This window comes from Acartia tonsa, chromosome 10 (assembly GCF_053477335.1).
Source record: "Acartia tonsa isolate MP-2025a chromosome 10, ASM5347733v1, whole genome shotgun sequence".
In the NCBI taxonomy this organism is placed as follows: domain Eukaryota; kingdom Metazoa; phylum Arthropoda; class Copepoda; order Calanoida; family Acartiidae; genus Acartia; species Acartia tonsa.
This window is the reverse complement of record NC_137269.1, coordinates 11,469,896-11,530,843: the sequence shown is the minus strand read 5'-3', so window position 1 is coordinate 11,530,843 and position 60,948 is coordinate 11,469,896. Positions and strand designations below refer to the sequence as shown.

At 32.6% G+C, this 60,948-nt stretch overlaps 1 protein-coding gene across 1 annotated transcript; it reads right to left on the bottom strand.

The window, feature by feature from the left end:
* Nucleotides 1-336: 336 nt before the first annotated feature.
* Nucleotides 337-36,748, bottom strand: LOC145330520 (uncharacterized). Its single transcript, XM_080175148.1, has 9 exons — nt 36,608-36,748; nt 27,597-27,688; nt 23,613-23,743; nt 21,489-21,595; nt 20,900-20,956; nt 18,410-18,508; nt 17,188-17,263; nt 16,391-16,516; nt 337-1,249 (listed from the first exon to the last, which is right to left on the bottom strand). The coding sequence occupies exons 2-9, from the start codon at nt 27,685-27,687 to the stop codon at nt 1,127-1,129; spliced, it is 810 nt and encodes a 269-aa protein (XP_080031274.1). The 5' UTR covers nt 27,688; nt 36,608-36,748; the 3' UTR covers nt 337-1,126.
* Between the last annotated feature and the right edge of the window lie 24,200 nt (nt 36,749-60,948).

Genomic DNA, 60,948 nt, shown 5'->3' with positions numbered 1-60,948 from the left:
TCAATTATATTTCAGATATTTCTCGACAAAGACAGTTTTAGAGTAGCTTTTTAAATACAACAGACTAATAATAGTTATTTATTTCACGGGCTAAAAAAACTGGTTTTAATCTTATGATTGTACATTTTTATATTCGTAGAAAGCGGTTTATAATAAGATGCTAGACATAGTTTTTTCGTATGGATGAGAACCGGTTCCTATCTACCGGATTCGAATGAATACGAGAAAAGGTGTTTCTACCCTCTCCCCCCCCCCCCTCAATGCAACAATTGAAACATCTATAGAAATATAGAAAAAATATCGAAATTGTGGAAAGCAATGTTATCAAAAAAAAACTTATTAGTAGATATATATTTTAATAAAATGTTTTTAGTAATAACATTTAAATAGATAATTTTATATTATAACATATGTAATTTTATACAATTTATTATAAGGTACAATTTTGATAAATGCAATATAAAAAATTTAATTAAAAGTTTTTTTTAACTACTTTTTTAAATTTTAGAATTAATTATATAAAGTCTTTTACTTCTTAGGTTATAAATTCACAAAAACCTTTATAAAAACTTAAAATTATTTACATATAAGCATAAATTTAATATATGATACAACAACTCTATTAAAAAGAGTTTTTCTTTGTATTAATCCCCCTTTTTAATAAAACTTTTATAAAACCTTCTTTTTGAAGTTTCAAAGTAGATATTAGATTTTAAAAAAAACAATAGATGTTGCGCTACTTGTAGACATTTTATCCTTGCATTACTAATATTATTCATTAATATAAAAACAGGGGCGATTACATTCAATAGCAGCAGAGAAATGTGTTAATGAAGGTTAAGAGATTTGTTTTATCTTTTAGCAATTCCCATGAAGATTAGGTTTTAAATGTATTATTTGATTGCTTTCAAAGTTTTTAAATGTTTTTCTTCAATGTTTTTAAAATCAGTGAGAAAAAATCCCCCAAAGAAAAAATCAAATGATTTAAATGGTAATCTTTCAAGTGCTCCGGGCAAAAATGCTTTATGTGTTTTCATTAGATTACACGACAATTGTATAACCTACAGACCTTATAAACAACAAATAAAAAAGTAGAGTAGCTTTGCTACATTAAAAAAATAACAATTTAGAGTGTATGATTCTGTGCATTAGTCGCAGATATTGTGTGGTTGATGATAGCTTGCAGCATACTTTGTGACACATTACTCCGTAGCTGTTGATCAGAATTTTCTACCTTAGCAGAACCATCCTGAAATCAAGAATAATATTAGAAAGGACGTTGGTAACGGGTTAGAGATTTACTAGCGGAAACGCCCCTAGCTTCTAAAAATCATTCCCATGATTTAAATCTAAAAATGAAATAGCCTAAAACCATCACAGAACCTATGTAAAGCTTAACTAAAATAGAGAACACAATCGGTTGAGTAGTAATTGAAATATTAAGCTTCAGACAAAAAACTCTTACTACTTTATATAATAGGATTATTCTAGATGGGCTGTCAGCTTAAAAAGTAATTTCTAGCTGACGAAGATTTTGTTTATATTAAGACACATGTGATTCACTCCAATAATACGAGCGACACAACTTTTTGTGTTAATTTGTTAAAATATCTATCTATTTTAAGCTTCCCCCAAGAGGTTAACCCAATCAATTAAGTGATTATAGAGATTTTAACGGACAAACAAAAAACCCTTGCTATTTCATATTTATAACTAGCGGCTTCTCCCCTAGCCTCTAGGGGCTTTGCCCCAAGAGGTAATTTTAAAAAAATCGAGTATTTCTGGTGCTGCCATTTAAAAAAAAATTGCCGAACAATGGTAGGGGGATTTTTTGTTTTTAGGGGGGGTTGCGGGTGTCCCATCCTTCAAGAATATAGCCTAAAACCACCACAGGACCAGTAGGTATATTCCCTGAAGAGTAAAATCCGATCGATACAGTGGTTTCTGAGATCTTAAGGGACGGACGGACAGACGGACGTACAGACGGACAGACACAATTCTACTTTGTATTATAGATAATGGGATAATATTAAAAAATTATCAAATTTGTAAGGCTTTCAATTGAGGATTAAAATTGAAATATAAAATTTTAAAGTTATTTTTACTTTTCCTTGTTATTAACTTTTGTTACAAATCTTTTGGATCTAGTACAGATTACGGTAAAATGGTGCTAGTTGCCTAAGTTTTATAAAGTCGAAAAAATGTATATGCTGTTAGTGGTCAAAGTGCTGTACATACATTTTTTGTAAACACTTAATTACAATTTGAATAAGAAAACTACAAATAATCTGGGGTATAGTCCTTTCCATGACATCGCTCCATATGGGGCGATGATTTTCTATAGCTCCTTCAAGGAGCTATAGCATAGCCTCTTATCATATGGAGCGATGTGATAGCCCCTTTTAAGGAGCGTTCATATCGCCTCTTATGATAAGAGGCTATGCTATAGCTCCTTCATGGCCTCTTAATAGCTCCTTTGAAGGGGCGTTAATATCGCCTCTTATGATAAGAGGCTATACTATAGCCCCATGATGGCTCCTTCATAGCCTCTCCATCGCCCCTCCATAGTCCTTTACCTCCAGTGCCCCTTCATCGCTCCTTCATCGCCCCTACATCGCTCCTTCATCTCTCCTTCTTGAAATTTATATTAAATTGTACTTTGATGGCCCCTACATCGCCCCTACATCGCCCCTACATCGCCCCTACATCGCCCCTACATCGCTCCTTCATCTCTCCTTCTTGAAATTTATATTACATTGTACTTTGATGGCCCCTACATCGCTCCTCCATCGCCCCTTCATCGCTCCTCCATCGCCCCTACATCGCTCCTTCATCTCTCCTTCTTGAAATTTATATTACATTGTACTTTGATGGCCCCTACATCGCTCCTCCATCGCCCCTTCGTCGCTCCTCCATCGCCCCTACATCGCTCCTTCATCTCTCCTTCTTGAAATTTATATTACATTGTACTTTGATGGCCCCTACATCGCTCCTCCATGGCCCCTTCATCGCTCCTACATCGCCCCTACATCGCTCCTTCATCTCTCCTTCTTGAAATTTATATTACATTGTACTTTGATGGCCCCTACATCGCTCCTCCATCGCCCCTTCATCGCTCCTACATCGCCCCTACATCGCTCCTTCATCTCTCCTTCTTGATATTTATATTACATTGTACTTTGATGGCCCCTACATCGCTCCTCCATCGCCCCTTCATCGCTCCTCCATCGCCCCTACATCGCTCCTTCATCGCTCCTTCTCCAAATTTATATTACATTGTACTTTGATGGCCCCTACATTGCTCCTCCATGGCCCCTTCATCGCTCCTACATCGCCCCTACATCGCTCCTTCATCTCTCCTTCTTGAAATTTATATTACATTGTACTTTGATGGCCCCTACATCGCTCCTCCATCGCCCCTTCATCGCTCCTCCATCGCCCCTACATCGCTCCTTCATCTCTCCTTCTTGAAATTTATATTACATTGTACTTTGATGGCCCCTACATCGCTCCTCCATGGCCCCTTCATCGCTCCTACATCGCCCCTACATCGCTCCTTCATCTCTCCTTCTTGAAATTTATATTACATTGTACTTTGATGGCCCCTACATCGCTCCTCCATCGCCCCTTCATCGCTCCTACATCGCCCCTACATCGCTCCTTCATCTCTCCTTCTTGATATTTATATTACATTGTACTTTGATGGCCCCTACATCGCTCCTCCATCGCCCCTTCATCGCTCCTCCATCGCCCCTACATCGCTCCTTCATCGCTCCTTCTCCAAATTTATATTACATTGTACTTTGATGGCCCCTACATCGCTCCTCCATGGCCCCTTCATCGCTCCTACATCGCCCCTACATCGCTCCTTCATCTCTCCTTCTTGAAATTTATATTACATTGTACTTTGATGGCCCCTACATCGCTCCTCCATCGCCCCTTCATCGCTCCTACATCGCCCCTACATCGCTCCTTCATCTCTCCTTCTTGAAATTTATATTACATTGTACTTACTTTGATGGCCCCTACATCGCCCCTCCATCGCTCCTACATCGCCCCTCCATCGCTCCTACATCGCTCCTTCATCGCTCCTTCTCCAAATTTATATTAAATTGTACTGTGATGGCCCCTACATCGCTCCTACATCGCTCCTTCATCGCTCCTACATCGCCCCTTCATCGCTCCTTCTCCAAATTTATATTACATTGCAACTTGATGGCCCCTACATCGCTCCTCCATCGCCCCTTAATAGCCCCTTACCTTAATTTATATAACAAAGCTCCTATATGGCCTCTCTATCGCCCCTTAATAGCCACTTAATTTAATTATATAACATTGCCCCTACATAGCCTCTCCATCGCCCCTTAATAGCCCCTTACCTAAATTTATATAACAAAGCTCCTATATAGCCTCTCCATCGCCCCTTAATAGCCCCTTACCTTAATTATGTAACATAGCCCCTACATAGCCTCTCAATCGCCCCTTAATAGCCTCTTACCTTAATTTATATAACATAGCCCCTATATAGCCTCTCCATCGCCCCTTAATAGCCCCTTACCCTAATCTATATAACATAGCCCCTACAAAGCCTCTCCATCGCCCCTTAATAGCCCCTTACCTTAATCTATATAACAAAGCTCCTACATAGCCTCTCCATCGCCCCATAATAGCCTCTTACCTTAATTATGTAACATAGCCTCTACATAGCCTCTCCATCGCCCCTTAATATCCCCTTACCTTAATTATATAACATAGCTCCTACATAGCCTCCCCATCGCCCCTTAATAGCCCCTTACCCGAATTTATATAACATAGCCCCTAAATAGCCTCTCCATCGCCCCTTAATAGCCCCTTACCTTAATTTATATAACATAGCCCCTACATAGCCTCTCCATCGCCCCTTAATAGTCCTTTACCTTAATTTATATAAAATAGCCCCTATATAGCCTCTCCATCGCCCCTTAATAGCAAATTTATATAACATAGCCGCTACATAGCCTCTCCATCGCCCCTTAATAGCTCCTTACCTTAATTTATATAACATAGCCTCTCCATCGCCCCTTAATAGCCCTCCATCGCCACTTAAAAGCCCCTTACCCTAATTTATATAACATAGCCTCTACATAGCCTCTCCATCGCCCCTTAATAGCCCCTTATATCCTCCTTCAAAACAGTTATACACCTTCCCAGGATCTATTGGAAGCTACCCTATAAAGGAGAACCATATCGGTTCTGCAGTTAGCGATCTTCTTTGATACATACAGACAATGATCCTGTTACTTTTTATAAGGATTAAAAATAAAATGGCCTAAAGCCATCTCATTACCCATAGAAAGCTTCACTGTAAAGGAGAACCATGTCGGTTTAGTGGTTAGCAAGGTACAGACAGACATACATACAGACAAAGATCCTGTTACTTTATTATAAGGATTAAAATAAAATAGTTATTAACCTCCCCAGGACCTATGAGAAGCTACCCTATTAAGGAGAACGATCTCAGGACCTATAGGAATCTTCACTGTAAAGGAGAACCATATTGGTTCAGCGGTTAGCAAGATCCTTCGGTACAGACAGACATTCATACATACAGACAAAGATTCTGTTAATTTATTTTAAGAAATACAGATAAAATTGTTATAAACCTTTCCAGGCCTAAAACCATCTCAGGACCTAATTTCTGCCGTTGACAACTCGAGTTAAGTTACTATATTATTTTTACAATGTTTAACTTATCTGTTATTATTGGCTGACGAAAAGTTTGGGCAAAAAAAAAGATTTATTCTTTAATGAAATATCTCTCCAGTATAATTTTGGCAAGTGCTAATTTATTAAGAATAAAGTTTGCCACAAAGAAGTTGTATCAACTTTTTTGCTTTTTATTTAAGATAGCTAGCCGGTTCTTTCAGTAAGTAGTAGATGTAAAATTTTTCATAGAATTCAGATATGCAATCGGTTTTTTTTGTAGACCTCTTATTTTTTAAGTAATTTAAGTTTTTTAAAAAAATAATTAAGTCGGTTTTAAGGTACTAAAACGCAACAAAATAAAAGAAGAAAATAGCCAGTATGAACAAAAATAGTAAGATCTTTAATTTGACACCTTACTTTTAAAATTCTGTTGAGTAATTGTTGAAAAAATCTATTTTTTTAACCTCGGTTTAATCAAAACATTAAACCTAAATATTTTCTCATACAGACATAAAAAATATGGGTTCATATATACCATTAGAATGAGAAAAATAATATGAATCCATTCTAAGCGAAATTGAAAAAGTTTAAAAAAATTGTAATAAAAAATAGAAAAAATAAAAAGTTTATTTTAAGAATTGTAACTACTAAACTAGCCAATCACAAATCGCAAAAATTGACGAATCGGGAAGCTTAATCTATAAAATTAACCTATAGAATTGCCAGAAAAAAAGGAGAACGTTCATACAATATATACAATAGATACTACAATAAATATAGTGATATTAAAGAACATGTAAAGAATGAAAAATTATGAACAAATATGCATCAGTCTGTTTATAAACTTCAAAACAATGCAGTTAAAAATACATTATTGTTTCTTGTGTTTAAAAAATATCTGCTACATTGCATTGTCTTTTGTTTAGGTTTAGTTCAGGTTTGGTTCAAGCTAACCCTTTAAAGCCGAAAATTATGATTCTTAAAATAAACTTATTTTTTTTGTAATAGTTTTATAAAACTTTTTCAATTTTGCTTAGAATAGATTCGTAATATTTTTCTGATTCTAAAGGTATATATGAACCCATGTTTTTTATGTCTGTTTGAGAAAATATTTAGGTCTAAAGTTTTTATTAAACCGAGGTTAAAAAAATAGATTTTTTCAATAATTACTCAACAGAATTTTAAAAGTAAGGTGTCAAATTAAAGATCTTACTATTTTTGTTCATACTGGCCATTTTCTTCTTTTATTTTGTTGAGTTTTAGTACCTTAAAACCGACTTAATTATTTTTTTAAAAAACTTAAATTACTTAAAAAATAAGAGGTCTACAAAAAAAACGATTGCATATCTGAATTCTATGAAAAATTTTACATCTACTACTTACTGAAAGAACCGGCTAGCTATCTTAAATAAAAAGCAAAAAAGTTGATACAACTTCTTTACCAAAAAATCTCATTGTCATTTCGCCAGGGAGGATTAGGATAGATCCCAAAGTGTTATAAGTTGGCTTATCCAAGAGTGCTGTCTAGTCTCCAAAGTTTTATAATACCGTTTTCTTATTCGTTAGATTAACAACCTTGGGGACTTTTTATTGTTTTGTGATTGTTTAGTTCATTAAGTTGAGTGTCTAAATGTTTTAACCACTAATTCTAAACTAAAGAAGGGGTAATTTTGTGAATCATCAATGGGAATAATTAATATATAAACATACATATATATACAGTGTTTTTTTTTATGAGAGCATTTTTGAAAGCAATTTTACCCTACTTATAGTTATCAGAATTTAATGAGTAATGGCTTATTCTCTTCGTTTTTTATAACCATTAACAGAAAAGCAAAAAAATATTTCAGTTTTTATTTAAAAAGTACAGTAAATTCAAAATTTCAAAACATGGGTGTCAACATCTAAAATAGTTATTTCTCGCATAGTATTATAAACGGCTTTCCGCGGATATAGAAAGTACAATTATGAGATTAAAACTAGTTTTTTTAGCCCCGAGGTGCCGAAGGCACCGGCTAAAAAAACTGGGTTTAATCTTATGATTGTACATATCTATATTCGTAGAAAGCTGGATATAATACGATGCTAGACATAGTTTTTTCGTATGGATGAGAACCGGTTCCTATCCACCGGATTCAAATGAATACGAGAAATGGTTTTAGCGCATTTTTCTTATGCTCAAATCTTCTACCCTTTCCAAGAATGGAGGGAGTACATTGGGGGGCCAGTATTCCCTCCCTGGTTGAGATATGGCCTTCAAATTTCAAAATGTTCTAGTACATGTCACAAATAGTATCTATATAAATTTTTAGCTCTATATCTCAACTTTGAAGCGTTTTGCAGCCATTCTTGCAAAGGTAGATTATAAGAAAAATGCACTAAAACCATTTTTAGATGTTGACACCTAAGTTTTAAATTTTTTAATTTACTGTACTTTTTGAATAAAAACTGAAATATTTTTTGCTTTTCTATTAAAGGTTATAAAAAAGAAGAGAATAAGCCATTAATCATTAAATTCTGATAACTATAAGTAAGGTAAAATTGCTTTCAAAAAAGTTCTCATAAAAAAACACACTGTATATATGTATATTTATCATTTTATCGACAATCGTCTTATCCCTGTAGATCTCTGATTATCAGAGCATTATTGAAATATTTGCTGCTTATTTTTTGGCTGCCTTTGGCAAAATAATTTTTTTTCATAAAAAATGTATACAAAATTATCGTATTAATTTGGTAAATATATCATTGCACTTGAATTATTTTTAAGTCACTAACGGCTAATCCCATAGATGACCCTAGGAGTACTTTAATGAATAGATGTGTTGGAGAGGGGGGGGAGGGGGAAGGTTAAGAATTTAAGGGAAGTGATACCTTCCGGGGGCTGAAAGTGTTGGTCCCCTCCCCAAAATGAAAACTTTTCCTGCGAGTAAAATAAGCTTCAATGTAAAGGAGAAGCATATCGGTTCAGTTGATACTGATAAACATCCTGTTACGTTAATGTAAATATTAGTTTAAGGATAGTCTGTATAATCTCAGGGAGAAAGGAAACATTAGGCAATTTTTACAATAGTCTCCAAAGTTTTATAATGAAGTTTTCTTATTCGTTGGCTCAAAACTTTGGGGACTTTTGTCATATTTTGGTTGTAGTGTTGCAATTTTGTGTATCGTTATTAGGGATGGATAAAAATTTATCGGCCATTGTCTTATTCCTTTAGATCCTTGGTATAATCAACTGAATAACAGTTCCAACAACAAAAATTAAGATATTGCTTCGCTTTTTATGGACAAATATCCTGTTATTTTATTATAAGGAAAAAAAATAAACTATCTTAAAATCATCTCAGGACTCAGCGGTTAGCAAGATCCTACGGTATAGACAGACAGACATACATCATATCGGTTTAGCAGCAAACGAGATCCTTTGCTACAGACAAAAAAAAACTTTGTATATCGACTAGCGGCTACGCCCCCAGCATCTATTGGCTCTGTATTCAAAGGGGAATGAATTAAAGCCTAAAACCTTCCCAGGACTTAAAATAGAATAGCCTAAAACCATCCCTCGACTTAAAATAAAATAGCCTAAAGCCATTACAAGACAAATATTAAGCTTACCTGAAATAGAAAGCCCAATCTGTTTAGTAGTTATTGAGATCTTAAGTTTCAGAACAGAAAGCCTTACTAACGTGGACAAACGCAGGATGTTTCGGACAAATGTCGGAGTGGACATTATATAAGTAAAACGCAGAAGTGTCTATAATATCTTAAAAATTAGGTTTCAACAACATTTGTTTAGTTATTTCTACACAGGTTAGGTTAGGTTAAGATATAAATATACAAATAAGCCCCCTGCAGAAGTTAGGCATATAAAAAAACATATTTGACAGTTGTAAACAATGTGAGAAAAAAATATGTTTTAGTTTAATGAAATGTTCTATCTGTTTCAAACCTTTGCCTTTCGATAGAACTTACCTACTTTGGAAAACTGTTAGACTGATTTTAAAATTTCAGTCTGTGAGAAAAGATATTCAAGATTTTTTTTTTGTTTTGAAAGATTTTTATCTTATAAATAAAATAAAAGACACTCCTGCGTTTTACATAAGCAATGTCCACTCCGACGATTGTCCCATTCCTAGGTTTGTCCACTCCAACGTTTGTTTATGTTTTACTACTTTATATAATAGGATAATATGTATTCTTCTTTTATATTTCTCTTTTCTTATTCACTTGCAGCTGCGCTCTTTTTAATGTAAGGAGGCAGAAAAATAGCCTAAACCAATTAGGGGCTTAAATCTGAAAATGAAAAAGCAAAAAACCATCCCATGACCTATGTGAAGCTTCCCTTAAATGGAGAATTTAGTCAGTTTATGAAATTTTTAAGCTTCAGACCAAAAAAAATACTTTTTTTGTTAAAAGAGAGACTTTTCTACAATTAGGGTTAGTCCTTTCGTCATTGCTCTTCTCATTAAGTTAAGCATGTGGTTTTCTCTGCTATTGTTAAAGATAGACTGTTGAGATTTTAGTGAATATTCCCATGACATATGTATATCCAGTCTATAAATTATTTTGTCTGTCTCTCAATTATGCTTCAAAAGACTTAGGTTTCGTGATAATCTTTGAGTAATAGCATATTCTCTTAAAGTCTGCTCTATAACTTACTTTGTCTGTTTGTCCATTATATGATCCTTATTCAATATTCTATTTAACTAAAAAATTTCATTCTCTTAGTTTATTCTTTTTTCTTTATTTCATTATGTTATTATATTAATTATATTTATTTTATTAATTCATTATATTTTCATTATAATTTTCCTTTTTAAATGCGAAACTTTTCTATAGTAAGGATTGGTTTGTCCGTACGTCCAAACGGTTAGACGACATTTTCTTTAATTTAGACATGTTATAAATATCCTATCGATTTCAAACTTTGCAGAATGATTTCTATAACAGTTGGGTACAATACTATATTCATTACTAGAAAGTATGTACGTCCATTTTTTTGTATAATATCATTGTCCCATTCATCTGGGTTTTGGAGTAATGTTTCTTAGGACAACAAGGTTTAGTATTATAATCAAATACTAAAAATAAATTATGCCCTTTTACTATATTCTATACTAGCAGATTCGCCCCTAGCCTCTAGGGGCTTTGCCCCAAGAGGTGATAAAAAATTTTTTTGGCGAAATTCGTAATAGGACCAAGAAAATCTTCAGCAAAAAAAAAATGGGGGGGGATTTTTTTGTTTTTGGGGGGGTTGGGGGTATCCCACCCCCCAAGAAAATAGCCTAAAACCACCACAGGACCAGTAGGTATATTCCCTGAATAGTAGAATATAATCGGTCCAGTGGTTACCGAGATCTTAAGGACTGACAGACGGACAGACAGACGGACAGACAGACAGATTGATGGACAGACATCATTCTACTTTGTATTATAGACTTACGCTAATTTTAACAAAATTTATGTTTGACCTCCTGATTTTAGAGCTTTGCTTTTGTGAATGTTGTTATCCTTGTTATCTTGCTTTTTTTTCCTTTTTCATAACCTATTATATAAAGTAGTAATCTTTTTTTTGTCTGTAGAAAACCGCTGAACCTATATGGTTCTCCTTTACAGTGAAGCTTCTTTTAAGTTCATAGAGGGTTTATAATTATTTCGAGGGAGGGTATCTCCACCCTCCCAGAAAATTCACCCCAAGAAAAATATTACCCCATCCCCTCAAAAAATCTTTTTAACTTTTTAAAAGCAAAGCTTTTCTATATTAAGGATCAGTCCGTACGTCTGTAACGGTTAGCTATTTTCGTTAATTTAGGCATGTGATTCCTGTAGTAGAAAGGTACGATTTAGAAAGTCTATAATCATTATCAGAATATCCGTACGTCCATTTTAAGCATACTAATTATTAACTTACAACAAATTTTTATGTATCAAAATTATCCGATTAATCTGATTTCTGGGATACTGATTCCTAGGACAACAAAATAGAATGTTATAAGCGAATCATATCTATAATCAAGTCCAAAAAATGTGAGTACGTCCTTAAGCATTTTCCTGCATGTAAGCAATTTCTCAATAAATTTACTTACAATTTTGTTTCGAATTTTAAATTTATGTTCTGACTATTCAGTTCTGACACTCTACATTATTAATGTTCATTAAACTTTTTTCTACCGTTTCAGAGCTTTGCTTTTATAAATGTTGTCATCCTTGTCATCCTTTTAAAACTTAAATTTAAAACTGTAGAGGGTCACATTCCTTCCTTACCTTAATGCCCTACCTTCTATAATGAAGGGGCAATACAATTACAGAGGCTGTACAGGAGCCATAAAGGGCCTATGTTATATAAATTAAGGTAAGGGGCGATGAAGAGGCTATGAAGGGGCTATGTTATATAAATTAAGGTAAGAGGCTATTAAGGGGCGATGGAGAGGCTATGTAGGGGCTATGTTATATAATTAAGGTAAGGGGCTATTAAGGGGCGATTGAGATGCTTTGTAGGGCCTATGTTATATAAATTAAGGTAAGAGGCTATTAAGGGGCGATGGATGGAGAGGCTATGTAGGGGCTATGTTATATAAATTAGGGTAAGGGGCTATTTAGGGGCGATGGAGAGGCTATGTAGGGGCTATGTGATATATATTAAGGTAAGGATTATATAAATTAAGGTAAGAGGCTATTAAGGGGCGATGGAGAGGCTATGTAGGGGCTATGCTATATAAATTAAGGTAAGGGGCTATTAAGGGGCGATGGAGAGGCTATGTAGGGCTATGTTATGTAAATTAAGGTAAGGGGCTATTAAGGGGCGATGGAGAGGCTATGTAGAGGCTATGTTATATAAATTAAGGTAAGGGGCTATTAAGGGGCGATGGAGAGGCTATGTAGGGGCTATGTTATATAAATTAAGGTAAGGAGCTATTAAGGGGCGATGGAGAGGCTATGTAGGGGCTATGTTATATAAATTAGGGTAAGGGGCTATTTAGGGGCGATGGAGAGGCTATGTAGGGACTATGTTATATATATTAAGGTAAGGATTATATAAATTAAGGTAAGAGGCTATTAAGGGGCGATGGAGAGGCTATGTAGGGGCTATGCTATATAAATTAAGGTAAGGGGCTATTAAGGGGCGATGGAGAGGCTATGTAGGGCTATGTTATATAAATTAAGGTAAGGGGCTATTAAGGGGCGATGGAGAGGCTATGTAGAGGCTATGTTATATAAATTAAGGTAAGGGGCTATTAAGGGGCGATGGAGAGGCTATGTAGGGGCTATGTTATATAAATTAGGGTAAGGGGCTATTTAGGGGCGATGGAGAGGCTATGTAGGGGCTATGTTATATATATTAAGGTAAGGATTATATAAATTAAGGTAAGAGGCTATTAAGGGGCGATGGAGAGGCTATGTAGGGGCTATGCTATATAAATTAAGGTAAGGGGCTATTAAGGGGCGATGGAGAGGCTATGTAGGGCTATGTTATATAAATTAAGGTAAGGGGCTATTAAGGGGCGATGGAGAGGCTATGTAGAGGCTATGTTATATAAATTAAGGTAAGGGGCTATTAAGGGGCAATGGAGAGGCTATGTAGGGGCTATGTTATATAAATTAAGGTAAGGAGCTATTAAGGGGCGATGGAGAGGCTATGTAGGGGCTATGTTATATAAATTAGGGTAAGGGGCTATTTAGGGGCGATGGAGAGGCTATGTAGGGGCTATGTTATATATATTAAGGTAAGGATTATATAAATTAAGGTAAGAGGCTATTAAGGGGCGATGGAGAGGCTATGTAGGGGCTATGCTATATAAATTAAGGTAAGGGGCTATTAAGGGGCGATGGAGAGGCTATGTAGGGCTATGTTATATAAATTAAGGTAAGGGGCTATTAAGGGGCGATGGAGAGGCTATGTAGAGGCTATGTTATATAAATTAAGGTAAGGGGCTATTAAGGGGCGATGGAGAGGCTATGTAGGGGCTATGTTATATAAATTAAGGTAAGGAGCTATTAAGGGGCGATGGAGAGGCTATGTAGGGGCTATGTTATATAAATTAAGGTAAGGGGCGATGGAGAGGCTATGTAGGGGCTATGTTATATAAATTAAGGTAATGGGCTTTTAAGGGGCGATGGAGAGGCTATGTAAGAGCTATGTTATATAAATTAAGGTAAGGGACTATTAAGGGGCGATGGAGAGGCTATGTAGGAGCTTTGTTATATAAATAAAGGTAAGGGGCTATTAGGGGCGATGGAGAGGCTATGTAGGGGCTTTGTTATATAAATTAAGATAAGGGGCTATTAAGGGGCGATGGAGAGGCTATGTAGGGGCTATGTTATATAAATTAAGGTAAGGAGCTATTAAGGGGCGATGGAGAGGCTATGTAGGGGCTTTTTTATATAAATTAAGGTAAGGGGCTATTAAGGGGCGATGGGGCGATGGAGGAGCGATGGAGGAGAGATGTAGGGGCCATCAAAGTACAATGTAATATAAATTTGTGGAAGGAGCGATGAAGGGGCGATGTAGGAGCGATGGAGGAGCGATGTAGCAGCGATGTAGGGGCCATCAAGTTGCAATGTTATATAAATTTGGAGAAGGAGCGATGAAGGGGCGATGGAGGAGCGATGTAGGAGCGATGTAGGAGCGATGTAGGGGCCATCAAGTTGCAATATAATATAAATTTGGAGAAGGAGCGATGAAGGGGCGATGGAGGAGCGATGTAGGAGCGATGTAGGAGCGATGTAGGGGCCATCAAGTTGCAATATAATATAAATTTGTAGAAGGAGCGATGAAGGGGCGATGTAGGAGCGATGTAGGGGCCATCACAGTACAATTTAATATAAATTTGGAGAAGGAGCGATGAAGGAGCGATGTAGGAGCGATGAAGGAGCGATGTAGGGGCCATCAAGTTGCAATGTAATATAAATTTGGAGAAGAAGCGATGAAGGGGCGATGTAGGAGAGATGAAGGAGCGATGTAGGAGCGATGTAGGGGCCATCACAGTACAATGTAATATAAATTTGAAGAAGGAGCGATGAAGGGGCGATGTAGGAGCGATGGAGGGGCGATGTAGGAGCGATGGAGGGGCGATGTAGGGGCCATCAAAGTACAATGTAATATAAATTTGAAGAAGGAGCGATGAAGGGGCGATGTAGGAGCGATGGAGGGGCGATTTAGGGGCCATCAAAGTACAATGTAATATAAATTTGGAGAAGGAGCGATGGAGGAGCGATGAAGGGGCGATGTAGGAGCGATGTAGGGGCCATCAAGGGACTAAGATATATATAATAGTGAAGGGGCCATGAAGAGGCGATATTTAATTAAATAGCCCCTTGGGATAAGAGGACATATCATCTCCTCTTTAGAAGGGGCGATAAAGGAGCGATAAAGGATCATTTAATCGCCTCTTAGGGCAAGGGGCTATCAAATCGCTCCTTTCAAGGAGTCATAACATCGCCTCTTGTTATAAGGGGCTATTAAATCGCTCCTTTCAAGGAGCCATCACATCGCCCCATGTCATAAGAGGCGATCAATTAAAATCATCGCCCCATATGGAGCGATGTCATGGAAAGGACTATGTAATAGCTAAGTGTCAATAATGCACAACAGATCTAAATGCACGAAATACAGACTTATTTTCCCCCCAGTAACACATTCCCTATGCAATTTTGGGCATGGTATATTCTAGATTATTTATAGACCTTCTTATCGTGCCAGTTATGAAATGAATAAACACAACATGCCGTTTGGCCGACAATAAAGTTTTAGGAAATATTCAATTTTAGCAACATTTTACCGTAAACTGTAATAGATCCAGTATTTTTAATTTTTTCTTTGTACATGTACATTTTTAAAGGAAAATTAAGGTTAAATTCCTAAAGATAAATGACATTTCTTAGTAAACCTTTTTGACTTAAGGTGTAAGACATAATTCTCAAGAAACACTTATGTCCTATTTCTATTTTACTCAATAACACTTTTATTATAGAACCCTAACCCTGCGGGACTACTCCTGCACCCAGTTTGACCTAAACAAACTAAAGGTAAAGCACTATCACACGAAAACCACCCCCTCCCCCAACCCCCAAACCTGTTTTTAATAAACTAATAAAGGGAGAAGTAGTAGAGGGGGGGTGGTGTTTTATGCTCTCTAGGCATTTTGAGATAAAACCCCGATTATTTCCACTTCTTTTCAATTTTAGAAATGAAATGTTTGAAAAGAAATTTCCCCAGAAGTAGAAGTTTCACTTAATGTGACGTCAATAACTAAAACAGATAGACCTGTTCAATTTTCAATAATTTATTTTTCTCTCGTGAGTAACGGAGGAATGTGTAAATAAACCTTTTACTTTTTTGGAACACCTCAATTTCATGCCCCTTCCCTATAAAAATCCCGTTCACCCAACTGAATTTATAACTGAGAAGAACGTGAATTTTATAATGATGCTAAATTTTGTTTTTAAAATCAATATTTGAATTACCACTTGTTTAGATAAAAAATCATTTATTTTGTATTAAAATAGATTTGAGAAGAACGCTTTATTGAATTATAAATATCTATTATTGAATAAAAGTGTTTTTTGTCATCTTATAAAAACAAATAAGAAGAAATGAATTATGGACAGCTCTAATACATCAGTGTAGTTTTAAATCAATTTAAAACAGATATTTTCTCGTAGCAAGTGGATTTTAATGTTTTACCATATCAATCTATCTATCTACCTGGAGGTCAGTATGGAAGGGAAGAAGAGATCCCGCCAGGGCTAGACAGATGATGACTAAACAGATGATTATCCACATAGTTCTCAGGTAGCTGGGCCGGTCTCGCTTCTCAGGTCGAGAGTTTCTCTAAAAATATAAATGATTATATTAATCATCAAAGATCTTAAGGAATAAGGCAATGGTTGATAAATTTATATTCATCAAAAATAAAAAATACCGCATCTGATTATTGAGTTATTGGTTGAATAGTACCAGTTTGTTACCCACCATTTGAAAGTACCCAAAGTTTTTGTGCCAACGAATAAGATAATGTGGATATAAAACTTTGGGTACTTGGCGTAATTTACAATCCAATGTCCTAATCCTTTCTGTCAATCAGGCAACCTATTCAATCAAAAACGGTATAACGGTATAGCGGTCCCCTAGCTCACATAATACTAACAAAGTATCATAATGTGTTGTAAACGTCAATAATGTGTCAGGTAGTATTTTTGTTTGGATAATGGAAAGAAAAAGAAGTAGCGGGTTTCGTCGTATTTTCACAGTAATTTAGGTTAAGCTAGCTTAGGTTAAATGTCAATGATTGCTCCCCTGGGTGAGGAGATAGGCCCCCCACAGGGTCAGAGCCCAATGCAGTGGATAGAAATAGAAGAAAAGCTACTGTGAAACTACGACGAAACCAGCTATTCCTTTTTTCTCTTGATCCATTTATTTAAATAACACCAAAAATGTGAAAATTTTTAGGTTAGTCATAGCATTTTAAATTCAATGATAGAAAGATATAAAAATTGACTAACCCGTGTAAGATCTATTTGTTGTCGAGGTCTGATGGCTGTAGCACCTTGTAAAGCACTCGCAGGCGTTACCACAACCCTATAAATACAAATAATAGGTTAAAAATAAGACTCCTAGCGGTGGTAAACGGAACTAAAATATTCAAGCATTGGGAGCCTTGTAAAGCACTCAAATGGGTTACCACACTAAAATAAACAGTATTAATTTGAAAAGAGACCCCCAGAGGAACCAAACGAAACTAAAGTATAAAAGCGTCTCTATGTTAAGTATTTTTCCGTATCGCTTCGAAACCGATTAATGTCCGGTGTGTTAGAACCGGTTCTCAGTCATACTGAAAAATTATGTCTAGCATCGTATTACATCCAGTTTTCTACGAATATAAAAATATACAAATATAAGAGTTAAACCAGTTCTTTTAGCTCCGAGATGCAGAAGGTGGAAAGCTGTTTATTATACAATGCAAGAAATAACTATTATCCCATTGATAAGTGGTAGATAGTTATAATTCTTTCCAAAAAATAAAAATGCGTCAATAGTGTGTTAAATTTAGCCTTTAAGGACGAATTACGTCTTTCTAAATGTGCTTCATGTATGTATCAATTTTGATTGTTTATTTCGTTTGCAAATTTCTTGTTTATTGCAAATTTGTGATGCGCTACTGGCAAATGTCATAATTGTTTATGTATTCTTCACTCTTCATATTTCAGTTAGGTTATAATATTGTATATTTTAAACGTATATTCTCATCCTGATATAAAAGTAACAGGATGTGTGTTTGTCTTTAGCTGAAGATATCGCTTACTACTGCAATACTGATATGTTTCTCCTTTACAGTAAAAGTTCATGGAAATTTATAGTAGGAATCGACCCTGGGAAAACACCCATCGCCCATTAAACATTATTAAAAAAATTTCTTTTTAAAACTAAAATTAAAATTTGTGGGTCTACTTGTCCCCCCCCCCCTCTATCTTCTTCACTCAAGTGCCCTTAGAGGCATCTAAAGGCGCGCTGTAAAACTAAAATTGAAAACAAAGATAGATAGTTAGATGGATAGATAGGAAGCTAGAAAAAGTGACTCTACAGGTTATGACGTCATACGATATAATAGCCAATGAGAGGCCAGTATACACGAATGGTAAATTTTATGCTGGCCTCTCCTTGGTTATTCTATCGTATGACATCATAATCTGTGGAGTCAATTTTTCTAGCTTCATTGATAGATACCTTTGAGAAGTTATTGGTACAGTAGCAATATCTAGGGAGGTTCCAATAAAAACAGGTACATCTATCACCGAGCTTGAATCCCCTTGGATGAAGGCCACTCTGAAAATATGAAAAGTTAGAGCCTCTAGAGTCCTCTAGGGGCGTTACCGCAAGATAAGTGTATTAGACATAATTAAACAGCAAAATGTTATTGTATAAAGTTTGTGCAACTAATCTGCTAAAAAAATTGTATTAGTAAATAGGTTAAATTAATTATCTATAATGTCTCTCTATAAAGTAGGTTAACAAAAAATAGGTCAGATAATACATTTGCTGAAAACATATTTTATACTAGCAGCTGAGTCCCTAGCATATAGGGGCTCTACATTCCAGTGAACTGAAAGGAGCAGAAAATAACTTAAAACTACAAAAACAAGGATGACAACATCCATAAAAGCGAAGCACGGTAGGACAAACGGACATTAACACTTTCATAGTGTCAGAACTGAATAATCAGAATATAAATGTATAAGAATCAAAGCAAAATTGTAAGTAAGTTTGTTGAAAAACTGCTTGATACAGGATAATGTTTATGGACATACTTACATTTTTAGGACTTGATTATAGATCACATAAAAATTTGTTGTTAAAAAAGTAAAAAATCAACATGTTTAAAATGGACGTACGGACATTCTTGTTATGATTATAGAGTTGCTACGCTTTCTAAATAGTACCTAACTATTAGAGGAATCACCATGCAAAGTTTGAAATCGATAGGACCATTCTAACATGCCTAAATTAACGAAAAAAGCTATCCGTTTGTGACGGACGGACTTACGGACGGACGTACGTACGGACGGACGGACCGACCCTAATTATAGAAAAGCTTCGCTTTTAAAAATTAAACTTAGTAAAGGAGGGATAGAGCATATGTGTATGTGTTTTACTTTTGATCAAATGTTGTTATATTGGGAATAGGGTGGCCCCTCAAACATTTGACCCCAACCCGCAGAGGTTGACAAAAAAATACCCCCCTTTCCCCTATTTTCAATTTTTTTTTTTAAAGGAAAGGCGTCTGTGCTCGCTAGGCACTTTGAAGGAAAGCACTAGTTGCATTAAGAAGACAACAACTTTAAAAATAATACTTTTATAAATTTCCCTGTTCTAAATTTAACTTTATCAAACTTTTATTTTTCATCTTTTATATAAAATAAATGTTGAAATTAATAAAGTTTCTCTTAAGAACTATTTCTGTTGGATCAAAGAATTTCAAGATTATTTATTTCTTTAAAGTTATTTGTTTCATAACTGTAAGGTTTTCACAGGGATTTGACAATGGACCATAAATTCATATATATCTCTAATGATGATAAATGGGGTATTCATTCCTAAACAAAAACTGGATAGGAATATCATTCTCATTTAAACAAAAACTCATTTTTTATGCTAAAATGTGGTTTAATTTTGGTTTTTAAATTTCATTTATTTCCCTGATATTATTTTTCTTTCTTTTAGTAATTAATAAAAATTCTAAAATCTTCCAAAAAAAATTTAAAATCTTCTAAAATTGATACCAGGGATATAAATGATCATACCGGGGAAATAAATGAATATTAAATATTTACATCCATTATTTAAGGGGTCGTTTATATGGAAATGAAATTTCCCCTATTGTAATATAAATTTTTGGTTTGAAAGCAACCAATCAGAAATCAATAAAAGTACCCAAAGATATTTGATTTTTAGCCTAGAAAAGAATAACGTGTTTGCAATTGTTACTAGCATAATTTACAGTGAAATGCCCCTTCCCTCCCTGGACTTTCAAGTTCAAGGCTGTTCTTTCATAATTTATCTGTTTGTCTGTCAGTGTAGTAGAAAAAAAAGTTTTCAAGTAGCGCAGCTACAATTATATAGCTTGGTGTGTGATTGACTGTACGTGAGACTTACTTTAAAAGCTGGTTAAGAATGTTTACTAGCATCTATTTTATTTCTTGTTAAATGTATAAAATTAAACAAGTCATCTATACACGAAACTCATAAAATGATATTTATCTTATAACAGAAATTTTTAAACATAAAAAGTTTCTGCAAATCTTCTATACATACTTTTTTGTCCTCTATCGGTCGAATCCTTTGTTATTATATCTCTGGTAAAAACTTACAATCTTAAAAGCAATGAAAAAATTTAAAATCTTAAAATTTGTAGTTATTTGACTATATAACTGACTGTAAAACACTAGACGGACCAACTGAATCTTTTAATTCTAGAGTAGCTGTGCTAAAAATAATTGAGTATAGTCCCTTTCGTGGCAACGCCTCTTAATGAACGTTTATTCGTACTTTCACAGTAGCTTTTCTCCTATTTCTTGCCCCTGCGGGGGGCTCTAACCCTGCGGAGCAATCACCTAACATAAAGTAACCTATCAAAAGCTACTGTGAAAATACGACGAAACGCCCCTTAAGAGGCGTTGCCACGAAAGGGACTATACCTAAATAATTAAATAAAGTTACCTAGACTGAAAGGGATAAGAGACAACTGAAGATTGTTTTCTTGACTGAAAACCTCCCCTGAAAAGTTTGACATTTGAAATTTAAATGATAATTTTTTTATACTAATAGGAATTTAAGACATAGTAAACTAATTCAAAATCTCTCAAAAATCACGTTCTTGCAACCAGCTGCCAAAATTATTACAATAGGATAGTATAGATGTATAACTCAGACAACTAACTGGTTCAAAAGGCGGGGACCTTTTTGTCTGCTAGCAAATAACTGTCTGCTCTTTTGTAGCGACTTGATTGTGTTAATAGTTCCTCCCCTATTTGCTTATATCTAAAGAACCAGTTAAAAGTCGGGACAGGGTCCCCAGCCCTTGAGCATACAGTTATTTAACCCCTGTCCCCTCTATTCTTTTATTTAGCACACTAGGAAACATAGAATTTTATTTATATTGGCGTATGGTAATATAATCAGTTGTCAACAGATATGAATCTAAGATTTTATAGTTATTCTTTTATTTTGTTTCCTATAAAACCAATTGATAAAAACAATTTAGAACCAGTTTCTAACCAGCGGAAATCGATCTAACTCTGATGGTTACCTTGAATCTCTGGAATGGATGCGCGCAGGCCCACTGTTGAGGCGCGCCTTGCGCCGAAGGTGTGCACGGTAATTAGCATCTATAGCCGTGGATTCACTTAGCGATCTGAGTTCAGAGCAAAATTGTAACTTTTGTATTTTTTGTGTCCATCGAGCACTAACCTCTCATAATAATTTTTTTCTTTTTCTAACCTCTGTGGGCACTCTTAAACCTGCTTGGATACCTAGCATTAATTATAGCCTGGCGTAAAGCCCTAACATCCTCCCCTTATTTTCAATTTATCATAAAAATAAGGTGGTTGGGTTTTAGTGCTCAATAGTATTAGATGTTACTTTTTTACTCTAGAATATAGCTTAAATTGATTCAGGTCAGGTTTTAGGCTATATCAAAAGGAACTTAAGTTTATTCTCGTAAGTCTATGACCCCTGTATTAATTCAAAAAAAATTCTCATTTGAGCAAACTTTTTTAATAATTGATTTTGGAAAAATATTCTAATAATTTAACACAAAATTCTTTAAAATCTTTTTAATTTTTTTTTATTTTATTTTTAGACTGATAATAAAATCTCCTTTTTTTTCTTTTTGATTTTTTTTAGAAGCTAAAAATGATTTCTGAAAGGGTAATAAAGAAGTAATCCTACAGCAAAACAAATGAGGCCCATAGAAATTATGGTTCTAAATATAAATTTGAGACACTCATTATGTAACTTACACAATCGATATGACTTACTGACGAACAGACAGACCAGATAACATATGTCTGTAGTAGAATGTTATCACTAGTTAAGAAAATTAATTGGCTCAAAGTTTTATATAAAGGTACCTAATAATTTTTTTGTACTGGACTTTTGGAAAAAAATTATTCTATACAAAGAACAAATTTTGTCCTTGTATATTAATTGTAAGACAATTATAAATTAAAGCAATTTTTATGTATAATGATTAAATAACTTAATGCTAGTTTTACTTAAAAACTTTACAACAATTTCTATTACATATTAATTGGTCAAACTTATTACATAATCCTGTTTCTTTTAATCAAACTAATCCGATTTAGCTTATCTAAGGGAAAAACTTCTTATTAGTACACTTCAAGATATTTTTCTTTTGCGAGCTTTTTATATCATTTTCTCATAATGAATTACAGAGTCTTATAAAAATTTAGAGGTTAACATACTTGATACCAGTGGTTTTGCCCTAGCAACTAAGGAAGGAAGCCCATGAATAAAAGTTAAGAATAAGATAGCTAAGAACCATCCTTAGACTTATGTAAAGCTTTCCTAAAATTAAGAACTCAACCAGTTCATTGGTTACGAGATCCTTAACGAAAAGAAATATTCATATATTAGGATATTGAATTTGAAAAACAGCAAAAAATTAAACTGTAAAAGTTTCCCGATTATTTTTTTACAGTGTTTCTTTTACGTCATATACAATTATGTAGGTCTGTACAAGTGTACTATTTTACATATAGAGGCTTTTTTCAGTAGATATAGATATAATTTAAAAGGAAGAATAATGCAAAATCGTGTAAGTATTAATTTAAAGAAAATTGAAATGATCTTAATTTGTTAATATTGATAGAATTCTTAATTTATTACTAACTTTTCTTCAATTCTAGTGTACCCTCCCTAAGAAAACAAATAAGAAACTTCCCTGTACATTTACAATCAAGTAATTTGGGTTCCATGACAGCAGGAGTCCCAAACGTCGAAGTGACCAAACGCAGGAGTGTTAAAATATCAATTTAAGTAAGTATTTCTATAAGGGTTAGATTAGATTAAGATATGAATCTACATACAAATAAGCCCCCCGCAGGGGTTAGGTATTAAACAACCTAAAATATTGTTTAAAATAGGTTAGGTTTAGAATCCACTCCTGCGTTTGTCCACTCCGACGTTTGGGACTCCTGCGTTTGTCGTAGGAGCGTAACTTGAAGTAAAGGAAAGCTATGAAAGTCCAGAGATTTGGAACTTGGAAGACCTGCATGGTTAGAGCCACGGAAAGGGTTAGACAATAGATATTCAAAAAAAGCAACTCTTTTTCCTTATTATAATTTTTTCAAGCACTAATTATACCTCCTTGCTTACAAAATTAATTAATTTTAGAAGTAACAATTTTCCTAGTTTTAACAACAGAAGGTTCTGGTGCAGCTTCTGGCTGACTTGTCATATGACTGCTACCTCGACAGCTACCCTGGCTGCCTTGGCTGCTAGAACTGCTACAATCTTCTTGTGGCTCTTCTGCTAGTACCTCTGGAATAAAAGAATATTTGTCAGTGAAGCCCCAAGAGACATAAGAGAAGGGGTAGGGGGGTGTGGGAATAAGTCAACCCTCTTCTTCCAAAGAAAAAGTTTTGAAAATTTTTTGTAGATGGTATTCTTCCATGGGAAATTTCTCTTGGGAGGGTGGAGATGCACTTCCTCAAAATAGTTATAAACCTATCCTTATCCTTTTAGATTCTTCATTGTAAAGGAGAACCATAACGGTTCAGCGTTAAGCGAGTCCAAACACACAGTCAAACAAATAGAGACATCCTGATACTTTCATATTAGTATTACTTTCATAATCTGGTAATTAATAACAGTTTGACTTTACAGTAGCATTTGAGTCACAATTTATTTTAGTTTATTTTGTACACAAACGTTTTTACTATTTAAACAAAAAAATTAACGAAACACTATATTGATAAATATAGATTTATAATTTTACATTTAAATATAACAAGAACGTTTAGGTTACATTAAGTATTTCTTTCTGCTAAATCAAATTTAAAGGCTAAAAGCTTTACGTGATACTTTTTTAGATTTTCTTTTTTCAAACTGAAACATATTTGCGACAAAATAGTAATGAATATAATATTCTAATTAAACACTAATATGCCCTTAATAGTAGCTTTGTCAAGCATTAATATGACTTTAAGAGTAGCTTTGCTGCTAGAATCATAATGCAATACTGAAGGAAGGAAATGTTAGGCTGTTTCCCTCATTTTCAATTTGGACTACAAACCAACTTTTTGGAAAAAACACTATTTTTCTTATTTATATTTGGTAGGTAGGGTTTATATAAAGGTTATTAGGTTCAAGACAGGGTCAGTACCCCGCATGTTTTAAGCCCCTCCATATGGGCTAGAAATAAGAATTTTATAATTTGAAGTAAGGATGGGGTGGGTTATGGTTCGGTGATAAAATTAATGTTTAGGTGAAAGCATAAAATTTTATTATATTATCTAATTATTGTAGGTCTGGTCTGACCTTGATTTGGACCAAGAACGATTATGTAAATAGTAGGGAATCAGAAACATTAAATTAAATGTAATCAAACAAAACTAGAGGTAGAAAAGTTATAACAGACAGACAAACAAACAGACAGACAAACAGACAGACAAACAGACAGACAAACAGAAAGACAGACAGACAGACAGACAGACAAACAGACAGACAGACAGACAGACAGACAAACAGACAGACAGACAGACAGACAGACAGACAGACAGACAGACAGACAGACAGACAGACAGACAGACAGACAGACAGACAAACAGACAGACAAACAGACAGACAAGCAGACAGACAAACAGACAAACAGACAGACAAACGGCAAGTTCCCAGTTGAGGAGTGAGATTCTACCCCATCTGAAAAAATAAACCCCCCCACCGCCATCTATCAAATTAACCCCCCCCCCCCCCCCCGGCATCATGAAATTTTTACCCCATCTTATGATTTTGTCCCCATCATGTTAATTTATCCCCATCTTCATATGATATGGGGTATTTTTTTCATGATGGGGGTAATTTCAAGTGCTTATATCTGGAGAACCGTAAGAGATAGAGGCCTAGTTGCTTGACTGTGGTAACTCAGATTTACATAAGGAAGCCATTTATGTACATGGGGGACCAAAATTTGATATGGGGTATTTTTTCATGATGGGTGTAGTTTCAAGTGCTTATATCTACTAACTCTGCAAGGCTACTCAATATTTCCTAATCCCTTCATGAACATAGGGTACCAAAATTTGATGGGGTTTTTTTTTCATGATGGTGGGTAAAAATTGAATATAGGGGCCATTTGTTATGGTGGAGAGGGAATTAGGTTAAGTTAGGTTAGGTAATATTGAGGAGCCCTGCAAGGTTAGGCCCCCCTGGGGGCCCAATCTTGCAGGGCTCCTCAATATTACCTAACCTGTGCAGGAGACCCTAACTCTGCAGGGCTACTCAATCTTAAACTAACCTAACTTAACCTAACCTAACCTAACCAATTTTAAACTAACATGAACCAACTAAACCTAATCTAACCCATTTTAATCTAACCTAACCCATCTTAACCTAACCTAACAAACTTAACCTAACCTAACCCATTTTAACCTAACCTAACCCATCTTAACCTAACCTAACGCATATTAACCTAACCTAACCTAACTTCACCTAACCTAACCTAATTTCAACCCCCAACCCCATCATAAAAAATTGGCCCCTATATTCAATTTTTACCCACCATCATAGAAAAATGACCCCCATACTAATTTATGTACCCCCATGTGCATAAATGGCTTCCTTACTTTAATCTGAGTTACCACAGTCAAGCAACTAGGCCTCTATCTCTTATGGTTCTCCAGATATAAGCACTTGTAAGTACCCCCATCATGAAAAAAATACCCAATATCAAATTTTGGTCACCCATGTGCATAAATGGCTTCCTCATGTAAATCTGAGTTACCACAGTCAAGCAACTAGGCCTCTATCTCTTACGGTTCTCCAGATATAAGCACTTGAAACTACCCCCATCATGAAAAAAATACCCCATATCATATTTTGGTCCCCCATGTGCATAAATGGCTTCCTTATGTAAATCTGAGTTACCACAGTCAAGCAACTAGGCCTCTATCTCTTACAGTTCTCCAGATATAAGCACTTGAAACTACCCCCATCATGAAAAAAATACCCCATATCATATTTTGGTCCCCCATGTGCATAGATGGCTTCCTTATGTAAATCTGTGTTACCACAGTCAAGCAACTAGGCCTCTATCTCTTACGGTTCTCCAGATATAAGCACTTGAAACTACCCCCATCATGAAAAAAATACCCCATATCATATTTTGGTTCCCCATGTGCATAAATAGCTTCCTTATTTAAATCTGAGTTACCACAGTCAAGCAACTAGGCCTCTATCTCTTACGGTTCACCAGATATAAGCACTCAAACCTACCCCATCATGAAAAAAATACCCCATATCAAATTTTGACACCCCATCATGAAAAAAATACCCCATCTCAAATTTTGACACCCCATGTGCATAAATGGCTTTCTTATGTAAATCTGAGTTACCACAGTCAAGCAACTAGGCCTCTATCTCTTACGGTTCTCCAGATATAAGCACTTGAAGCTACCCCATCATGAAAAAATGACCCCATATTAATTTTTGGACCTCCATGTGTGATTTTTGTTCCCCATATTTTATATATGTACTTACCCCATATGTAATATTTTACCCCTATAACTCATAGTTTATTACCACCAAGCTTTGTTTTAAACATTGAAAATTACAGGGACCAAAATTTAAGATGGGGTACAAAATCAAATGATGCCGGGGGGGGGGGGGGTTTATTTTGACAGATGGCGGGGGGGGGGGGTTTATTTTTTCGTATGGGGTAGAATCTCACTCCTCAACTGGGATGGTGCCCAGACAAACAGACAGACAAACAGACAGACTAACAGACAGACAAACAGACAGACAAACAGACAGACAAACAGACAGACAAACAGACAGACAAACAGACAGACAAACAGACAGACAAACAGACAGACAAACAGACAGACAAACAGACAGACAAACAGACAGACAAACAGACAGACAAACAGACAGACAAACAGACAGACAAACAGACAGACAAACAGACAGACAAACAGACAGACAAACAGACAGACAAACAGACAGACAAACAGACAGACAAACAGACAGACAAACAGACAGACAAACAGACAGACAAACAGACAGACAAACAGACAGACAAACAGACAGACAAACAGACAGACAAACAGACAGACAAACAGACAGACTAACAGGCAGACATCCTTCTTCCTTAACATTATTATGATAACTCCTTTACCTTGATAGTGTTCTGTTGCTTTTTGTCTGATCAGCTTTTTCTTAGTTTGTAAGGCGGACATTCCAATCGTTTCTGCGCTGTGACGACGCATTCTAAAATTAATTGATTGTTAGTGTATAGAATGGGGATTTCTGTAACAGTTAGGTACGATTTAGAAATCATAGCAACTCTACAATACAAAAAATAAGTAGTAAAATAATTTAATACGTGTTGATTATTAAAAACTGTTTTAATAGAATTATCTTATTCATCCGGATTTCCTGGGACAACAAGGTACAATATTACAAGTGAAGTATTTCAATAATAAAGTCTATAAAGTGTAAGTACGGTTTTCCTAAACATTTTCCGTTATTTATGCATTTGACAAAAAAAATGTTCTGCTTATTAAGTCCTTACACTCTTTAAGTGTTAATATTCGTTGGTCTTACAGTCTTACTTTAAAGCTTCGCTTTTTTTTATTATTTATATTTTCTTGGAAATGCTTGGGATAATTCTTTTCAGTTCTTTAAATCTTATTTTGTCAATTACATCATTAAAATGTAAATAAAGATTTAAACAAAATATTTGGTTTTACATTCAATAGATGTATATTGTATTTGTCAGGGAGAAAAGGATAATAGCGTTCAAATTAAGCTTTACATTTTTATTACGGCCAATATATCCAAGCTGGTAGATGCAGAATTATTTTACAAGCAATAATTTAGGGGAAGATTGACTTGTTGTCCATTGTTGAAGCCTTGTATGCTTACGAACTTAAGTACTGGATACTAAAAGATTTGAGTAAGAAAGAAAAAACCATAAATTTTTCAATTGTAGAAAAAATAATTTGATTTAGAAAACCCAATTTAAAAACTAAAAAACTAAAAAAAATTTGGGGGGTTACTTTTTTACAGGGTCGGTTTCTCTTAGAAGAGTGTTGACATCCTCGCCCAAAATAGATATAAACCTTCCCAAGACATATGAGAAGCTTCCCTGTAAATGAAAACCATATAAGTTTGAGATCCTTCGGTACAGACTTACAGACATTGATCCTTTTACTTTATTATAAGGATTATATTTAAAATACATTTGCAGGCACAATAGCTCAGTATTTAAAAAAATACTGCTATTCCCTGCATCCATGAGATTGTGAGTTATTTTTGGAAATATATTTATTTATATTCGTAGAGCAGCAGACTCAGCCAAACTTAAATTGACCAAATCTTTTTCTTCTCGCAATTTTGCGAAAAAGGAATAACATAGATAAATGTAGAAGTAGAGCCAGGTGTCAGAGTCGTCCAAGATTTAAAAAAAAAATATTTTACTCCCGAGTAACCATAGTCACCACCCAAAGCTTTGGGGGCAATATTACCCCTCCCCCCCAACCTTTCAAAATCCTAAAAGATTTCCCCATGGTTCAAATGTTAAAATCAGGTAATTTTTGTCGTTTTACAATCAAAATGTGGGTTTTACCCGTCATTTAAAAAAAAAATTAGTTTCTCCACTGCTATTTCAGGTAGATTGCTTGTTTTTTATTCTTATGTCCTTTTCATATTCCTCTCTTTTTTTATGACAACTGAATATTTGCTCTGTATTTCAGTATTTGCTACTTATGGAAGTTGTTATCCTTGTTTATTTTGAATTTTGACTTATTCTTGGAAGTGGAAATATCTTATATACATATGTTTTAAAAGGAAATAATAGGGAGATAAAATGAAATTAGATATCCAGATTTATGATTCTAAGAAACAAATGCTGAACGTACACATATACAGTGTGTTTTTTTTATGAGAACTTTTTTGAAAGCAAATTTTACCCCACTTATAGTTATCAGAATTTAATGATTAATGGCTTATTTTCTTCGTTTTTTATAACCATTTATAGAACATCCAAAAAATATTTCAGTTTTTATTTTAAAAATTCAGTAAAAACTAACAAAATTGGTATAATTTTTTTTGCCTTTTCATTTAAATATTCGTAGAAAATTGTCTTTAATGCGATGCTATACATGATTTTTTCAGTATGGCCAAAAACCGGTTCTAATCCAGCGGATATTAATTAGTTTGGAAAGCCAACTGGAAAAAGAAATATTCCTTCTGACAGGTTATCATACACAATTTACACACAAATATAGACGTTGACAAATTAGAATGTCTCCAAGGGTATTTAGGGATAAGACAATGGTGCATAAATTGATATACATCCCCAAATTTGATATACAAAATTACCCCTTTTGAAGATTAGAATAATTGTTTGAAAAGTTTGTGCACTTTTAGTTTGGAATCAACCAATCAAAATTCATTAAGATTAACCAAAGTTTTTAAGCTAACAAATTGGAGTTATTTATAAAACTATTGGTACCAGTGAAATTTTACAGTCCAATGTCGCCTCCCTACCTCCCTGACAAACATATATGTTGACAAATAAAGATGTCTCATTTGACCTTATTAAGGAAACTAAGCTACTCTGCAAATTACAGAGTAGAATGATGTTACATTTTTATACATCATAATTGAAGCAGCTTATAGTGATTAATAAAAAATGACGTCATACAATACATATTACCAATGATACGCCAGTATTGAACTATGGTAAAATGTATACTGGTCTATCATTGATCATCTGTATGACGTCACTTTTTCTATGCACTATAAGCTGCTTCATCGAATGATCAAACTTAATTTTTGTTGATGGTAAAATACATCTTTAACTAAATTTTAACTAAATTGCAAATATAATTATTTTAAACTGCTCTTTTCTACCTGACTAATCACACAAAAAAGTGTTGAAAAGAAAAAAGGTTGACATAATATTTTTTTTATGTATTCGAACTTGCTCATCCTTGTTAATATAAATACCAAATAACCAAACCAATAACTTGTAGATTCTGGATTCATGGTCTTCCACAAGAATAATTACATCCATAAGTGTAGAAGGTAACTTATTTTATTTAGGTATCTAAAGTGATAAGACAATAGTCGTTAAATTAATTTACATCCCCAAATGGCGAATTAAAAATTTTGTAAATCACAATTGCTGATTCAAACGTTTTAAAAATTAACTTAATTAACCAATCAATCAAAATTCCATAAGACCCCAAATCTTTTAAGCCAACTAATAATAAAACGTTATTGTAAAACTATGGGGAGCAGTTTAATAAACAGTCCAATGTCCCCTACCTACCTGGATTTTATAATAATTCTGTTTTCGTAATAAACAAATAAAAAGTAAAGGTCTTTTTTAAGGGGTATCTCCGCTCGTAAATTTATTGCGCACCGAAGGGCAATAGTACAGGTTAATTTAACTAACCTAATCTTAGTTTTATGTTTGTCGCACTTCTATTTATATATTAGCTTTACATTTATAATTAAAAATCAAAAACACTTCTTCATTAATAGTTTTGTATAAATAAATAAAATACTATTCGCAATAAACTATGTCTATTTATACCACTTGTGGCTAAGCCCCTGTGTAAAAGTCCTTTCATTTTGAATAGAAGTTTAAAAAGAAAAGTTTTATTTTTTTTGGAGGGGGGGGGAGTATTATTTTCAGGGCGATTTCTCTTGGAAGGGTGGAGGTAACCCACATTAAAATAGCCATAAACCTTTACAGGACCGATAAAAAAAACTTCATTGTAAATAAGAACCATATCGTTGGTTGGCAAGATTTAAAGACAGAAACACATCCTGTTACTTAGGTATAGGGATATTTTTTAGCAGCAAGGCATAATTTACAAGTCATGAATTGTTGGTAGGTAAGAACTAACATATACAAATTAGAAATCTTCAAAAAAAAGGAAAATTAAAAGAAAGGGATTTATAAAAAAAACAAGGATGACAACATCCATAAAAGCGAAGCACTGAAACGGTAGGGCAAACGGACATTGACACTTGTATAGTGTCTGAACTGAATAATCAGAATATAAAAGTATCGAAACAGTCGAAGAAAAATTGTAAGTAAATTTGTTGAAAAACTGCTTGATACAGGATAATGTTTATGGACATACTTACATTTTTCGGACTTGATTATAGAGTTGCTTCGCTTATACTATTGTTCTTTGTTGTCCCAGGAATTAATAGACCGAAAATCAGATCAAACGAATAATTAGATCACATAAAATGGACGTACGGACATTCTGGTAATGATTATAGAGTTGCTACGCTTTCTAAATCGTACCTAACTACTACAGGAATCATCATGCAAAGTTTGAAATCGATAGGACAATTCTAACATGCCTAAATTAACGAATAAAAGCTATCTATCTCGGACGGACGGACGTACGGACCGACCCTAATTATAGAAAAGCTTCGCTTTTAAAAAAGACCATTTGACTTTGTTTCACACCTATATCAAGTTTCAAGACCAACACTGAACTAGCGATTTGTTGCTATATGGATATTAATACCTTGTATATGTGTACTAAAAATACATAATAAAAAATTCATCCATTGAGGCTTCCATGAATCCGGTAGCCATCCCCCGTCCCAAATTAAAATGTCTTTCAGTTTAGGTTAGGGAGGGAGGGAAAAAGGTTTGTAAATTACACTGGTACCCAATTTTACTTCAAAAGCTTGGGTACTTTCATTTAATTTTAATTGATTGCTAGTATTGATAGTATTGTCCTTACTTTTCAACCAATAAATTTTAATCTAAAGAAATGCATAGTTAGGACTTCAAGACAAGGGTCATGCAATTAAAGGGTTGGCTTGAAAATGATTTTTTGTTGAAAAATTGCAAAGATGAATGTTTATGTTGTCCTTAGTCAGATAAAAGGAATATGCCATAAACTGTATTGTTTTTATTTTTACTAACTTTTGCTATGAAAACTTATCGAGTAAAAATATAGATAAAAGTATTTTTGGTTGCATCGTAGTACGTTCAAAATCCAGGGAGGGAGGGAGGGGGACATTGGGCTGTTTATTACACTAGTCCCCAAAGTTTTATTTTTAATTTTCCTATTCGTTGATTCACCAACTTTGGGTACTTTTATTGTGTTGTGATTGGCTGGTTCATTAAGTTGAGTGTCCAAATGTTTCAACCACTAAATATAATCTAAAGGGGTATTTTGTATGTTATCATTGTGGATGTATATCAATTTATCGGCCATTATCTTATCTCTTTTAAACCCTATTCAAAAACAGAACCAGGACTGAAATTCCACAATTATATTTAGAATTCAGTAGTATTTTATATTTTAGATACAACCAATCCTTTAATTGCGCGACCTTTGTCTTCAAATCCAAACTATACATGTTTTTTTTTAATTTAGGACCTATTTTGGGCCATAGTATTCCACCTTTCTTATTATTTCACCACTTTTAAATACGCAAAGCATGTTCTATGAAACTTAGAACCCTCATACTGCCTGTTGTTCATAGGGGTTCTTTTGTATCAAAGAACCATCTTAACAATAGCAACTTTTACAGCAGCCATGATTTCAAAATACCAATAACGGATGGGACAATATACCATTATACTAGTACCCAAATAAATCTTATTCATTGGCTTAAAAACTTTGGGTATTTTTATAAAAATTTTATGGGTTGGTTCCAAAATAGAAGAATCCAAACTTTTCAACTAAAATTTTAATCTACGAAGTGGTATTTATTCTATTATTGGGGATGAATATCAATTTATCGTACATTGTCTTATCCCTTAAGATCTCTATAAAATTTCCATGTTAAAAGAAGCACACATGAATTAGAAGTAAATATATATTTTTTTTCTCTATTCTAAGATACATAAACAAATGCACTAAAATTTTATATAACTAAACATTTCACTTAATTTATGCGATTTTAACACGGAGTTTAATTAGAGAAATATTAAAGCAAAAGTTTCAACGTAATCATTTTTTCCCAATATAAACTTAACAGGATGTCTGTGTAAATGTAGCGAAAGATTTTGCAAGCCATTAAACTGATATGGTTATCCTTTGCAGTAAGGCTTCTTATAGGTCCAGGGAAAGTTTTATATTTTTTTTTAACGGAGGGTATCTCCACCCGCCTAAGAAAAAGCGCCACCTTCTAACTTAAATAAAATAAAACAGAAAATTATCTATTTGAAAGAAATATAGTACATTTAAGAGTTTAATTAATTGCTTTATAATCATAAGATTATGAACTTAATTAGCGGTCATAAAAATCAAATCACAAAAGAACTTTTAGAACATGACCAGTTTATACATTATTACTCTGATAACAAACACTTACGCACACACACACCTTCCCAAACACACACACACACACACACACACACCCCTTCCCAAACACACACACACACACACACGCAATATAAACTTAAGGACAAAATTGTTTGTTTGAATAGCCACCCTTCCTCGTAATTTTACAAAAACTAACTGAATAGAAGATTTTTTACTCTTCAATTTTTATCATTTTATGTGGATAAAAATATTCTTAAAAAGCCCCCGATTATTTAGAAGACACAGCCGGAAAGACAGACGGACATACACCATCTAAAGTTTTACTACTAAAAATTTAGTTTCGTTTTAAATAATTAATTTTGACCATGGAAGATAAAACATCTCAGTTAATTTAAATAGTCTAATAAAAAGTTTGTTTACGAAGCAAGGCGACTTAAAATAATTTTTGCTAAAGGTTAATTACATTAGAGGGCCTTCAGGGGGAAACGGGGATTTAAAGGGTTAAGAATAACCAACCTATTAAGATTTAATAAGTACCCAAAGTTTTTGTGTCCTCAAATAAGATAACGTTGCTATAAAACTTTGAGTACCAGTGTATTTTATAGCCAATGTCCCCTCCGCCCTGTGAAAAAAAATAAAAAGCAACTTATGGCCTTTTATCAACATATTAAACTTTCAATGTTGACACAAAATTACTCTTTCTAAGATTAACATTATTTGTTGAAAAGTTTGAACACTGCCTGCTTAAACCAAATAATTTCAATACCCGAAAATATTCAACTTCTCTCCCTCAAATGAAATATTTCTTTGCCAGAAAAAAACGAAAAAGGAATGCATAGATGGATTACTTTCTAATTATGAACTTAATAATAAGTAATAAAATAACAGTATTATTACTTATTCATAGTCAATAAAGATAATGAATATTACTAAATACACGTGGAAAAATAAAAATAAAGTATTATTTATTAATACTGTGTTTCTGTTATTTAATATCTCTGAAAAAGCTAGCTGCTAGAATATAAAAATTAAATTTTTTTCTAATAAAAAAATATATTCCTTTTTGGAATTACTTGATTAGTTAAAAGGGGATATTGAGAATAAAGTTCACTGGCATAAAAATATAATTACTATTTTCAAAGCTTGATTGGTTGGTTCAAGCTAGCAGGGGCCAATTTTAGGGGGGATTTTACGTTGACCTATAATAACACAAAAAACACATAAATACACTACAGAGTAACCGGTCCTTTCACACAAAATGCAGGTAGAGCATTGATAACACCCTTTTATGGAAACCCTGTGGGGCTACAAAGTTTCCAATTTAACCTTACATAAATTGACCTAAAGTAATAAACTAACAAACGAAAAAGTACCCCCCCCCCCTATTTAGAAATAATTTTTAAAAAATTGGTTGGGGAGGGGGGTATCAGGGTTTACAAAGTACTTTGTGGTGAGCACCCAGTCACCTGTATTCAGATGTTATTGAGTAAATATCCTTGTTTTTATATTTATTACATGTTTTCACTTTTACACTACTACACACACCACACATCATTAACACATATATCCAGGGCTCGGCACTACATACACACGCCACATCTTTAACACAAATCTCGGCACTAAACACACACCACATCTTTAATACAGGGCTCGGCACTACACACACCACATAATTAACACATAAACCCAGGGCTCGGCACTACACACACACACCACATCTTTAACACAGGGCTCGGCATTAATAAAACACAAATACCCAGGGCTCGTCACTACACACAGGCACACACATCATTAACACATATACCCACAATAGTTTTGTAAAATCGTATCATAAACACCTAAGATATGTGGAAATCAGTAGAAAAGCTAGAATAAAAGCTGCCTCACCACCATAAAACTGGAAAAATGATGTTATTTAATACCAAGAAAAACTATTTAAACATACACGGAGGTCAAACAAGGACATAAGTTTTGGATTCCATGTTAAATGAAATAAATAAAAGGCGGACTACAAACAAACATTTGTGAGAAAAAAAACACGTCTTTTGATGTTCATTTCTGGTTGGGTTAGGTAAATTAGAGTTAGAAGAGCTTCGTAGGATCTAAAAGTATGTTATTATGTTTTATTATCAATTTATCGTCCATTATCCCATCTCTTCAGAAACTTAATGGCAAAGGTAAAAATAAAGTGTTATTATTATAACATATCACGTATTCCAACCTATTATTTTTAGATGTATAAAAATAAAAATAATGATGTAATTTGAATAATTGTTACTAGTGTACATATAACGTACATAATGTACATTACAGGACAGACCTATGTATCATATTACAAATAATTGTACATTTTAAATTTTATTCGGTGTTTTCCTTAAAGGCGCCTATCGAGCACAGACCAAACCCCCTCCTATTTTAAAAATAAATTGAATACAAAATTTTATGTTTACATATTTTTAGTAATTTTGTTTATGTTCAAATTCACGTTTTACTTTTCTAAGTGTAATTTGAAATTTTACTGAGTGAAAATGTACAAATAATAAACATTTTTTAAATAAATAAAAATCCAAAATAAATTTCCCCAGGCAACAGTATCAATTTCCCATCTTACATCGAAAAAAATCAACAAAAATATTTGATTCGTATCTTTAAAATTGAATGAGTCTATTAGAATATAAAATGATTTGTGTTGGTATCAAAGGTCTTTGTTAAATCAAAGGAACGATTTTTAGGGAAAACATCTGTCTTTGAATTCAAAATACTGAATGTTTTTGAAATTCAATATAATTAAAACTTTTCCAAAAGTAGAAAAAGGAACAAGCACTTGATTTTTACACGTTTCAATAATTTTAAAATTGTTTAAAAGTACCTGGATATTTTCTTAAACTCCTTTTCTATGTTGATTTACATTTGACAAAATATAATTCTATGCTTTCAAATGTAAAATTTATAAACAAATCACTGAAAAAAGTCTTTCAGATTTGAGTGTGCTCTCTGAGTCGAATTAGAATATTAACTGATGAAAATATTATCTTCTCCGTTCATAGCCTCTCGCAAAAAATGAGAAAAATAAGCGTGAGTGTGTGTGTGTATGTATGTGGTGCGTAAAAAAGGAGAGACACAGAGCAATTTTGGAGGGGACCTTCAGCGTATTTATTTTTTTTCGACAAGGGGGATGGGGGAGGGGGGCTAATAAATTAGGGATGAAAATATATGAGAGTGGAAAGAATTTTCTTGGTCTATGTGAATCTTTATGGTATATATGTATACCCCAATAACCATGAGACCATGATCAAAATTATTACTTTATAACCAACAAACTTCTATCTTTGAAAACAAAAATAACAGGATGTTTTCGAACACAGTAAAAGTGTCTGACTGATTATGACGTAACAAAAAAAATTAGCCAATGAGAGGCCTTTATTGACCAATGGTAAAATTTATAGTGGCCTCTCATTGGCTAATTTTTTTTGTTACGTCATAATCAGTCAGACACTTTCACTGTGTTCGATGTTTTCATGTCTATGTGTGTTGCCATTGATCTTATTGACCTCCTTTACAGTAAATCCTTTCAGGGAAGGTTTATAGCTGTTTTGGATGACGCAACTTCTACCTTTTTAAGAGAAATCGCACCTAGAAAAAAATAATCTCTCACTTAAATTTTGCTTTTTGTTTGAGCATATCATTTTTTATTTATAAAAAAAAAGTGTTTTTATTGATAAAAAATTGCGAAAATAAAATCTAAAATCTAATCATCTAATTAAAGAACAAAATTTATTTATAGAAAAGCAAATTTTATGATTCTATTGTTTATGTTCAGTAATTACTAGACTTTCCAGATCTTAGCGTTAACAAGGACAATAATGGCCAAATACATTTAAATATTGGTCCAGATGTAAGTCTAGCTCTCTAGCCTCTGTGTTGTTATTGTATCAACATAAAACAATAATTATCGTGTCATTTTAAGAGTAGCTTTCATGTTTATATTTAAAGTTATTACTTGCCTAATGTTATTGAAATAATGAAAATAGACTTTACAAAATTATGTCGTTAATATGTTAGCAATATATACCACTTTTAATACTAACAAGGATGAAAACACCAATAAGTAGCGAAGCAATATTGCGGGGGGACAAACGGACAAAGGAGTTTTAGAGCAATTAATTACCCTTAAAAATTACGAAAATTTAGCATGAAATATTTTTCGGCCTTTATGGTCATGACCGACAGACCGACGGACAAAGAAAATATACAGAGTGCCCCATTGTTGTTGAGAATCTTCACATAAATTTCAGCCAATATATTCACATTTGCCCCTCACTTTCAGTGAGACGTACAAAAAGACAGACAGACATTTCGCATTATAGCCATTATAAAACATAATGACTAGTAGCAACATGCGTATACAGTATACAGTGTATAGAGTCCAATTAAAAATGAAGTCATACCATACAAATGATCAATGATAGGCCAGTATACAATTTACCATTGGTCCATTACAAAGCATACTGGCCTATCATTAGTCATTTGTAATGTATGAAGTAATTTGTATTGAACATTATACGCTGTTTCCAACATGCGCATATATAAGAGGAAATTACCGTAGGACATATCTACAAACATGCAAGACATTTACAGAAGCATCGCTGGATCAATTATTAATTAAATTATTCTTGGATACTCCTAACAAAGCGTAATTATAAAATGCATTGTTTGTAAAAGTGTTAAAAATAGAATAATTTCGTGAAACAGATTCTATTATTGATTATGATAATTTTCTACTTTTTAATCTTTTTTTTCTTTCTTACATAGATTTTATCAAAAATTTATGCGTACACTATTATGAAATAGCCAAACGGACAAAGTTAGTTATAAAGCAGATTACTGTTACCATATTAAAGAAAGAGAAAGAAAATGCAAAACCTAAAGTCATAAAACCTTTATGTCTTTATGCTTTATGAAAAGCTGCTAAAAAGCTCCATATTATTGGGAATCTTGAAAAGAAGTTTCAGCCTACTATCTTTCATAAGAACTGAGAAAATTAGTTGTGAAAAAAGCGGCTTAAAAGCAGTCCGACCGCTAAGAAAAAGGTCAATATAATAAGGGATAAAGGAATAGGACAAATTAATCATGGATAAAGGAATAGGTCAATATATATATAAGATATAAAGAAATAAGTCAAAATTAATCAGGGATAAATAAATAGGTAAAGTATAATTCAGGCATAAAGAAATAGGTCCATAATATTCAGGAATAAAGGAGTAGGTCATTATTTATCAGGGTTAAAGATATAGGACAATACAATCAGGAACAAAGGAATAGGTCAAAATTAATCATGATTAACGGAATAGGACAATATAAATAAGGGATAAAGCAATATGTTAATATATTTCAGGGATAAAGGAATAGGTCAATATTATTGTTAAAGAAATAGGTAAAGTATTATTCAGGCATAAAGGAACAGGTCAATATTAATCAGGGATAAAGGAATAGTTCAATATTAATCAGGAATAAAGGAATAGGTCAATATAATCAGGGATAAAGGTATAGGTCAATATTAATCAGGGATAAAGGAATAGATCAATATTAATCAGGGCTAAAGAAAAAAGTTGATAATAATCAGGGATAAAGGAATAGGTCAATATTAATTAGAGATAAAGAAATAGATAATGTTAATCAGGGATGAAGAGATAGGTCAATATAATCAGGGATTAAGAAATAGGTCAATATAATCAGGGATAAAGAAATAGGTCAATATTAATTTGGGATAAGGGAATAGGTAAATATTAATCAGGGATAAAGGAATAGGTCAATAATAATCAGGAATAAAGAAATAGGTAAAGCATTATTCAGGAAAAAAGAAATAGGTCAATGTTAATCAGAGATAAAGGAATAGGTAAAGTATTATTCAGGCATAAAGGAATAGGTCAATATTAATCAGGGATAAAGGAATAGGTAAAGTATTATTCAGGAATAAAGGAATATGTCAATATCTATCAGGGATAAAGGAATAGGTAGAGTATTATTCAGACATAAAGGAATAGGCAAATATTAATCAGGGATAAAGGAATATGTCAATATTAATCAGGGATAATGGAATAGGTAAAGTATTATTCAGGAATAAAGGAATAGGTCAATATTAATCAGGCATAAAGGAATAGGTCAATATAATCAGGAATAAAGAAATAAATCAATATTAATCAGGGATAAAGGGATAGGTCAATATTAATCAGGCATAAAGGAATAGGTCAATATTATCAGGGATAAAGGAATAAGTCAATATTAATCAGGGATAAAGGGATAGGTAAAGTATTATTCAGGAATAAAGGAATAGGTCAATATTAATCAGGGATAAAGGAATAGGTAAAGTATTATTCAGGAATAAGGGAATAGGTCAATAATAATCAGGGATAAAGGAATAGGTAAAGTATTATTCAGGAATAAAGGAATAGGTCAATATTAATCAGGGATAAAGGAATAGATCAATATTAATCAGGGCTAAAGAAAAAAGTTGATAATAATCAGGGATAAAGGAATAGGTCAATATTAATTAGAGATAAAGAAATAGATAATGTTAATCAGGGATGAAGAGATAGGTCAATAATAATCAGGGATAAAGTAATAAGTCAATAATAATCAGGGATAAAGGAATAGGTCAATAATAATCAGGAATAAAGGAATAGGTAAAGCATTATTCAGGAAAAAAGAAATAGGTCAATGTTAATCAGAGATAAAGGAATAGGTAAAATATTATTCAGGCATAAATGAATGGGTCAATATTAATCAGGGATAAAGGAATAGGTAGAGTATTATTCAGGCATAAAGGAATAGGCAAATATCAATCAGGGATAAAGGAATATGTCAGTGATAATGGAATTGGTAAAGTATTATTCAGGAATAAAGGAATAGGTCAATATTAATCAGGCATAAAGGAATAGGTCAATATAATCGGGGATACAGGAATAAGTCAATATTAATCAGGGATAAAGGGATAGGTAAAGTATTATTCAGGAATAAAGGAATAGGTCAATATTATTCAGGGATAAAGGAATAGGTAAAGTATTATTCAGGAATAAAGGAATAGGTCAATAATAATCAGGGATAAAGGAATAGGTCAATAATAATCAGGAATAAAGGAATAGTTAACGCATTATTCAGGAAAAAAGAAATAGGTCAATGTTAATCAGAGATAAAGGAATAGGTAAAGTATTATTCAGGCATAAAAAAATTTGTCAATATTAATCAGTGATAATGGAATAGGTAAAGTATTATTCAGGAATAAAGGAATAGGTCAATATTAATCAGGCATAAAGGAATAGGTTAATATAATCAGGGATAAAGGGATAGGTAAAGTATTATTCAGGAATAAAGGAATAGGTCAATAATAATCAGGGATAAAGGAATAGGTAAAGTATTATTCCGGAATAAAGGAATAGGTCAATATTAATCAGGCATAAAGGAATAGGTAAAGTATTATTCAGGGATAAAGGAATATGTCAATATTAATCAGGGATAATGGAATAGGTAAAGAATTATTCAGGAATAAAGGAATAGGTCAATATTAATGAGGCATAAAGGAAAAGGTCAATATAATCAGGGATAAAGGAATAGGTAAAGTATTATTCAGGAATAAAGGAATAGGTCAATATTAATCAGGGATAAAGGAATAGGTCAATATTAATCAGGGATAAAGGAATAGGTCAACATTATTAAGGGATAAAGGAATAGGTAAAAAATAATCAGGGATAAAGGAATAGGTAAAATATTATTCAAAAATAAAGGAGTAGGTCAATATTAATCAGGAATAAAGGAATAGGTAAAGTATTATTCAGGCATAATGGAATAGGTCAATATTAATCAGGGATAAAGGAATAGGTAAAGTATTATTCAGGAATAAAGGAATAGGTCAATACTAATCAGGCATAAAGGAATAGACCAAATTAATCAGGAATAAAGGAATAGGTAAAGTATTATTCAGGCATAAAAGAATAGGTCAATATTAATCAGGGATAATGGTAAAGTATTATTCAGGAATAAAGGAATAGGTAAATATTAATCAGGCATAAAGGAATAGGTCAATATTAATCATGATTAAAGGAATAGGTTAATATAATCAAGGATAAAGGAATAGGTAAAGTATAATCAGGAATAAAGGATTATTATAATATAACCATAGATCTAGAAATAGGTAAAGTATTTTTCAGGAATAAAGGAATAGGTCAATTTTAATCAGATAAAGGTACAGGTATTAATCAGGGATAAAGGAATTCTTCAATATAATCAGGGTATATAGAATATATGGTGTAGATGGTTGAAAATAAAGCAGTGTCTACTCTAGTCATGTATATTATAAAACCATATAAAACACTACCTTATCTATAATTATATAGAATATATATTGTAGATAGTTGATAATAAAACAGAGTCTACTCAAGTCATGTATATTATATAACCATGACTATAGAGTCACTACCTTATCTATAATTATATAGAATATATAGTGTAGATGGTTGATAATAAAGCAGCGTCTACTCTAGTCATGTATAATTTATAACCATGACTATAGAGACACTACCTTGTCTATAGTTATATAGAATATATGGTGTAGATGGTTGATAATAAAGCAGTGTCTACTCTAGTCATGTATATTTTATAACCATGACTATAAAGACACTACCTTGTCTATAGTTATATAGAATATATATTGTGTAGATAGTTGATAAGAAAGCAGTATATTCTCTAGTCATGTATATTTTATAACCATGACTATAGAGACACTAATATGTCTATAGTTATATAGAATATATATTGTGTAGATGCTTGATAATAAAGCAGTGTCTACTCTAGTCATGTATATTTTATAACCATGACTATAGAGACACTAATATGTCTATAGTTATATAGAATATATATTGTGTAGATGGTTGATAATAAAGCAGTGTCTACTCTAGTCATGTATATTTTATAACCATGACTATAAAGACATTGCCTTGTCTATAGTTATATAGAATATATATTGTGTAGATAGTTGATAAGAAAGCAGTATATTCTCTAGTCATGTATATTTTATAACCATGACTATAGAGACACTACCTTGTCTATAGTTGTATAGAATATATAGTGTAGATGGTTACCAATAAAGCAGTGTCTACTCTAGTCATGGATGTTATATAATTATGACTATAGAGACACTACCTTATCAATAATTATATAGAATCAGCACGATGAGAGGGACACAGTCCTATACCTTGTCCTACGTACTACCCTCTCCCACGGCGTATAGTGTAGATAGTTGATATTAAAGCAGTGTCTACTCTAGTCATGTATATTTTATAACCATATCTATAGAGACACCACTTTATAAATAATTGGAAATGGATAGTTTCAGAGAATGTAAGTAGCAAAGACATGATCATAATTCAAAGAACATTAACCAGTGATTAAATAAGCAAAACAAATCACCAAATAATATTCTATGAATTAAGATAATAAACTTTCTTTAGAAACAACAATAATATCAATAACAGAAAGCATAAAACAATGAATTTTAATGAACTTATAAAAAATTAGTAAATTAAAAAAGACCATTAAAATGTGATATAAATATTGTTATAGATAAATTATATCACTATTTAATGACCCAAATAGAAATACTAAATTCACATAATCCAATATGATTAATCAACTCTGATATCATTAGTTTATATACTTCTAGACCTAGTACAAGTGAGGGATGCGCACTAGCAACCAGCGGTCAAATTATTCACCGCTTTTTTGGCGGTCAAATTGAACCAGATTTTATTATAAGAAGCACTCTGTTTGGGCGGTCAAATTTAAACGACAAAATTTCAATATATTTCCAAAAATAGTAAAAATCATAATTCGTTTGGGGGATGTGTAAACATTCCGTTACACCCCCCCCCCCACTCTTTTCTATGACGTCCATGCCCCTAAATGTTAGGTGCGCAACCGCTAGTAAAACTTGTTAAAAGTCCGAATAGTTTTCAAAGCGTTTAAATTTATAATATACATATTTCTTGCGGATGCGCCCCTAACATATAGGGGCTCTGCATTTAATGAGGTAAGATAGGGGGGAGTATAGCCTAAACTCATACCGGTAACTTTGTGAAGTTTCTCCAAAAGCTTTTTTAAATATTGAAATCTTGAGCTTCAGACAAAAAAAATACATTATATAATATAAAGGTAATTAACTTTTTTAAGGAAGATAACTTTTAATTTAAAATTTATCAATAGTTATAAACATTATTACAATCTACATTTCAATCGAATATGGATTAAGGGAATAAAAATAAACAATACCCAAAAAAAAATTTCAGGCATGTAAGGATTTATTAAATCATTAAAAAATGTGTTATACCTGGTACGAAGCTACTCTATAATTAACTTTGCCTGTCAGTAAATCAGTTCGTATTGAGAAAATGTTATTTTTTCTACTGCTTATATCATAGACCGATAAATTTCTATGGCATATAAGCACATATATTCAACACATTGTTTTGTCCGTCTGTCTGTCTGTCAGTTCTGCTTTAAAATGCAAAAAAACTTAATTTTTACTGGCGTCGCGATTTTTTTTGGGTTTTGACATATATTTTTAAAAATCATTCCATAATTTATTAGGCTTCGCTGCTTATGGATGTTGTCATCCTTGTTGTTTTATAAAGGAGGATGGATATTTGGAACAAATAAAAGTGCGCAAATTATCCCATTTTTTAAAATGATGGAGGCAAATTCTTTAAGGAGGCGTGGTAATTACCCCAATTAAATCTAATCTGTAAATTTGTTAAGTTTGGGGGGGTTAGCTTTTTAAGTTAATTAAGGCATGTTAGAATTGTTCTATCGATTTCAATCTTTGCATGGTGATTCCTGTAGTAGTTAGGTACGATTTAGAAAGCGTATGAACTCTATAAGCATTACCAGAATGTCCGTACGTCCATTTTAAACATGGCGATTTTTAACTTTTTTTTAACATCAAGTTTTTATATGATATAATTATCCGATTAATCGGATTTTGGAATACTGATTCCTAGGACAACCAAGTACAATGTTATAAGCATCTCTATAAGCAAGTCCTAAAAATGTAAGTATGTCCTTCAACATTATCCTGTATTTATTCAGTTTTTCAACAAATTTACTTACAATTTTGTTTCGAAATTTATACATTTATGTTTTAATTATTTAGTTCTGACACTCTACAAGTGTTAATGTTTGTTTGCCCTACTGTTTTAGAGCTTCGCTTTTATGAATGTTGTCATCCTTGACAAACAAAACAATCAATAATGACGTGCTTCTTATTTTTGTCTGCTGACTTCCATCCTTTTCATTAAATATTATATGAAGAACAAAAATATATTTTTATTAGATTTCCAAAAATTTTCCTCCATCAACACTGAAAGCTTTGAGCACACAAAAGAAAAATAGAAAAATCAATCCTAGTTTGTTAAATTTGGCCCCATGTAACCCATCTTATTCTAGGTATTCATCTCAGCTTTCACGGCTATTGAAATTAAATATTATAACATTAAAACCAGTTTTGTTAGCACCGAGAAGCCAAAAGCCCGGGCCTAAAAAATGGTATTAATTTTATGATTTTTATTTTAAAATTGCCTTGAATACGATACTATACATGAGTTTTCAGTATGGACGAGAACCGGTGCTAATCTCGCTGATATTTACTGGAATATAATTTCTAACATTTTCTGATATTAGGTTGAGGTCAGTTATAATAGGAAGGAGATATAGAAGGAGAGAAAGGTGGTTAAAAATTAGTATTTTTTAACATAATAAAAATTCCCTATATATAAGAATGTGAAATAGAAAATAAATGTTCTGCTATTCTTGTCATAAAATCATAGAAAAATTACTAGAATATGTGTCAGACAAACGAACATTAACAAATATAGAGTAACAACGCATTTAATATTGAACACCATTTTGAAGTTTGAACAAAAAATTCTATTCCAAAATTATTTAAATATGATTTGTTTATTATGGACATAAATACATTTAAAACTTTAATTTAGAGGTGCCTCGTATAAAACATTAAACCTAATGTACTAGAAATCTATTTTCTTTTTAAATCATGTAAATGGGATAATTCTATCATGTAGAAAGCTTTAAAAATTAAGTTTTAAAAAGTCATACGGACTTCCTGGTATAAATATAATTTTTTATAATGTACCTTACTTTTACAGGAATCATCAGTAAACTAACGATATGAGCTTTCCGTTAAGGACGGACGGAACGTCCTAAAAAGTATAATCTGTGCTATTAGAGTTTCAATTTAATCTACCTCACACTTAATCTACAGTTTTCAGTGTGTAAAACAAATATTATGTTGAATTCACTCTTTTTTATCAGGGATCGTAATGGACAATAAATTTACAATTATGATAAACAATATAACCCTTTTTTACAATAAAAGTAAAGATTTCAAGAAAAGTTTGGAAAAAAAACTAATCAAAATTGATCAAAAAATATCAAAAGTGTTATAGCCAACGAATAAGATAACGAAACCATGAAACTTTGGGTACCAGTATAATTTACAGTCCAATATCCCCTCCTTGCCCGTATTTTTCTCCTCCTTTGTCATCATGTCTCAATTTATGTCAATAATACAAAATATTTTTTTCTAACATGGCATTTCTTAAATAAGGTTTTCTTTGGTCTGTTCATCTGTAACGGATAGATCTTTTTTTAAAAGCAAAGCTTTTCTAAAATTGGGGTGGGTCCGTCCGGCCGTATGTCCGTAATGGTAAGCTCTTTTCGTTAATTTAGAATTGTGCTATCGATTTCAAACTTTGCATGATGATTCCTATAGTAGTAAGGTACGAGTTAGAAAGCGAAGCAACTCTATAATAGTTACCAGAAAGTCCCTTTGTTCATTTTAAACATGTTTATTTTCAACTTTTTTAACAAAACTTTTTATGTAATAAAATTATCCGATTGGTCTGATTTTAGGAATACTAATTCCTAGGACAACAAAGTACATTATTATGAGCGAAGTATCTCTATAATCAAGTCCTAAAAATTTAAGTATGTCCTTAAACAATATCCTGTATTTAAGCAGTTTTTAAAAAGATTTACTTACAATTTTGTTTCGTTCGACTTTTATACAAATTTATATTCTGATTATTCAGTTCCGACGCTCTACAATAGTTAATGTTCTTGTCCTACCGTTTCAGAGCTTTGCTTTTTTTAATGTTGTCATCCTTGGCTACTTTATAACTAGCAATAACTGAAGATCAGTTTACCAGTCGAGCAGAGAACCAAACCTCTTATCCTTATAGTAAAGTAACAGGACGTCTGTGTATCTGTCTGTACCAAAGAACCTCGATAACCGCTAAATTAAAATGGTTCTCTTTTACAATGTAGCTTCTCATCGATCCTGGAAGATTTATAACTATTTCAGGGGAGTGTAACAACACCCTCCGAAGAGATGACCCCGAGCTCAAATTTTTGTTTTAACTTTTTCTTTTTAAAACTACAATTGAAAGAGTGGGGCAACACCCAATAACCCCTTCAAAGGCCCCTTGAGACCCCCTAAGGTCTAGTAAAACTATAAAAGATTAATGTAGTTTTCTATTGGTCTGTCTTTTTTCGTTTTGGCTTAATTCTTCCAAAATTAAACATTCTAGTATAAGCATATAAGAAATCAAAGAAACTCGATTTCAATAAATTTCGAAGAAAAACTATTCAAAAAATGAAAACAAACAAAAATACTATTTGATCTGTCAATAAAGAACAAGGATGATAACATCCATAGATTGACATTGGACAAACAGAAAAAGGTAGTTAGAAGCAGATGAACAGTGGCCTTAAGAGAAAAAAAGAAAGAGTGAAAGGTGGTAGGTATATAGAAAATTGCAACTCTTTATATTTTATGCTTATTACTACAGGGAATCTTGTCCAAAAATTATATAATTGGCCGCTGAGAAATTTTCTCTTCCCCCATTAGTTTATTACAGACAGGCTGACGAACGGACAAACATACTGACATTTTTAGCATAGAGTAGCTCCGCTACTAAAAATAGGTCACTATCCTATACAAAGAGAAAAACTAAAATAGAAATATATTTTTGTAAAAGATGAATATGTTTATACAAACTAGAAACAATATTGAGTTGTTTTTATGTGGTAATGCACTTTTTACAATTGTGAACAAGCGCTCGTGCTCGCACAAACACACACCCACACGCGCGCGCACATTCGATAGAAAGTTTTAAAAAATTTTTAATTGTAATTATTGAAAGCGAATCTTTTTTTATAATTTTATTTGGTTTGTAAGTCCATACGTCCGTCCGTAATGGATAGCTCTTATATTTTATTTATGCAGTTTGTAAGTTTTAGATTTATTAATTTCAAGCTAAGCATGATTTAAAAGCGTTGCAAATCTACAATCATTACCATGATCCTTAAGTCCATTTTAAACATGTATATTTTTAACTGTTTTGACAAAAAAAAAAATTTTTGCGATATAGTTATTCTATTTATCTGATTTTTGGAATAATGACTTTTAGGACAACAAAGTACAATGTTATAAGCGAAGCATCTATATAATCAAGTTCTAAAAAAAAGTTTCCAGTATTTAAGCAATTTGCAACAAATTTGCAGAATAGTTTAGACTAATAACAATAGGCAAACTGAATTTCTGATGATAATAATTAATTGTACCAAACTGTTTGAGGAATCAGCGTGTTAAGTTCTGTATTTTTACATAAATGTCATTAGAGGAAAAACAGTGAGAGTCCATTTACACCATTATGTGGCGAGATTGATCAGTTTCCATGGATAATTCCTTTATTCTTCAACTTGATTCAAATTAACCCCCCCTCCCCACCCATTACGTGAAAATAAATTTAAAATAAAGGGAGGGATAGAGTTTTGTTTTGTTTGTTATTTTACTTTGGGTCAGGTCGTGCAGTGGTTGGGGAAAGGGGAAAAACTTACCCCCATGTATTTTTATTCATTTCAAAAATAAGGGGGTGGATATTAGTGTTCATCTGGCACTTAGGGCGAAAGCACCAGGTAGTACTTCTTTCCCCCACCCCCTATCCCTAAAAAAGACTCTTTCAATGTACTTTGACCTATAATCTATCATGAAAGGAGTTTTAAAAATCTAAATCTTTTTATAGAAAGGTTTTTGCTAGAGGGTCTTTTATGTCGGTTTAAAAGTTACGTAAAGAAAGATGAAATCTTTTAAATTCGAATTTCAGGAGGGAGGTTAGGGGTTTAAAAATTGATAAAAGGGTACATTTTAATTTAAAGGGATTATGCCATTGGCTTTATTAACGGCAAGATAGATTACTCTTTTTCACTGCTATGCATAGTCGAATAAAGACACTTTTTGTACTTTCACACAAAGTACCTCGTCGAGCACTGAAACTCCTACTCCCCTTAGTTTTGAAAGAAAAGAAAACAAGAAGGGGGCTAATTTTTGGTTCTCCTGTTACAGTGAAGCTTTTATAGGTTCTTAGATGGTTTCAGGCTATTTTATTTTTATGATTAAGTCTGGGTATGTATGGTTTCAGGTTATTTTCTTCGAATATATATTCCCTAGATGCTAGGGGCGCAGCCGCTAGTATTTATACAATGTAATAATAAGCATCTATACAACTCTAGTTGTTTGTTCAATTTTAATTACCTAATAAAGTAGGAATCCTAATACCTATACTTTGTGTATGTACTTAATAAACGTTTTAGTACAAATTTTTTAAAAAATAAAGTGCAGAGAATTTTAAGGACACAACCCAATCTTTCCAGATTTTGTATAATTTTTTGAGGAACACGACTCCAGTGACGTCATATTTTTCTTTCCCGAAAAAGGTAACGGGGGAAGAAAAAAAGAGATGGGAGAAAAGGGGTTTTTCCCCATCTCTTTTGGAGAGATTTTCTTCCCCCCTTCCCTTTTTCGGGAAAGAAAAATATGACGTCACTGGAGTCGTGTTCCTCAAAAAATGACGTCACCGAAACTGTCCCAATTTTGTATAACTTTTGCGGAACAAGTTCCAATTACGTCATATTTTTCTTTCCCGAAAAAGGGAGGGGGGGAAGAAAATCTCTTCAAAAGAGATGGGGAAAAAACCCTTTTCTCCCATCTCTTTTTTCTTCCCCCCTTCCCTTTTTTTTCTTACCCCCTTCTCTTTTTCGGGAAAGAAAAATATGACGTAATTGGAACTTGTTCCGCAAAAGTTATACAAAATTGGGACAGTTTCGGTGACGTCTCAAAAAATTATACAAAATCTGGAAAGATTGGGTTGTGTCATTTTAAGGATTTCACAACTATTCTCTGTGAAATTATATTTTAGATTAATACTTTAGACGGACTAACATATTTTATTACAAAGTAGCTTTGCTACTAAAAAGTATAAGTAAACCTAAAGTTCCCGAAAATTTTTAATTACTAAAATATATTGGTGAACCGCTAAGTCAACAACTTTTTTTTCCTCATTACAACTAATCCCTTTAATCAACGAGTGGAACTTAAAGCTCCCCTCCGCATTTCAAACTAATACACGTGTTCCAAGTCATTGTTGAAAGATTTTATCTCGCAGGTCCCTATCCCTGCGGGGCTCCCTTAACTCTTCCTAAATATAGCCCTAAGAGAAAACAAGTATGAAAAAAAACTTCAATTAAAAGTGTATTCTTGGTTCACTTGCCGTCTGGGGGAAATTACTTGAAGCTCTTTTCAATGTCAACATTATATCCGATTTTTAAAGCACCCGTTAAGAGTTTGTTAAATGTTAACACACATAAAAATATTTTCTCATTAGCATTATTTATGCTCACTTATCATTTATCATGAAATACCAAGCTTAGCAATTATTCGTCTAATAACTTTTTAAAACGTTGCTATTACTATTGTTGTCATCCTTGTTTATTTGTAATTCGTACATTTTATATTTTGTCATTAATAAGATTTGCAGGTTTTCTTCAAAGTAATAATTCGAGCACCTTCCCCCCCCCCAAAAAAAAAATCTTATTTTGAAATAGATTTAAAAAAATGGGTGGGTTAGTTTTTTTTTTGTTTTGTTTATAACTCTATGTCAGGCAACGTTAGGTTTATTTGGGTACTAGATACCACTGCAGGGTTAAGATACTGTAGGTATAGGCAAAAATAAAAGATAAGGGAGGAGGGGTTCAGTGCTCGATATGCACTTTCAGTTAAAGCACCGAAGATTTTATGGCAATGGCATTTTTTTTTTGTTAATTGGACAATTTAAGACAGTTTGATATTGACAAAGCATTTGATTGATTGATTTAATGCAGTTTATAAATTTATCCTATTAATACAAAGAACTACGTAGGAGGACAAAAGTTACTCAAAAATCAGCCATGTGACGTCATAAAAATGAGGGATTATCCATCTTTTTTTTAGGGGTTTTCTTTCCAACTTCTCCTTTTATCTCCCTCATTTTTATGACGTCACACGGTGGATTTTTGAGTCACTTTGTCCCCCTACAGAAATAGATTGATGAGCGCAGAGAATTCTGGCAAACAATTACAATTGAGAGATTTCTTTTAACCCTTACACAGTTAGGGAGTTGAATCCATTTTTATAGAAGCAGAACTATAATCTATGATTATGGTTTGGACCCTCTAAAACTATAATCTACCCTTCCACTTTCCCCTCTCTTGGTGAAGATATCTTCAACGCTGATACGATTTTTGAAATATAAGATTCCACTTTCAATAGGGGCGAAACTGAAATCATACATTCATGTTTACATATCAGCGTATTAATAAACATTGATTTCCTTATTTATATCGACATAATATTAATGTATCATTCTACTTTCAATAGAGCCAAAACTGGAATAATACATTCAAGATAACATATCATATCTTTGAATCGACATAGTAGAAATGGTACATATTAGTTAGTTTTTTTTTATATTTTTATTAGTTTGAAGTTTTTAAGAAAAACCTAAAAATAAAGGTTGCTAACACTTAACAATCAGGCCCATTTCCGGACCTTAATCGTTCAACGCTCCACCCCCCCCCCCCCCCCACATATCATCTCTGCTCTTATTAGAGTTAGATGGCAAAAAAAATGTGCCTGTTTCCTGTTTAATACTAAATTTCCGACTTTAAGTGAGACAAATTCATTTTTCGCTTACTTCACCCTTTCATTTAACAACTTTATTTTTTAAGGTTAATTAAAATGTTAAATGGATGTAATTACCTTTTTTTGAAGCTAGAACAATTTTTTAAAGAAAATGTTTATCTTAAAGTAAATTTTATATTAGAAATCTCAAAACATAAATTTTCTTATTCGTTGGCTTAACAACTTTGGGGACTTTTACTGAATTTTGATTGGTTGGTTAACCACTACTATCTATAATACAAAGTAGAACCATGTCTGTCTGTCTGTCTGTCCATCCGTCTGTTGCTTAAGATCTCGGTAACAACTGAACCGAACAGATACTACTCTTCAGGGTATATACCTATTGGTCCTGTTGTGGTTTTAAGCTATTTTCTTGGGGGGTGGGACAATCCCCCCCCCAAAAAATGAAAATTCCTCCCCCCCCCAAAAAAAAATTCTGGTGATGCCCATAAATTATGGTCGCAGCACCAGATTTTTTTTTATATCTAGAGGCTAGGGGCGAAGCCGCTAGTACTTAAAAACCTAACCATTCAAAATCCAATTAAAGTCCCCAAAGTTGTTAAGCCAGCCAATAAGAAAACTTTGGGGACTAGTGTAATAAACAGTCCATTGTCCACCTCTCTTTCTGCTAGTTCCCAAAGTTTTATAATAACGTTTTCATTTTTGTTTGCTTAACATCTTTGGGTACTTTTACTGAATTTTAATTGGTTTGTTTATTTAGTATAGTGGCGAAACGTTTCAACCACTGATGGCAAATTACAGTAGGGGTATTTTTGGGAATGTACATCCATTTATCGGCTATTGTCTTATCCCTTTAAATCCCTGGTGGCGATAAACGTGAATTAAAGAACCTAGAGGTTTTGGACCAGCTAAGAAGGTAATTTCAGTCCATTGTTCCCTACCTCCCTGGGTACAATAAAAGTTGTCTACAGGGAGGGAAAAATGGACGAAAAATTAAATAAATTCTGTCTATAATAACATGAGAAGACAGAATGAGAAGGACAGTAGCACCCTGTAATCGTTATCAGAAAGTCCTGAATGTCCATTTAAAACATTTTAAGTTTTTTATATTAAGAGTTATAACAATATAAATTGATAAGATACATACAAAATGTTATTGATTCTAAGTGACGTTTTCTACAAAAGGGTTGGTAGAAGTCTGTATGTCTAAAAAAATTACTCTTATGGTTTGCAGGTTTCTATAACTATGTCTTTTTAATATGTTCACTCTCAGCAAAATAAGAGAGGGTTTAAATTTCAGTAGTACCCAAAGTTTTATAAACATTTGTTGGATTTATAAATTTGTTTACTTTTATTTAATCTTAATTGGTTGATGAAAACTGGCATTGTCAAAACTAAACAGACAAGATTAATTGTTAATTGCATCTGTTTTCCAGTTTTGTTAGTCCTGAAGGGGCAAAGGCCCAGTCTAACAAAACTGGTGTTCATATTACTACTTTTTAGTTTACTATTTGTAGAAAAATGTCTATAATATAATACAATACATGGTTTCAAGTATGGATTAGACGGGTCTGATCCAGCGGATATTAATTGGTTTCATAGACATACTGGAAAATCATAAAAAATCATGGACAGAATGACGGACAGGCAGAAAAGTGAATTGTAGAGTACCATTGCATTTTATTCTTTCTTAGTTAGTATTTGTTTCCAGAGAGGGAGGAGACAATTGACTGATTATTACAATAGTATACAAAGTTTTACAATAACGTTTTCTTATTCGTTGGCTTTGATTGGTTGATTAAATTGTGTTTATAAACGTTTGAACCACTAATTTTAATCTACAGAAGGGGTTATTTAGTGCGTCATCATTATGGATGTGCATTAAATCATTAAAGATAAAAAAAGGGTGTGTAAAAATGCAGACATTGAAAAAATTCAAACTGCTTGGCTTGTGTGAATAGTAGAAAAATGCTATGTATAATTATATCGTTAGAACCGACATAAGCTCTATTTTTTGAAAATATAAGTATGATTTTTGTGCTATTTTTAGTTTAGAAGCTGTATTGATAAATGTGAGAAATGTGGAAATTTTTTTTTGAGTTTTAAGTCAGTTGGGACATTCTACCACATAGCTCATAAATTAGAGCGCAGTGATATGTCAGACATTAAACTGACAATTAAACAGAGAAAATGGAGATGGTTGGGGCACACTCTAAGGAAAGGGCATGATGATATAACCAATCAAGCCTTGACTTGGAACCCCCACATAGGAAAGAGGAAACCAGGTAGACCAAAATAAAAAAAATAAACTTCCTAACGGTTCTAACGATACACCGTGTTCCAGAAAAGCCAAAAAATGACAAAAAATCATAGAGAGTGTATATTTTAAAATTTTGATGAAATTTTATTTAAATAGCAATAAGTATCCATATATCTTTCAATATAATGGCGAAATTTTAAAAATCTCCATCCTGGTTGGCACAGGATGCCAGCAAACCTGGCAGGGTCATACAGGTAAAGAGCAGAAATATTTTGTTTGCCTTAAACTAAGCATTTTAAGTTACCAAATACTAAAATATCCTATACTAGTACATACCAATATGAAATTTAAGTGTTTAAGTCAATTTCAGGCTCCAGGTATGATCCTGCAGGTCCTGATCCCTCAGAAATCTTTCAACAGCTCTTGAGACCGCTCTTGACCTATAGACTTCAAATTTTAAACATAAGCTTATCTAACAAGTATGCATGACCTACTCAAATTATATGACAATCTGCCGCCGTTTTCCCGCCGATCGCCGCCGCCGAAATTTATTTTTTGAGATTTCTAATCTAAAGTTTACAAGCAGATGAGCCTATTTCTTATTTATTTTCTGTGTGTATATGTAGGGAGGGAGGGGACAATGGGCTGTTTATTATAATTGTCCCCAAATTCACAAAATAGCGTTTTCTTATTTGTAGGCATAATAATTTGTGGGACTTTTATTGAATTTTGATTGATTGGTTTATTAGTTGAGTGTCCAAACGTTTCAATCACTAATTGTAAATTATAGAAGGGGCAATTTTGTGTATTAGCATTGGGAATGTACATTAATTTCTCGGCCATTGTCTAATCCCTATAAATCTGATATGTAAGGCTTTCATTTTATTTTCAATTTACTTGAAAGGAAGCATTTTCTATTTTAAACAATACAAATTCTACTTGTCTTTTTTTTAATAAGTATGATAAACCTTTGGAAAAAGGTTGCTTAATATAAGGGTGAAGGGAGTAAATAATGCTAACAAATTAAATAAGAATATATATTTGAACTAGAAAACCACATAAAATTTTTTAAACTTCTAGCTTTAATGGGTTCAGATGTGGATATAAGTGGGGCATCCCCCCCCCCCCCCAATAAAAAGGTAAAATGGTTCAGATAAGAGCCTAGACATTTAGGGATAATCTTTATTTAAAACTTTTCTTTACTTTTAGTTTAATTAAATACGTGTTGGAAATAAGTTGAAAAATAAATAACTTTTATATCTTAAAAATTGTTTTTTTTTTTATAGACCAAGTATCTTTAGGGCTTAAAAAAACAAACTTCGCATACCTTCGCATACACAGGGTAAAGTTCTCTGATATTATACATACATCTAATATCACCATGTAAGAGGATTTGCTTGCGCTCTTTTGCGCTTAAGAGATCTGGAACCAAACGTAAAATTTTCATTAGAAGAAAATTGTCTATTTTACAGAAATCGGGTATGCTAAGAAAACCATCTACAATTACAACAAAAAATGGAGATTTGACTTATTTTAAAAGCTAAACGTATATATTATTACATACTGATTCCAAAAATATATAATACTTAAAAATAGCTTTAAAAATAAAGGGTCCACACTGATTTGAAATGTAGTTTAGTTGACCCTAAAAATAGTTGTTTACAATGATGAAAAGGAACTTAATTCCATACCTCTGGTATAATTACACGTAAAATTCTTATTTTTCATAGTAAAGAGCTAATTCTTTCGGCTTTATTTCCAAAAACTTGTGTATATTACTAAACAATTGGTTAAAAGTGTATTTTTCAAAATGTAAAAAACGATTTATTGTCACTCGTTGGAACATAGTGCGATATGCGTAACATTTTTCTACTATTAACACAAGCCGCGCAATTTCAATTTCAAAAATGTCTGCATTTTTTTTTGCACACCCTTTAGCTTTGCTTAAGTGAAAGCTTTTTATTACATTAAGTTTTAAGTCTTAAGTATGTGTTATAACATATAACATAGGCCAAAGTTAAACTTTATCTGAGAGTGATAGGACAATGGCAGATTGGTTATCATACCTTTTTACATAAAAATGAAATGGTTTGGCAAGGATAATTAATATTCCATTGTCCTTTACCATTATCCCAAAGTTAATTAAATCTATAAGGCCTTTGAATCTAATATATTAAGCTATTTGAAATATATCTAAATCTATTTTTACAGTTTTAAAGTCCTGAGATAAGAATTACCTTTACATAAATTCAATCCACCTACAATGAAAGCCAAAATAGACAGGCAAATTTCTGGATTATTAATTTGTACTTCAGTTTGAATTTTCATTGGTTTGAAATAAATGCACATTCCCATATAAACAACCCCTTAAATAGTGGATGTAAATATTCATTTATTTCCCGGGTATGATCATTTATATCCCTGGTATGATTTTAGAAGATTTTCAATTTTTTTTGGAAGATTTTATAATTTTTATTAATTACTAAAAGAAAGAAAAATTATACCAGGAAAATAAATGAAATTTAAAAACCAAAATTAAACCACATTTTACTAGCATAAAAATGAGTTTTTGTTTAAATGAGAATGATATTCCTGTCCAGTTTTTTGTTTAGGAAAAAACTGGACAGGAATACCCCATTTAAAATAATCTTTGTCTATGAAAAGATAAATATACCATGCGTGATTTTATTTTACTTTTTGGGCTAATTATTATCACTGACAGAAAAGTAAAAATAAGTAATTTTTCTGTTGATTTTTTGGTATCTGTGTATATAAAAGGAAACGGCATTATCCTCTTAGGAATTTTTTTACCAATTTTGAAAATTTGGGTACTCCCCCCCCTCCCCCCTCCTAACAGAGTCTGAATTCAATCTAAGGCAAAGTCTTGGTGAACTAGACTTTCCTTTGACCTTTTCTCCCTTGCCCCGTCCAGACATACAGAGGCAAGGGTAATAGTAGGGGGGGATTGAGTGTAAAGGGGAAGAAAAGGGGGAGGCGGAAAATGTTTAAATTTCGAGTGCTGTGGCCAGAGATGTTCGTTGTCAGGTGGGTACTCAAAATTTCAAAAAACTATTTTAAGTTAGGTTAGGTTAGGTTATAGGCTAAGGAGCCGAGCACTGCGGCCAGAGATGTTCGTTGTTGGGGGTACTCAAATTTTCAAAAGAAGGCGTCTTAACTTTTTTGCTTTTTATTTAATTAAGATAGCTAGCCGGTTCTTTTAGTAAGTAATAGATGTAAAATGGTCCATAGAATTTAGATATGCAATCGGTTTTTATGTAGACCTCGTATTTTTTGAAGTAATTTAAGTTTAAAAAAAAAAATAATTAAGTCGGTTTTAAGGTACTAAAACGCAACAAAATAAAAGAAGAAAATTGCCAGTATGAACAAAAATAGTAAGATCTTTAATTTGACACCTTACTTTTAAAATTCTGTTGAGTAATTATTGAAAAAATCTATTTTTTTAACCTCGGTTTAATAAAAACTTTAAACCTAAATATTTTCTTAAACAGACAAAAACAATATGGGTTCATATATCAGAAAAATATTACGAATCCATTCTAAGCAAAATTTAAAAAAAGTAAAAACTTAAAAAAATAAAAATGGCCTAAAATATTATATTTTTACAGGCAACACTTAATTTTAACTATTAAACTAGCCAATCAAAAATCTCAAAAATTGACGAATCAGGAAGCTTCACCTCATAACTTAACCAATAGAATTGACAAAAAAAAGGATAATGTTCATACAACATATACAATAGATACAACAATAAAAATATTGATACTTACATAACATGTAAAGAATGAAAAAGTATGAACAAATATGCTTCCGACTGTTTATAAACTTCAAAACAATGCAGTTAAAAATGCATTATTGTTTCTTGTGTTAAAAAAATATCTGTTACAGTGTATGTACATTTGTTTAGGTTTTGTTCAGGTTTTGTTCAAGTCAGCCCTTTAAAGCCAAAATTATGATTCTTAAAATAAACTTATATTTTTTATTATAGTTTTATAAAAGTTTTTCAATTGTGCTTAGAATGGATTCGTAATATTTTTCTGATTCTAAAGGTATATATGAACCCATATTTTTTATGTCTGTTGGAGAAAATATTTAGGTTTAAAGTTTTTATTAAACCGAAGTTAAAAAAATAGATTTTTTCAACAATTACTCAACAGAATTTTAAAAGTAAGGTGTCAAATTAAAGATCTTACTATTTTGTTCATACTGGCAATTTTCTTCTTTTATTTTGTTGCGTTTTAGTACCTTAAAACTGACTTAATTATTTTTTTAAAAAACTTAAATTACTTCAAAATAAGAGGTCTACTAAAAAAACCGATTGCATATTTGAATTCTATTTCACATCTATTACTTACTAAAAGAACCGGCTAGCTATCTTAAATAAAAAGCAAAAAAGTTAAGATGCCTTCTTTCAAAAAACTATTTTAGGTTAGGTTAGGTTATAGGTCAGGCACTGGTCGCCGGAAGGGAAAAGCAGTTTTTTGAAAGGGGCTATCTGAGATTATTACAGATTCTGATTTATACATATATAGACTAATGAAAAATGCAAAAAACGAAATCAAAAGCGTTCCTTCTTGGGAGAAAATCCGAGAAAAAGATTTTAGCTATTTTTAACCTAAAATTCACATTGGCAAGCCTGCAAAAAATATATAGACATTCTAAACATGTCATTGCTCAGCACCTAGAAGTGGTAGAAAAATGCTATGCATACCATTGGAAAGCTCATAACCTCTAGCTTTCATAAAGGTATACAACGTTTTTGTTTTATTATTAGTTTTTGAGCTATCCTCTTAAGTATACTCAAGTTTTAAAAATGCAGTTTTTTCTTGAATTTAAAGTTTGGTACTATTTAGTTACACAAACCTTTTAAAAATTATATTGCTTAGCACTTTGAAGTTATATAATTATTTATATAGGTACATTTGTATATTTTTGGTAATTTCAATTTTAGCTTAATTGAAAATTGTCTTTGAAATGTGTATAGTTGGTAGTAAGAACCAAGGAGGGAGGGCGGAGTTTATTCACTTATAGGAAATGAAATGCAGTATAAAATTTTGCCCTTGATGTTTTTGGGCTTGTTGTTATAGTTATTAACCTTATTTTTTTTTTTGTAAAATTACATGATTAAATATGCCAGTAAAATTTTGAAAATTGAATTTTGGCACTTTCCTCTTAGGGGCTAATGGTTTAAAACAGCCCTTAAGACACTAAAATCTAATGTCTGAGCTTATTTTTATTTTTTTCAATGTAAACCTTTTTTTGCATAATTTAGCTAGGTTGCCACTAAAGATTTCATTTTGGCACTTTCCTTCTTGGGGATAGTGGGGTATTTCACCCTCCAAAACAATAAATTTAAGATTTGAGCTTTTTTTTAGAGATATTAAGCTGATTTTTTATATAAACTTTATCACATAATTGAGCTATGTGGCAACCAAAGATTTCATTTTAACACTTTCTTTTTTGGGGCTATTTGGGTGAAACAACCCCCAATTGTTAAGTTATAAAATACAAGGAAGGGGGGGGGGGGGAGTTTATATACTTATAGAAAATGAAATTTAGTATAAAATTTTGCTCTGGATGTTTGGGCTAGTTGGTGTAGTTATTAACCTGATTATTTTTGTAAAATCTCTTATATGATTAATTATCAATAAACATTTAGTTTGACACTTTCCTTCTAGTGGCTAGTTGGGTAAACCTTTGCCCAAAACTACTAAAACTTTAAACTCGGGGCTTATTTTTAAAAATATTTGGCTGATTTTGTTAATGAAAACTTTTTTTTCAAATAACCTAACTAAATAATCACTATAGATTTCAATTAGGCACCTCTTTTAAGGACTAAATTATTTTTTTCTATGATGTGAAATAAGTTTTCATTAAAGTTCAACATGAAATCTTTGAAAATATGCTCAGAACTCATAATTTTTATATTTTAAGGGTGTTTTACCCCACTAGACTCTAGAAGGAAAGTGCCAAAGTTAAATCTGTCTAAATAACTACTTAGGTCAATTATGTGAAAAATGTTTACATTAAAAAAATTAGCTTAATGTCTTTAAAACTAATCTCATATCTTATAACCAATAACATCGTAGAACCAACTTTAAAAAAATAACTATAACAACAAGTCCAAAACAGCCAGGGCGAAATCTGATACTGACTTATAATTTTAATATGTTTTAGGAAGCCCCAAGAAGGAAAGTGCCACAAATGGGTACATATCTAAATTATGAGAATAAATTTTAGGTTAAAAAAATCATCTTGATATCTTTAAAAATAGGCTCATAACTTTAAATTTTAGTGTTTCGGAGAGTGAAATACCCCACTAGCCCCAAGAATGAAAGTGCCAAAATGAAATCTTTAGTGACTACTTTGCTAAAATATGTCAAAAATAATTTACATTAAAAAAATTAGCTTTACATTGAATATGTCCAAAAATGTTTACATTAAAAAATTAACTTCATGTCTTTAAAAATAATCTCATATCTTATAATTTTAGTGTTTTGGGGGCTGTTTTACCCCCACTAGTTCCTAGAAGGAAAGTGCCAAAATTCAATTTTTAGAGTTTTACTGGTGAATGTAATCATATAAAAGATTTTACAAAAAGAATCCAGTCAATAACTATAACAAAAACAACCAGGGCAAATTTTATACTGCATTTAATTTACTAGTGTATAAACTCCCCCCTCCCTCCTTGGTTCTTACTAAAAACTATACACATTTCAAAGCTTAAATTGAAAGTACCCAAAATATACAAATGTACATATATAAAATAACTATATAACTCCTAGCTGCTAAGCAACATAGTTTTAAAAAGATTTGTGTAACAAGTATCAAACTTAAAATTCAAGAA

Bases quoted from the DNA above. Each gene is read 5' to 3' on its own strand.
- LOC145330520 (XM_080175148.1), bottom strand. From the start codon at position 27,687: ATGCGTCGTCACAGCGCAGAAACGATTGGAATGTCCGCCTTACAAACT. The intron at 21,596-23,612 runs AGGAAAATTGTT...TGCTCTGAACTC, and splicing joins AACCTTCTGTTGTTAAAACT to AGATCGCTAAGTGAATCCAC. The intron at 1,250-16,390 runs GTAGATAGATAG...TCTTGATTTCAG, and splicing joins CCTTCCATACTGACCTCCAG to GATGGTTCTGCTAAGGTAGA.